The sequence below is a fragment of the Schistocerca nitens genome, chromosome 11, assembly GCF_023898315.1.
Source record: "Schistocerca nitens isolate TAMUIC-IGC-003100 chromosome 11, iqSchNite1.1, whole genome shotgun sequence".
Lineage (NCBI taxonomy): Eukaryota > Metazoa > Arthropoda > Insecta > Orthoptera > Acrididae > Schistocerca > Schistocerca nitens.
The window spans coordinates 102,781,225-102,853,313 of record NC_064624.1 but is presented as its reverse complement, the minus strand read 5'-3'; the positions used below and the strand labels follow the sequence as shown (position 1 = coordinate 102,853,313).

General features: G+C 41.5%; 2 protein-coding genes and 1 non-coding gene across 5 annotated transcripts; 1 reads left to right on the top strand and 2 right to left on the bottom strand.

The window, feature by feature from the left end:
* Positions 1 to 17,967: 17,967 nt before the first annotated feature.
* LOC126212974 (uncharacterized) lies at positions 17,968 to 19,243 on the bottom strand. 2 transcript variants are annotated; one of them, XM_049940508.1, is made up of 2 exons: positions 18,995 to 19,243; positions 17,968 to 18,913 (listed from the first exon to the last, which is right to left on the bottom strand). In XM_049940508.1, the coding sequence occupies exons 1-2, from the start codon at positions 19,043 to 19,045 to the stop codon at positions 18,059 to 18,061; spliced, it is 906 nt and encodes a 301-aa protein (XP_049796465.1). In that variant the 5' UTR covers positions 19,046 to 19,243; the 3' UTR covers positions 17,968 to 18,058. The 2 variants fall into 2 exon arrangements, with proteins under 2 accessions (XP_049796465.1, XP_049796466.1); XM_049940509.1 differs by having other exon boundaries at positions 17,976 to 18,892.
* A 71-nt stretch (positions 19,244 to 19,314) lies between these two features.
* Positions 19,315 to 46,240, top strand: LOC126212973 (uncharacterized). 2 transcript variants are annotated; one of them, XM_049940506.1, is made up of 3 exons: positions 19,315 to 20,674; positions 23,842 to 23,941; positions 45,949 to 46,240. In XM_049940506.1, the coding sequence occupies exon 1, from the start codon at positions 19,445 to 19,447 to the stop codon at positions 20,426 to 20,428; it is 984 nt and encodes a 327-aa protein (XP_049796463.1). In that variant the 5' UTR covers positions 19,315 to 19,444; the 3' UTR covers positions 20,429 to 20,674; positions 23,842 to 23,941; positions 45,949 to 46,240. The 2 variants fall into 2 exon arrangements, with proteins under 2 accessions (XP_049796463.1, XP_049796464.1); XM_049940507.1 differs by lacking the exon at positions 23,842 to 23,941.
* Positions 34,464 to 34,537, bottom strand: Trnat-cgu (transfer RNA threonine (anticodon CGU)). The gene has a single exon. It is a non-coding gene; the product is annotated as a tRNA-Thr (tRNA).
* Positions 46,241 to 72,089: the final 25,849 nt, after the last annotated feature.

The window sequence follows — 72,089 nt, the reverse complement described above, 5'->3', positions numbered from 1 at the left end:
TACACTAAACAGATTCAGAAGGATGTAGGTTGCAGTGGGTACTGGGAGATGAAGAAGCTTGCACAGGATAGAGTAGCATGGAGAGCTGTATCAAACCAGTCTCTGGAGTGAAGACCACAACAACAACTACAGGGAGCACGGGGAGGGTGATGGACAGATTGGGGGGGAGGGCAGGGGGAGGAAGGAGGATAAGATGGACAAAGAGAGGGGGGAGGAGGAGAGGAATTGAGAGAGGCGCAGGGGGGGGGGGCAAGAAGGAGATTAAAACGTATATCCAATTCCAATACATATTTAACAACTTCAAAGCAATGATGGGTTCACTAGTTTGAAATGTAAGTATTATAAGCATTAGGAGGCACTTACATGAACCATTTACAGGGTGGCGCACGAAATGTGTTACCAATTGTTTCTTTGACAGTTTACGAGACACATTAGATATCCCGCTGGGATCACTACAGCAGTATCAGCAGAGCTTGGAAAAACAAATGAGTTACGAAATGACGTGTAATTCACGATACTGCCGCTAGGAGACTAGTAAGCAGCAATGGCTGACAATGGAAGACTGACGAAACAGCAACGATCGGCAATTGTGTTACTTTTTCATGAAACGAAAAGCCTTGTTTTGACTCAGAAGCGTTTTCGACAACAGTTTAACACACGATGGGTCACTTGCAAGAAGACTATCCACAGGTTGTACGATAAATTTGTACAGGAAGGAACAGTATGAAAGCGAAGTGACCTCGGCCTAAGCCTGTTTGTTCGGTGGAGAATATTGAAGTGGTATGACTTGCTGTACAGAGAAGTCCGGGGAAATCGTGTAGAAAGGCAGGAGTGCAACTGGGAATATCCAGACGCTGCGTTCAACACATTCTTAAAAGTGACCTCCATATATACCCATACATGATGACCTGTGCACAGAAACTCACTGAAGAACACAAGCAGCAGAGGCTGCTGTTTGCTCAGTGGGCGGAGGATAGGGAAGAAACTCTCAACAATGTATGGTTTTCAGACGAGGCGCATTTTCATTTAGATGGTGTGGTTAACAAACAAAATGTACGCTTTTGGGCCACTGAAAACCCACAAGTGCTTCATGAACGATAACATTATGCTCCGAGGATTACAGTGTAGGCAGCAATTTCCAGTCACGGACTTATTGGACCCTTTTTCTTTGAAGAAACTGTGATTAGCGAGCGTTATTTGAGCATGCTTCGCAATAGCTTCATTCCACAGCTTCTTGTTACTGCCTTGCCCTTCAACACGCAGTGGTCCGTGTAAGATGGAGCAAGGCCACTACTGCATACACTGTGTTGGAGTTTTTACACGAGCATTTCGACACGTGGATCATTTCACTCAGTTTTCCAGGTCACTTCAATGAAGGACAAAATTGGCCCCCCAATAGTCCAGAACTCAATCCATGTGACTTTTTTCTTTGGGGGTACCTAAAGGAAAAAAATTTCCCGAAACGTCCACGTGATTTAATGGAGCTCAGAAGACTTATTCTTCAAGCTTGCAGTGAAATTACGGAAGACATGTGCCGTAGGGTAATCACTATCTTCAGTGTTCGTTTGAAGGAAGTTGGGAAATGAAATGGTGGACATATTGAGCATGTGCTGAGTTAGAACAAATCTCCATGGACAGCTCTTCATTGTAATATATGTTCCTTTCAGATTGTATTGACAATAAAAAAAAAACGAAATGGTAACACATTTCGTGCGCCACCCTGTAGTATTCATCTTGACAAGTATCTATAACATTGTCGAAAATATATAGTAGATTAAGAATATGGAGAGGATGAAAAAGAAGTTCAAATACATTGTTCAAAGAATAAGATAAACAAACATATTTCTATCAAAGCAGAGTAGGTGAAACAGTTATTGGCAGAAGGCATCACATGAAGTGAAGCGTTCAATAATGGTTAATAGTTCACACTTTAGGCACAATATCAGCACATAACTGTTTAGAAGTGTGACTATTAATGTAAGACCAGACCTGAAGAAGGTGGGAATGTATACAAGGAAATGATTACCAGAGTCAAACATAGAAGGAGTAACACCTTCTACTGATGAGAATACACGCAGGGTAAGATACTTCTACAGGAACTGAAGTGTACCTGAAGGCAACATGCTAGGAAGATAAAGAGTAAGTGGACCTATGGAAGAATGACTTACACCTTAGGTCATGAGGATTGATGAAAGGAAGGGTCCGTTTCACTTTCAAGAAGGGATACTTGTAAAGGGATACTGTTATCTCCGATGGAAATGTAGTTGAGAAGTATCTGCCCATAGAATGAGGTGTAAATGTGCACAGGAAGTGTGCTTTGTTAAAGAAGCATTCTCAGAAATAGAGTACTGTGGTATCGACCTGGCTGATTATACTTCATAAATTTGAGTATGTTTCTACCACAGTTTAAGGATGTGAGTATCTGAGATTGGGAATAGGTAAACAGAGTGTTGATACCAATGTCAGAAGTAATTCCTTGGGTAAATGAATTAAATTAAATAATTTAATTTGCAAATAAGCATAACATAGGTACCTGTGCCAAGACCTGAAGTAAAGAGATTATGAGAGTAAACTGGCGTTACCTTTGTGCACCAAATAAAACAAGATATTTGGTTAAACGTAATGTTTCGAGAAACCTACAAAAATGTTTGTGTATATTGGAATATCCGTAGTGAAGTGGAGACCATTGGTAATATGACCAGTAGATGAATGCTACAGTATAATTTCTGCATTAAAATGTCCAAATTACGGGGAAGAGTTGAAATTATCCCTGTGATAAACAAAGACTACAGTGAAAGAAACTATACGCAATTCCCACAAAGTCCTGAACTAAAAATAGCTTTTGTGTTTAGTAAACTTATGACATGAAGTAGTTGGTGAAATACAAATTGAACTGAACGAAACATTACACAAGTCCCAGAGGGACATGAACTGCAAAGAGTATTAGTATTTTGTAAAGTTATAACACTACATAATTGTTCAAAAAATGATTTTTATTGCAAGTGCATTATACCTTGAACAATTAAGTATGTGGGGGAATATGTGATGTAACATATTACCAGTAGAATGAGATGCTGCACATTCTCAATCTCCACTGGCCGACAAAAGATGTTCGTAGGTTAAGGTAGTTTGTAAGTAGGAAGCACCCCACTTTCTGAAGGTTTTTGATGGTCTACACAGATGACAGTTGTACCAATCCTGTGCTATCGATGATGACGACTGCAGACTAGGAGTTCTACATGCCGTGTGGAGTCGTTTGCTCCACGGGGTTGCAAGTTAACATGGAGAGCACGTGACCTATTGCCGAAAAGACAATTGATGTTCAGATTTTATTGAAAAAATTGTTCAGTCTCTTCTGTGAGACACACTCGTGCAAAAATGTAGCTGGAATTTTATGCCTACATAGTCGATCAATCAGAAGAATTTAGGATTGTATGTTACAGGAAATACATCGAGTTCAACTCCTCTGGATGTATTATTCCACTAGACAGAAGAAAAATTCTCTTTCAGCACCATCGACACTGTGAATCGAAGTCCACAGGGAAGAAGCCTGTACATGGCTGAGGGCAATGCATAGCAGGACCTTCGCAGCATCGATATTGTATGATGTAAGAGAAATGAAAACCAGTAAAATACGAGAGCTGCAGATCGACTACTGGACTTTTTTAATGCCCCATTCCTATTACCTCCAGTAGGATCATTAAGCATGAAACATTCCAAAAGCTGATCAGGAATTATGCTATTAACCATTACTACATCTGCTCAGTTGTGCAATTCCCAATGGGATCCCAGAAACAGTTAATAATTTTGAAGCCTTGAAATAAAGTTTTTAACTTGGCAATAACAATCTAATGGCTGGCACACAAGTGTACAGTTTGGCTTCTACTATGAAAGTCGGTTGACCCTTGTCATCTATAAACAGGCTATCATACACAACAAAGTTAGTTTGTCCATCCCAGGAACACAGTATCTGAAAAAACTTGTTACCAGCAACATATGGTTTTAAAATTTTCTCATGATACATTTTGTAAACTGAATTCTTCTATTTCCCAGATTTGGAGCATCTGAAATACACATTTTTTTAAAGTGTCAAAGAATGTATGGAAGGTAACAATATTATGAAAAGGAAAGTTGCTACTTACCATACAGCAAAGATGCTGAGTCCCAGATAGGGGAAAAAAGAAGAAGAAGAAGAAGAAGAAGAAGAAGAAGAAGAAGAAGACGAAGAAGACTGTTACAAATAAAGCTTTGGTGCAGTAAGGTCTTCGTCAAAATTACAAAATTAGATAACAAACACACGCATACACACTCTTGCAAGCAAAACTCACACGCACATGACTGCAGTCTCAGACAACTGAGGCCACGCTGCAAGCAGCAGCACCAGCGCATGATGGGAGTGGCGAATGGGTGGGGGTAAGGAGGAGGCTGGGGCAGGGAGGGGGAGGGATAGTGGGTAGGGGTGGTGGAATATGACATGGTGCTTGGGAGCACACAGGGATAAGGTGGAGCTATGTGCCATCGGGAGGTTAGACGGATGGCAGCAGAGAGGTGGGGGGGAGAGAATAATGGTAAAGGAGCGAAGGAAAAGGACTGGGTGCAACGGAAGTGTATTTTTGCAAATTGGGTGTATTTCTGGCAATTTTTTGGATGTAATTCTACTTTCGTGGGAAGGATCCATATGGCACAGGCTGTGAAGCAGTCTTTGAAATGAAGGGTGTCATATTTGGCAGCGTGCTCAGCAACAGGATGGTCCACTTTTTTCTTGGCCACAGTTTGTCTTTGGCCATTTGTGCAGACATCAGCTTGTTGATTGTTATGCCTACATAGAATGCAGCACAGTGGTTGCAGCTTAGCTTGTAAATCACACGACTCGTTTCGCAAGTAGCCCTGCCTTTGATGGTATGATGATGTTTGTGACAGTACTGGAGGATGTATGGGACAGGTCTTGTATCTAGGTCTATTACAGGGATATGAGCCATGAGGTAAGGGGTTGGGAGCAGGGGTTGTGAAGGGATGGGCGAGTACATTGTGTAGGTTCGGTGGACGGCAGAATACCACGGTAGGATGGGTGGGAAGGATAGTGGGCAGGACATTCCTCATTTCAGATCACGATGAGAGATAGTCAAAACCCTGGTGGAGAATGTGATTCAGTTGCTCCAGTCCTGAGAAGTACTGAATTATGAGAGGAATGCTCGTGGCCGGGTGGTGGGAGACTGGGAAGAAAAGGCACAGGAGATTTGTTTTTGTACAAGGTTGGGAGGATAATTACGGTATGTGAAGGCATCAGTTAGACCCTCGGTATATTTCAAGAGGGACTGCTCGTCACTGCAGATGTGGCCAGGTGGTATGGAAGGGCTCTAAGCACTGTGGGACTTACCATCTGAGGTCATCAGTCCCCTAAACTCAGAACTACTTAAACCTAAATAACCTAAGGACATCACATACATCCGTGCCCATGGCAGGATTCGAACCTGTGACTGTCGCAGCAGTGCAGTTCCTGACCGAAGCGCCTACAACCGCTCGACCACAGCGGCTGGCGTATGGAAGGGGCTTCTTGGTATGGAATGGGTGGCAGCTGTCAAAGTGGAGGTATTGCTGGTGGTTAGTAGGTTTGATATGGACAGAGGTACTGTTGTAGTCATCTTTGAGGTGGAGGTCAACATCTAAGAAGGTGGTTTGTTGGGTTGAGTAGGACCAGGTGAAGCAAATGGGGGAGAAGTTGTTCAGGTTCTGGAGGAATGTGGATATAGGGTGTCCTCACCCCTGATACAGACTGCAAAGATGTTATCAATGAATCTGAACCGGGTGAGGGGTTCTGATTCTGGTTGTTTAGGAAGGATTCCTCTAGATCTTTGCGATCTGGATCGAGGGTGAGGACATCCTATCCACATTCCCCCAGAACCTCAACACCTTCTCCCCCATTTGCTTCACCTGGTCCTACTCAACAAGCCACCTTCCTAGATGTTGACCTCCACCTCAGAGATGCCTACATCAGTATCTCTGTCCATATCAAACCTACCAACCACCACCAATACCTCCACTTTGACGGCTGCCACCCATTCCATACCTTCTGTACAGCCTAGCCACCCGTGGTCATCGCATCTCCAGTGATGAGTGGTCCCTCTCAAAATATACCGAGGGCCTCACTGAATCCCTCACAGACCACAATTATCCTCCCAACCTTGTACAACAACAAATCTCCCGTGCCTTATCTTTACAGTCTCCCACCACCTCCCAAAGGCCCACCATCCGGCCAAGGAGGAGCATTCCCCTCGTAACTAACTACCACCCAGGACTGGAGCAACTGAGTTACATTCTCCACCAGGGTTTCAACTACCTCCCATCATGCCCTGAAATGAGAAATGTCCTGCCCACCATCCTTCCCACCCCTCCCACAGCGGTATTCCACCGTCCACCAAACCTACACAATATACACAAGTAGCCATTAAAATTGCTACACAAAGAAGAAGAAATGTAGATGATAAACGGGTATTCACTGGACATATATATTATACTGGAACTGACATGTGATTACATTTTCACGCAATTTGGGTGCATAGATCCTGAGAAATCAGTACCCGGAACTACCACCTCTGGCCGTAATAACTGCCTTGATATGCCTGGGCATTGAGTCAAACAGAGCTCGGATGGCATGTACAGGTACAGCTGCCCATGCAGCTTCAACATGATACCACAGTTCATCAAGAGTAGTGACTGGCGTATTGTGACGAGCCAGTTGCTCGGCCACCATAGACCAGACGTTTTCAACCGGTGAGAGATCTGGAGAGTGTGCTGGCCAAGGCAGCAGTCCAACATTTTCTGTATCCAGAAAGGCCCATACAGGACCTGCAACATGTGGTCGTGCATTATCCCGTTGAAATGTAAGGTTTCGCAAGAATCGAATAAAGGGTAGAGTCACGGGTCGTAACACATCTGAAATGTAAAGCCCACTGTTCAAAATGCCATCAATGCGAACAAGAGGTGACTGAGGCATGTAACTAATGGAACCCCATACCATAACACCGGGTGACACACCAGTAAGGCGATGACAAATACACGCTTCCAATGTGCATTCACCATGATATCGCCAAACACGGATGTGGCCATCATAATGCTGTAAACAGAACCTGGATTCATCCGAAAAAATGACGTTTTGCCATTCGTGCACCCAGGTTCATCGTCGACTACACCACCGCAGGCGCTCCTGTCTGTGATGCAGCATCAAGGGTAACCGCAGTCACGGTCTCCGAGCTGATAGTCCGTGCTGCTGCAAACGTCATCGAACTGTTCGTGCAGATGGTTGTTGTCTTGTAAACGTCCCCATCTTTTGACTCAGGGATCGAGACGTGGCTGCACGATCCGTTACAGCCGTGCGGATAAGATGCCTGTCATCTCGACTGCTAGTGATACGAGGTCGTTGGGATCCAGCACGGCATTCCGTATTGCCCTCCTGAACCCACCAATTCCATATTCTGCTAAGAGTCATTGGATCTTGACCAACGCGAGCAGCAATGTCGCGATACGATAAACCGGAATCGCGATAGCCTACAATCCAACCTTTATCAAAGTCGGAAACATGATGGTACGCATTTCTCCTCCTTACACGACGCAGCACAACAATGTTTCACCAGGCAACTGCTGTTTTTGTATGAGAAATCGGTTGGAAACTTTCCTCGTGTCAGCACATTGTAGGTGCCGCCACCAGTGCCAACCTTAGTGTGAATGCTCTGAAAAGCTAATCATTTGTATATCACAGCATCTTCTTCCTGTCGGTTAAATTTTGCGTGTGTAGCACATCATCTTCATGATGTAGCAATTTTAATGGCCAGTAATGTACTTGTCCATCCCTACACAACCCCTGCTCCAAACCCCTTACCTCACGGCTCATACCCCTGTAATAGACCTGGATGCAAGACCTGTCCCATACATCCTCCCACCACCACCTACTCCACTCCGGTGACAAACATCATCTGTCCCATCAAAGGCAGGGCTACTTGTGAAACGAAGTCATGTGATCTACAACAAGCTAAGCTGCAACCACTGTACCGCACTCTATGTGGGCACGACAACCAACTGTCTGTCTGCATGAATGGCCACCGACAAACTGCGACCGAGAAACAAGTGGACCACCCTGTTGCTGAGCACGTTGCCAGACATGACATCCTTCATTTCAATGACTGCTTTACAGCCTGTGCCATATGGATTGTTCCCACCATACCAGCTTTTCTGAACTACACAGGTGGGAACTTTCCCTAGAAGACATCGTATGTTCCCATGACCCTCCTGGCCTGTTCAATTTCCAGCTGGGCAGGAGATTTTCTCTGCCCAGGGACTGATTGTCGTGTTGTCCTTATCGTCATCATTTCATCTCCATCGACACGCAAGTCACCGAAGTGGTGTCAACTCGAAAGACTTGCACCAGGCGAACTGTCTCCCCGACGGGAGGCCCTAGCCACACCACATTTACATTTACCCTCCTGGCCTGAACCTTTGTTAGTCACAGTCCTCACCCATCCAGCCCCTCCCATTCCAGCACTACATAGCCCTCATTCCAGCATAACACCCAATCTTTTTATTTATCTCCTTTTCCGCTAATCCACCCCCCTCTCCCCACCTTTCCCCTCCCCTGCCCTCTGTCTAACCTGCAGCACTTCACTGCCAACCACCCCTACCCTACTATCCCTCCCCCTCCTGCCCCAGCCTGCTCCTTACCCCCACCCAGTCGCCACCCCCATCATGCACTGGTGCTGCTGCTCGTAGTGTGGTTTCAGCTCTCTGAGACTGTAGACGTGTGTGAGAGAGTTGTGTGTGTCATCTATTTTCGACAAAGACCTTACTGGCTGAAAGCTTTATTTGTGACAGTCTTTTTGTGGTGCTTATCTGCGACTCAGCACCTCTGTTATATGGTGAGTAACATTGTTTAATGAGGTGGTTAAATGACTGATCTATTCTACATCCCAAGGATCGTATTAATTATTAGTTTCATATAAGCAGAGGAAACATTTAGGCAACCATTTTTTATACACTGTGACGGAATATCATGCTGTGTAGAAATGCATTATTGTATGTACACTACCACATGCGAGAAGGATTAGTTCTTCTCCCGTATGCGATAACGTACATCGAATTCTCACCTTGTCAATAATCTTGCTCAGAATTGTTTTCAAGTGTAAATACTGAATCACATTTATAGTATGTTTTTACTTGTCATAGAGTTTCATATCAAACATTGCTACTTGCCACGTAGCTAACAGAATTTTTCAATTCCTGAATCTAGATATTCAGACAATTTGTGGAAATTGTGACTAATGAGGTACTTATATAACATATTTTGAAGTGGCAGGGATTCCCAATTTCTTGCAGTATGTTAGATGAGAACTTGTCAAATTCTCACTACCAGAGTATATAACTCTTCTGAACTCTGGACAAGGAGGCAGAGTTTACATGAAAATTATTGTTGTGTCTTTTATTGTGTCTGTGTATATTACCGTTGATTATTTCAACATCTATAATGAGCTGCCCCCATATTAAGCTGCCCAGTATTTCCTTTATGCAGCCTGTGCCCGTTTCTTCAGACACCCACATTACATTGCACATTATCCTTAAATAATAATAATAATAATAATAATAATAATAATAATAATAATAATATTCAGCAATGATATAAATATGGCTTTTGTAACAGACAAATGTAAGAAAAATAGCATAGTCAAGGGAAAACACACTAAACAAGAAGATTACATATTGGATAACCACAGCGACTGCATAGAAGCGATGGAAAAAACAGATGCCTATAAATATCTAGGATACAGACAAAAAATAGGAATAGATAATACAAATATTAAAGAAGAACTAAAAGAAAAATATAGACAAAGACTAACAAAAATACTGAAAACAGAATTGACAGCAAGAAACAAGACAAAAGCTATAAATACTTATGCTATACCAATATTGACCTACTCATGTGGAGTAGTGAAATGGAGTAACACAGACCTAGAAGCACTCAATACACTTACACGATCACAGTGCCACAAATATAGAATACATCACATACATTCAGCAACTGAAAGATTCACATTAAGCAGAAAGGAAGGAGGAAGGGGATTTATCGACATAAAAAACCTACATTACGGACAGGTAGACAATTTAAGAAAATTCTTTATAGAACGAGCAGAAACTAGCAAAATACACAAAGCAATCACTCATATAAATACATCGGCTACACCACTGCAATTTCATAACCACTTCTACAACACTTTAGATCACATAAAATCAACAGATACGAAGAAAGTAAATTGGAAAAAGAAAACACTACATGGCAAGCACCCGTATCATCTAACACAGCCACACATCGATCACGACGCATCCAACACGTGGTTAAGAAAAGGCAATATATACAGTGAGACAGAAGGATTCATGATTGCAATACAGGACCAAACAATAAACACCAGATAATTACAGCAGGCATATTATTAAAGATCCCAATACCACAACAGATAAATGCAGACTTTGCAAACAACAAATAGAAACAGTAGATCACATCACAAGTGGATGTACAATACTAGCAAATACAGAATACCCCAGAAGACATGACAATGTAGCAAAAATAATACATCAACAGCTTGCCTTACAACATAAACTTATAAAACAACACGTTCCCACATACAAGTATGCACCACAAAATGTACTGGAGAACGATGAATACAAATTATACTGGAACCGAACCATTATAACAGATAAAACAACACCACATAACAAACCTGACATCATACTCACCAATAAAAAGAAGAAATTAACACAACTAATCGAAATATCCATACCCAATACAACAAATATACAAAAGAAAACAGCAGAAAAAATTGAAAAATACATCCAACTGGCTGAGGAAGTCAAGGACATGTGGCATCAGGATAAAGTTGACATTATACCAATTATACTATCAACTACAGGAGTCATACCACACAATATCCACCAGTACATCAATGCAATACAGCTACATCCAAACTTATATATACAACTACAGAAATCTGTAATTATTGACACTTGTTCAATTACCCGAAAGTTCCTAAATGCAATGTAACATATACCGTACAGTTAAAAGAAAGTGACGCTTGATCAAGGTCCGCTTCACCTTCCATTTTTAACCAGACATAACGTCTGAGACAAGAAAGAAATAATAATAATCTGGCTGTGTCACACAGTATACATAAATTAGTTTAGTGCACACTGCTTTGCTCGCATAGGCTATATGATCTGCACAGATTTTTTGTTTTTTTCTATACTCTAATTTTTTTGTCTTTCTATATTCAATTTTTTTTGCTCACAAATCACATCATTAATTAAATTTTTCATGCTAGTTAAGATACCATTAACATGTTATATCTGTTAAGGCAGTCCAAAACAGGTAAACAAGATGAACAACTAAGAATTTTTTTTTTCTAACAGATAAGACAAGCACAAATTTTCATAGATTTAGCTGGAAAAATGATTTCATAATGAAATATTTTTATAAACAGTTCATCTCCTATTTCACCCATTAGGGGCTGAATCTGCAAAAACACTGAAACACATATTTTTTATTTCTAACTGAGAAGACAAATACAAATTTTAATAGACATAGGTTTACAAACGTTTTAGTGGTTATTTAATAATGATTTATTAAAAAAAACTTTCACCCACTATTTCACCCACCTAGGATTAAATTAACAAAAATTCTGAAACACATATTTCTTTATTCCTGATTAAGAAGCCATACACCAATTTTTGTACTTCTAGCTTCAAAATTGCCTTAATAGTGACATTTCTTCACAAAGCCTTCCCTCCCCTTCTTAAATGATGCCTGCAATATAAGATGAACCCCCTCTGCAAATTTCAAGTCTATATCCTTATTGGTTTGGGCTGGGCTATGATGAGTCAGTGAGTGAGTCAGTCAGTTGGGATACATGTACAAATACATAAACAGGTGTCGGACAAAAATATAGAAACAACATAAGAATATAAAACCAAATTCTAGCCAAGCCTGCAAGTTGCACTGTGGTATCTGACCATGTACGTCACCTGTGCAATGTCATCATCATGTCGCAAGTGCCAGTCGTGGTCAGAAAACATTTCTCTATAGTTGTGAGCACTTATGTCAGAGCTAAGTGAATTCAAATGTGCACAAACTGTGCGTATTCGTACGGTGGATGCTCCTGTAACTGAGGGAGCCAAAGCGTTTCGTGTTTCAAGAGGCACCGTATCGAGGATTTGTTCAGCATACGAGGTCTTTCAAAAAATTCCGGAGCTTTGTCCACAAAATTTTTCTATGCTTGGTTTTTACCTATTGTGCATGACCTCCTTTGAAATACTCTCCTCCACAATTGATATACTTCTCCCAACTCTGTTTCCACTTCCGGAGGCAGTCTCGGTACACGTCTTGCTGGAGCGCACAAAGCACCGTCTGCAAATTTTCTTTCATCTCATCTATTGTTGCAAATCTTCATCATTTCAAACGAGTACTCAACTTTGGAAATAAAAAATAGTTCACAGGTGACAGGCCTTGAGAGTAAAGACAAGGCAGCACAGCGATTTCATTTTTTGTGCAATAGTCACGCACCAACAGGGGTGAATCTGTGGGTGTATTATCGTGATGCAAGAGCAGTGAATTGTCTCGCCACATTTCAGGCCATTTCCTTCTCACAATTTCTCACAGGTGTCGCAACATATCCCAATAGTACCATCGATTAACAGTTTATCCCTGTGGCACTAATTCATGATGAACTGCTGCTTCAAACTATCAGCATCGCTTTGACATTTGACCTGACCTGAAGAGCTTTCTTTGGTCTCGGAGAATCTTTCCCTACCCACTGCTAAGACTGACCCTCTGCCTCAACATCATAACTGTGGACACACATCTCATCACCAGTTGTGATTCTCTTAAGGAACATCTCATTCTCCTTTGCGTGATCCAAAAGCTCTTCACAGAATGCGAGGCAAAGGTCTTTCTGGTCTTCACTCATGAGAGCACCAAAACCAAAGATGCCAAAACAGCTTTCCAAAGAGCCCCAAAAAAGGCCTTTATCAAGACCATCACTAGTGACAACTTCCTGCAAATATCGCAGGCTTATCTGTAAATAAAGAAATTTTATTATCTGACATGTGCAAACGAAACAACTGCAATATTTTAGTGTTACAAGAAACACACAGAGCACCGACTAGCCATAGACCAAAAATACAGGGCATGAAATTAGTTCTTGGGAGACCACACGAAAGGTACGGAAGTGCTATATTTGAGAAACTGAACTTAGACGTATGCTCCTGTGCTTTGACCTGCGAAGAAAATATAGAAATTTTGACTATTGAGCTACATTTTTTGCACTGTAACATCCGTGTACAAACCACCCAGTGCGAGGTTCAAATTTACGGAGCCTGGAAATTTCCATTCAAAAAACATTAAAGGTGTACTAGGAGATTTTAACTGTCACGGTCTTGCATGGCACTATAAAGAGACAAATGAGGATGGCGAAATGCTGGAGATCTGGGCAGAAAAGGCTAAACTGAAATTGGTACATGACCAAAAGTTGCCTGCATCATTTAACAGCGGAAGATGGAAATGAGAATATAATCCAGATAACATCTTCGTCTCCGAGAAGGTATCCCTGCAAACTGTAAAGCGAATCGAGGACCCAATTCCGAGATCGCAACACAGAGCAATAACTTGCTGCATTATGGCAGTAATCAAATCAGATGTAATGTCTTTCAACAGATGCTTCAAGTTCAAAAAAGCTCATTGGGAACTCTTCACAGAGGACCTCGATAAGGAGATCTTGGAAATTAAACCAGAAGTCCAATCATATGAAACTTTTATAGACCTTGTCAAGAAAATCTCTCGACGGCGCATACCCGGAGGGTGCCACACTCAGTATATTGGTGGACTCAATGGTAGCAGCATGTAAGCTCTGAAAAAGTATGAAGAACTTTACAATAAGGACCCCTTCTCAGAGGAAACGATCCAGGAAGGTGATGTACTGATGTCTGGTATCTCCGAAGCGAGAAAGGAAAAGTGGTGCAACCTCCTACAAGAGACGGACATGAAGCACAGCAGTAGGAAGGCATGGAAACTGGTCAAAAGTCTCAACAACGACCCAACAGAACCATAACCAAATTACAGTGAAGTTGCACCTGATCAGATAGTTCACCAACTGCTCAGGAACGGAAAAACTAAAAGGAAGATCAGGAATGGCAAAATAAAAAGAAAATTGAACGAGGAGATTAGCTTCCTAGCTTGCCTGTTCTTCATTCAGGAGCTACAAGACGCCATCAATTATTTGAAAAACAATAACGCCGCTGGCCTCGACGATCTGAGATCTGAGCAAATTAAACATTTTGGACCAAGAGTACAAGTATGGATCCTAGAGCTAATGAATAACTGTATTATGACAATGCGAAGTCCTAAACTGTGGAGGAAAGCTCAGGTTGTTGCGTTACTAAAACCAGGGAAAGACCCAGCTGAAGCTAAAAATCTCCAGCCTGTCTCCTGAGGATATAGCGGAGACCACGATAAACAGTACGAACCAAAAAAATGAAATAAAATAATCTTTAAGACTGACAAATCAACGAACTATTAATACAGTTCTCGCAGAGAGAGCATTTTGTTTCTGTTACACAAGATAAAAGAAATACTTCAGAAACAACAAAATATGACATCGAATTAACGCTGTACAGAGACAGCATTCAAAATACGCAGTCAGAAGTAACGGACAGCGGCGAGCTAAAACTACACTCTGGGCTTTCGAATTTTTTTTTTTACTAACCTACGTTAATTCGCTCTCTCGGCGTTAAACCGATTTCTTAGCAGTAACCACAGTTGACTTGAGACACCGCCACTTAAGGCGACAGTCATAACTTTATGCTGTAGTCCCAAGGTAATAACACGATCCCAATTCTCGGAGACACAACCAGGAGTACATATGATGCCATATCACGGTTTCTAGCGAAAAATATCTAACATGAATTGAACTTAACTAAAGAACTTAATTAACAAATAGAAGAAAGGACCAATGCCTGGAAAAACTTCAATAGTCACAAAACATCAGAAAAATGGCAACAATTTCTAGTAATCCGAAAACAAACATCGAAAACTATTCGGAGGGAAAAAAGAAATTATGACAAACGGCGACTAGATGAGATAGAACAAAACTTTAAGAAGAACAACACCAGGAATTTTTATAAGACGTTTAAAGAACATATTGCAGGATACCAACCACCCAATCTTTGCTTCAAGAAACCGGATGGTTCACTAGAAACTAACACGAAGAATAACTGCCAAATCCTCGCAGACTATTTCAACAAACTTCTCAACTGCGAAAGACCTACAGAGGATATTCACTACGAGATGTCTACACCAAATCCTGACACAAAACCGCCAACCATCAACGAAATAGTACAAATTATCAAGACACTGAAAAACAATAGAGCCCCAGGAGAAGATGGAATTATTGCAGAACTATGGAAACTAAATGATGAAAGATTAACAGGAAAAATTCACAAAATCATATTAAACATTTGGGAAACAGAACAGATCCCTTCTGAATGGAAATGCGCACTCATCCATCCACTCCACAAAAAAGGGGACAAAACTGAACCAAATAATTACAGGGGTATCTCACTCGTACCAGTCACATATAAAATCCTATCAAAAGTTCTCATGAATAGTTTAGAAGAACAAGCTGACCCACAAATAGGAGAATACCAGGCTGGTTTTCGCAAGGGACGATCATGCATAGAGCAGATCTGGAATCTGAAAATGATTCTCCAGATGAGGAACACCCGAAACACAGTGGTCACTTTTGTAGATTTTAAAAAGGCCTACGACTAAATAGACAGAGTAGTGCTCTGCAAGACGCTGGAAGAATTCAGCATTGACAGAAAGACAAAAGCAATCATTCGGGAAACATTAACTGACACAGTCTCCAAGGTTAAATTTATGGGGGATATCTCGGAACCATTTGAAATCCAAACTGGAGTGCGACAGGGTGACGGACTTTCACCATTACTCTTTAATATCATTCTTGAAAAAATCAACAGGACATGGGAAAAAGAAGTCAAAGGAATCCAAATTGGCATTAGAAATGATAATAGATTCAATGTGAAGTGTTTAGCTTTTGCGGATGACCTTGCAATCCTCACAAATAATAGAAAAGAAGCCACTAACGCCATAGAGAAGTTACACGAAATTGCACAAAGAACTGGCTTGCAAATCTCATATGAGAAAACCCAGTACATAGAAAGAGTGCCACAAGACAAATTGCCTATTGTGACAACCCATGTGAAAATCGTACAAGTACCACATTTTAAGTACCTGGGAGAAATCATCCAGCCATCAGGGATCAACCTAAAGGCCAATGAGGAAAGAATAAAAAAACTACAGAAAGCATATAAACTCACGTGGAACTATTATAACAAAAAGTCCATATCCATTAACGCAAAATTGAGGCACTACAACACTGTCGTACTTCCGGAGGCGGGTCGACAGAAGCGTCCGATCCCACGCGACGGCTTTGACCAGTGACGTAAGGGTGTTGTCGTGTGTGCCGTCATGACGACACGGCGTTTGGGTTGTGAGTGTGGCGTGTTTGTAGATGTCATCGTGTTGTGGTTTGTTGTGCTCTCTGGTGGTATGTTCAGGGTTTTCGTTTGTGTGGTGTAAAGGGCTCAGTTTGCTTTTGCTCATTATCCAGAATTGTTCGAGTGTCGGCTGTGTTTGTAGTTGAATTCGTTTCAGTGAGTTAACGATTTTGTGTGAAGGTTAATTTAGTGTTCTTCGCTGTACATCGTGTGGTAATTCTAGTAAAATTAATTGGTGGTTGTTTTTGTTCAGGAATGGATATGACGGATAAAATTAACAGTGCGCAGGTCAAGGGAAGTGTTCGTTCCCAATGTGTGGCTGTGTATGTTGATATTGGTATCGGGAGATGTTTTTGAGCTCTATAGGCAAAGGGAAATGTTTGATCCTAATTTATGGGATCGGGAGCTGCTGTTGAGCTATATAGGTCAAGGGAAGTGTCAGATTCCAGATGATATTGTGTTTAGTGGTATTCGGGGAGTTTTGTGATGTCGGTTTTTTTCGTGTCGTTTTGTATGGGGGTGGGTGTCTAAATTTGATTATATTTAGTTTGCCCCAAACCAAAAACACCCCATTTCCCGCGCTTGTCCCGTTAGTGTCATTAGGCTTTTTGTGGAAAGTGTGTGTTTGTTTTTCGATGTATTTTCGTCCTCATAATGTGTACGTACCGACTTTATATGCGCCATATTGGAATCGTGGTTTATGGTCATTTCCGCCATATTTGTGAAGTCATGGCTCAAAGCAGACGGGCGGGATCGGGCGTTTCCGTATTTCCCCGGAGGCACTGTATGCATCTGAAACAACACAAATAGGTGGGCAAACTAAAATCAAAGAAATAGAGAAACAAGAAAGGAAAATTCTAAGGACAATTTTTGGCCCGATACAAGAGCAAGGAATCTGGAAGAAGAGACCAACATCAGAATTATATAAATACACAGACAAGATTACGGATACAATAAGGAAAAGAAGGAAGCAGTTCTACAGACATATCCACAGGATGAATGAAAACAGAATTTCAAAGCGAATTCTTAAAGTCATCAACTCAGGCAGGGGAAAAACAAAATGGATAAAAGAAGTTGAAGAGGACCTCAGATAAGCACACATAACAGTAAACGATGCAGAAAATAAAACTGAATTCAGGAACATCATCAAAAAACATAAGTTTGACACCACAACACATAAGAGACCAGGATGCAAATGGGCAGCGGAGCGAAAGAAACAACACAGTGAACACATGAAGAAAATTTGGGCTTAGAAAAGACATAAACAATCATCATAAAGGAATTCAAGTTCAAACGCTCTATTAAATGGGGATAATAGAAAATAATAATAATAATAATAATTAAAAAAGGTAACGACAGTCTTGCAAACAGCGACGAAAACATTGTACAAACAAATTAACAGGTATTGCTATAATTTAAGTAGTAATTAGAAACAACAGCATGGCACAAAACTTTATTCGGGGTTATAAACTCTACGGACTGCTTCCAAAAATTTTATAAATAAATCGTTTTCATCACTCCACCTCCTCCTCCACATGTACTCAAACATATGAGAATCAAAACCGTCCTTGCACTTATTCGTTCCACGAAAATAACGCTTGATCGAGGACCATGTCCCTTCTACATTCTGTGTGTCCTCTCTATCTTTGAAGTTCATTTTGTGTTTTACAGATAAGCTGATGAACAGTTCATCGGATAAGCAGTCATATGATCGGAAACAATCGGAAATGACAGTTGTTCCCGGCAGCACATATTTTTTAAGCACATTTAAAAACACACGTTTTGTTGTTTTCGGAACAATTTGGAAGAAACATTTGTTGCTTCCTCTTTCAATCCCGCCGTACACCCATCCGCCGGTAACAGGTTTACCCCTTCCAAACTTTCGACTCGCCAACTTTGCTTCGACAATTTCAACAACTGATCCCATTCCCCCAAGCACGTCACCATTATCTATACAATCCTTGACACAAACTTCACGGCAAAAACTGCGCCAGTCGACAACAGTGTGCTTCGACAAATGTAACTCTTCACCAATGAAAGCGCCACTACACTTCTTCACCCATAAATACGTTATTTTTAAAATGTCTCCTATCGTCAGCCTGCTTCCCGCAAACCAACTTTTCTGTCGTATGCTGTAGCGGCAAACATGGGATATTTCACTGCAACACCACTGGACACCATCACTTCGGTCACTTCTCTGTATCAGCCTCATGGGCCGAGAGCATTTTTTACAAAGCCGTTCTTTGGCAATCAACCCTCGTTGTATACACCATCTTATAACACCATCCTGCAAATTAAAACAACTGGACTCGAATACGAAAGAACATAAAACACATATTTTCCTACAAACATACTATAAAACAAATCAGTGAAAAAATGAATAACCTACCACAAAATTCATAATAATAAGATTACTAAAAGTTATTCTGGCGCCCTCCATCTCGAAAACAAACGTAAACAATTCATAACCACCCTCACGAAATTGCCAACATTAGCACGCGGACACCGTAAGTGCACTATAACGTTTTTTAGTACTTTTGTACAATTGTCACTACTTTTATGATTGTCTCCATGTGGTCGTCCTTTATTCTTAACTTCGTTTATAATATCTCATGTTCGAGTGTCAGTAGACGTCTGACTGAAAGAAATACGTGTTATTAGGGGAGTAGAGGCGGGTAGTTGTTCAGAGTGTTTAGACTACAGAGGGTAGTGGGCGAGTTTCAGTTTCAGCTGAGTTTTAACGTCTTTGGTATCCCGGTTAGCGGGGCGTGAGAACTGTTGGGTTACGAAGTTTGCGTAAACACAGCAGAATATCATATTTTTGTGGCGTTTTGTTGTGATGGATGTTTTATGTGAAAGTGTTCCTAACGAGGACGACTGTGGTACAAGATACTCTTCGTCCTCTAGTGAAGATGACGAACGTAGGGACCAAGGCGTTGCGATGACTTACATGACTCTTGATTCAATTTTAAATGATAATTCGCGAATGTTTGAATTTCTGAGAAGTTTTGGTGTGCTTGCAAACAAATACGTATGTGCTACGTGTCGGAAGCCTATGTCCTGTGTGAAGGTTGCAACGACTAGATGTGGCGATGGGCTTATGTGGCGTTGCGCGAAAGACAAAGTGTGGAGGTCAGTTCGTAAGGGTACTTGGTTCGAAAAGTCGAAGATTAAGCTTAAAAGTATAGTTCTGTTGACATACTGTTTTTGTATGCGTAAATCTGTGCAATCCACGTGTCGCATCACAGGCTTGAGTGACAAAACGGTTGTCGATTGGTTTTTGTCATGTAGAGAAATTTGTTCAGCTTTGATGAAGAAGAGGGGAAAAATCGGGGGGCCAGGTGTTGTGGTTGAGTTTGGCGAGTCATCTTTTGGAAGTAACAAGTATGATAAGGGAAGGTGGATGGCAGAAGTTTGGGTTTGGGGAGCAGTCGTTTGTGGGAAGGACCACGGTGAATTGGTTTTGAATGTGGTTGAGAAGAGGGATGCTAGGACTTTACAGTGGTTCATTGAAGAGCATGTTGAAAATGGTACTGTTATATATTCAGATAAATGCGACAGTTATGAGGATGCAGAGGAGTTTGACCTTCAGTCGTTTGCAGCAGATCACAACTACCAGTTCCGGAATAAAGTGACTGGTACAATGGAGAGATATTGGAAAGAAGTTAAGAGAGTTCTCGAGGGAGGCAAGAGACGGCGCAGTGGTTTGCAGAGTCATTTGGATGAGTACATTTGGAGGGAAAGTGTGTTTGTGCATGGGTGTGCATTTCATTCGTTCATGCAGAGTGTTGGAGCCCTATATGTTCCGCGTGTAGAGGATTAAGATGTGGATTTGCTGTTTGGGTTTGGTTGCAGGAGAGGTGTGTGGGGGGAGGGGCGGGAGAGGGATATTTGGTTTTTGTGTACGTTGTTATTTATCAACCATGTGTGTGGAGCATCTGGCTGTAGAATTGTGAGTTGGTCGACCTGAAACCTTGTCATTGTGGAGACATTTTTATGATGCCTACTTTTCTTTCACTTTATCAGTTTACCATGCGACACAAAAATGAAGCTTGCTGTTAGCTTTGTGGTGAGTAATATTCTGGTGTTTTCCCTTCAGTTTATATTAGTTTTATGTTATTATATATCCAGCATTCTTGTTGCACTGCATTATGTAACAAGTATAGACGGTTTCACTGTACACACTGCCAATAATCATGAATCAACTGGTTTCTAGAAAAGAGAGCTGCTCTTCTGTTTTAGAGTGCTGCTGTTTATAAATATAAGTATATCTAAAAACAAGGATGATGTGACTTACCAAACGAAAGCACTGGCAGGTCGATAGACACACAAACAAACACAAAAATACACACAAAATTCAAGCTTTCGCAACCGACGGTTGCTTCGTCAGGAAAGAGGGAAGGAGAGGGAAAGACTAAAGGATGTGGGTTTTAAGAGATAGGGTAAGGAGTCATTCCAATCCCCTTAGGGGGGAAAAAAGGACAAGTACACACACACACACACACACATATTAAAAGGCAAAGAGTATATATAAGTATATATATTTCTTAGATTTACACAGCCACAGTTTTTGGTTTTATGAGATGTACCTTAAAATAATCAGTACCCTAACTACTCTTTATCAGTGCCCTAGTCCTATTATGTTATTGTGTTAAGTGGAGTCAAATCTTCATGTAATATAGCGTTTTGTTAATGTTCAGTTATGCAGAGGTGCTTCTTTGTGCTCATGTCTTTTAATATCGTTCACTACCTTTTGGGCTAAAAAAATTCTGTTATTTTATAGCATGAGGTGTAATGAAGATCATGCTGCTGCTGTTTTGCTTTAGTTAGTTTGTCATGGCCAGAATTTACTCCTCCCTCCTAATTGTTCTAGTCAGAGACTGATATGTAGAATAGCCTAAGATCTAGATTACATTGCATGTGAAGTAGTGTAGTCAGTGAAAGTGTTGCAACAGTCTTCTTCCTCCCCCCCCCTCCCCCCCTCGTGAATCCTGTAGCCATATTTATAACCTCAGTTAAAACCCCATTTTTGGCATTGTGGCCTGATACTTTCAAGTTTTTAATACATTTGAAGTTTTTAATAACAATAATATCCTATATCCTGATAGTTGATAGTTAATACACAAGATTTATGATGTCATAGTCATCATACAATTTGATAGTGTCACTGGTTAAAGCTTATGTATTGCACCATATTCTTCACTATTTTCATTTGGCCTGGGCATTTTTTTTTTGTTTGTATGTAATTAGTCTAAATAAATACTATTACTGTTTTTGTGGGGGAGGGGAAATAGTATATTTTAGAAAACTGTGTTACTGTCTTGTCATTTGTTTGGGTGTCATGACTTATATTTAAAAAATCATTGTTACGAACGCTAATTGTGAATCACATAATGACACAAAATTGTAAGTGTTCCATATTTTATCCCTCTATTCCCACATTTCTCAAGAGCTTGTATTTTTTCCCCTGCTGTATTTAAGGGCATTTTAGTTAAAACTTCCATTATACAGGCCTTTTGTCTTTTTTAAAATGCAGATGGCTATGTATTTGGCTTTGAAGAAGTCTGTGTTAATTTACAGAATACATTGACTGGAGGGATAACTTGATATAATCAGTACATAGGCCTTTATGTATTTTCACCCAGCTTTTGGCAAAATTTAAAGTTGTGATTCCATCCGTCTGCTTTGATCTGTGATTTCGTCAAGATGGCAGACACATGTATTTCAAGCACATACTACATGGCAACCGTGACGCCGCTCATTATACCTACGGACAGTTGTAAATAGTATGCGAAATATTGAACATCATCAATAGAATGAAACTAATGGGACAACCACTGGAAGCAGGGGGTTTGAGTGGAGGCAAACTAAATATAGTAAGAATAATGACCCCATTCCAAAACAAATACTAACACAAAAATGAAGCATACCAAATTGTCAACATTCCACACGATGCAAAAGTGAAAATCATTGGTTTTGTAAATTTCGCTTGGCACACTCAGTTCAAATGAAGACCATTCATCAGTAACCAACAGTCCGCCCCTGGTAGCTGAGTGGTCAACGCGACGGACTGTCAGTCCTAAGGGCCCGAGTTCGATTCCCAGCTGGGTCGGAGATTTTCTCCGCTCAGGGACTGGGTGTCGTGTTGTCCTAATCATCATCATTTCATCCCCATCGACACGCAAGTCGCCGAAGTGGCGTCAAATCGAAAGACTTGCAGCCGGCGAACGGTCTACCCGACGGGAGGCCCTCGTCACATGCCATTTGATTTGAGTAACCAACATAAACCTCGAAAACCTGGTATCCCAAATTTCATTTTGATCTATATAGCTCATATAAAATGCTCGATACCATCAACCGACACACAACTCCAAAACAGATACCACAAATTTTACTTGCTAAAACAAATCCTGCTTCACTTACCCAACTAGTCTAAACCAAAGTCCACTGTAGGCCTACAGCAAACTAAAACTCACTCTCATAAGTGTTCTAGCCAGTGACGGTAAACAGATACCTGCAGTACCTGCCAACAGTAGTCCAATGCAATTACCAAACACTGAGAAGAAAAAACCAGAAATTCCTAAAAACTTGCATCATTACCAATTTAAATATACACAAACAACCATGTACAGAAACACACACAACTTACACATTACAATAAAAAAACAAATAAAATCACATTGCAACAAGCAGTCTCCTATTCACAAATTTATGTCATATCCATGATTGACAAAAAAATAAAAATATAAACACTCTGACAATAAGAAACACACTGCACTAATAATCCCAAACACAAACATGAATTCAACAGCTACAATACACAAAATCAAAGTAACTCACTAGCGAACCAGCACAAACTCTTTCGGCAACAACCTGACACACTCGGCTCAGAATGTCAGATATCGCACTAACATACCAAACAAACTTCAGAACATCAACATCCACTGCAAGAGATTGCCACCAAATAGAATAATACGTTGTCTACTAACACGACCAGACTCTAGAATGCGGCACAGTGACGCCGCGCCACACAACACAGTTACATCACTGGTGAAAGCAGACAGATGGAACTGCATCTTTCAGTTGACTGTAGCCTTTAATTCTAGGACATTAGTGCAGTTTTTAGTACATAAAATGAGTTTCTTAGACACAGTATGGATGTAATGTACAGCACTTGTATTAAAAAATCATCAGAAACTAGTGTGTTATGACCTTGAATTAATTTATATGTTGCAGATCAGTGATATTCAGTTTTAACTGAAACTATGGACAACACACAGTGCCACCTGATGAGGAATGTGTTAAGCATTCTAATAAGAGCCTAGATTTGAATAAGGTATGTTATTTTTCAGTTAGTGTGCTTGCAACAATGAAGTAAATTACATGCAGAATTTGATGAAGTTGGGTGACTGGGCCCATTGAATGATATCAGCCTAAATTCCAGGAATAGCTGTACTGTAGCTAAGAATAACACAATTCATCAGAATATTATTACGTAGATAGTGTCTGGGATGGTTGTGTTTGTATGATTCAGTTGCAGATTGCAGATATTTTGTTTATAATTGATTATTTGTCTATTGTAAGTAGTGGCTTTGTTTGTATTATTTATTAGACCTGTATAGGTCTAGTGGAGACTGAGATCCATTGAAGGAAATAATGTTTTGGATTGTGTTATATACTAGAGTTGTATATGTTTCTTTCAATTTTTTTATCAGGTGGGTTGAGGTTGTGATTAGCATGAAGAGCAAAGATGTTTACGGTCACTTTTATCGTAAACATTTGCGATTTTTGATGTGGTGGTTAGGATGATTGCTAATAGCTCAGCTTACATTGCAATGACTGAAATAAATGGCCACCAACTTCAAATACAAAGCACAGGAAATCAATAACGAGCATTGTGATTGGCTACCCTCATCCGATTCATTGTGTACACTTTCCATCATTTATCACATGAATAGTTACCAAAAGCAGCATTAAAGGGAAAGACATGGCAATGTGAGTGAATATCTACATGTATACTGTGCTGTTCACAATTAAGTCACTGGCAGAGGGTTCATCGAATCACGTGTAAGCTCTTTCTCTTCTGTTTCACTTTCGAATAGCGCACAGAAAAAAATGAATACTTAAATCTGTCATGCGAGCTTTCATTTATTTTATTTTATGATGATCATCTTTTCTCCATGTGAAGGTGGATGCCAACAAAATATGTTCTTACTGTGAGGCGAAAGTTGTTTTAATGACTCCCACCCCCAATTCGTGTATCATTTCCGTAGCACTCTCTCCAGTTTTGGGCTAATACAAAACAAGCTGCCCTTCTTTGAACTTTTCCAATATTCACCATCAATCCTATCTGTTGCAGACTGCACACTGCATAGCATTACTCCAGCAATAATAACTTTTACAAGTTAGGCGACAGACTGGTCAGTTGCATAGCTGGAGGTCTATATTAGTTTGGAAGCTTGATACTTTCAGTTTTTGTTATTTTCTGTTGTTTGCATGGAGAGTCTTGCAGTGATTGATTGAAACCTTAGATACTGCTTGGCCAGTTTGCAGTCAGACTGTTACTTATCCGCCTAGCCTAAAGTCGAGAGGATGTAACATCACTGACAGCAGTGTTGTTGCCAGCTGCAGGTGAAAACGATAGCCAGCCAAAGAGCAGTAACAAACCGAAGCATTACAATACAGTTGTACAGTAATGCTGGTTGTAAAATGAATGTGTGGACGATTTGGCCTATTTTACACCATATTTTAGTTCTACATGACGATGCTTTGCTGAGTGTATTTACATGTTTTGATGACGCCATTACGACTTTATCACATTAGGACATTGTGTAGAACAGATCTGAAGATGATCATTACTGACTGAAACCAGTCATTGTCGAAGGACTTTATATTGTGATCAAAGACTGGGGGGGGGGGGGGCAAAAAAAAAAAAAACTTGACATTACCATAGGGACATTGTCAAAAATGAGTTACACAATTAGTTGAGGTAGACATGCAAAGCCACTGTGTCCACACCATTGCAATCATCAGGGACATTCTCATGCCAGCTCGACTACAGACCTCAAACTACTCCATAGATCAATATTTGACCGCAACTAAGATTTCATACTTATGTTGTTTGTCTCCCCCCAATCGCAACTGAACTGGCACCTTTCAGTGTAACCTAGATCATGGGCAATGTTACAGATCAGTTTGTCACTATAATGTGCATTCCAAAAATAATATAGACACAGAACAACATTTTCAGTGTTCTGTTTTCCATCTGTGTGTATGTGTGATGTCCCACAGTGTAACATCATTAAATCACTGGTTAAAGCTGGAATTCGGTATCAGTAGCTTCAGCTGACTCTCCTGAAGGGTGAGGGGGAGACGGAAATGGAGGGGGGGGGAAGAAACTCAGTATTAAATTGTGTGCTTGTGTGTCTATTTGTCCCTGAAATCTAATTGTTCTTCTCAGAAGTTTCAGTTTTATTGCATTATAACACAGTATCTTGAGGTTGCTCAAAATCTTTATGTACCGTTTCAGAGTTCTTGCCACTTTAGCAAAATAAAATAAAAATAAAAAATCTGTGTTTCAGAGAGATCTATTAAATGAAACTGTGAGTTTTCAGAATATGCATGTAGAAATATGAAATTAGTCTGCTGTAGTACATTTTTCTCAGAAACATAAGTCAAGATGGCGACTGCTCGATTTGCTTCTGTCGGCCAATCACAGTACAAGGTGTGATCTAGACAGCCAATGGTAGTGAACGTCGGGTGAAGCTACAGAGCTGACTGTCATCACGACCGGGTTTTTTTGGAGGGACAAAGCTAAATATTTGTGACAAGGACGAATATATGTGTATGCTATAATTGGCTAAAAAGATCACTATTCTTGTACTGTGATAGGTTGGCAGAAGCATATCAAGCAGACACCATCTTCAATTCAGTGGCTGTGAAGCTAAAATACGGTATTTGGTGGTTTTCACATTTATAGTTGCATACGGAGTTCCAGTGAAACACTACTTTAAAGATCTCTCCAAAACGAGTTGTTTTTGGTACGGTATGTTGTGCTAAAATGGAAGGAGGTGTGGTAACGGTAGATAAAAATATTGCTTGTATTTGTTGTTATTTAAATTCTTGTTATTTCTCCCACTGTCAAAACATACCTTTGCGTCAGTAGCTATAAAAATCTGCTGTTCCACAATTGTAACTACCCACAATTACTCACAATAAAGTTGTACAGTGGTCCTGTTTGTCGTATCCTTAGTGATATGCAGTACTCTTCTTCCTACTGCTTCGTGTTGAATCGACGATTGTTCCTCAGTGGCTCGGATAGTGGTAGTTGTAATATAAAGACACTAATATTTAGTGTAGTTGTTGTTACATTGTTATCTTAACTGAATTCTCCATTAAAAAGGAATGGCAGACCACTCACACCCCATGATGACAGTTACTCACCAACGATAGGTGGGTCTGTTGATAAAACTTGAGAAGGGGCTATCCACAGTATAACTGTGAAGTTTACATTCGAATGCCTATTGTGAGTGTTTGTGGGAAGTTATGACAGCTGAACTGAGTTGGCGTAACACGTTTTCATTTTATTTGAATGAGAAACACTGGGTGGTTATAATTAAACTTTCCCTATTTAAAATGGTACTGTACAAGTACCAAACTTGGTAGCATTAATGTCAAAGACATGGGAAAGAGAAATAATGCAGAATAAATTCAATTGAAACACTTTTAATGTACTGCTACAGTACATCATACCATTACATGCCGGTACCATTACTGCCACAAAAGTGGCTCGATATGGCACCCGTCAGTGTCCAGGAGAGTCTAAAAGAGCAGGACTGCATTCTGCACAGCAGAACGAAGCATGTCTGTAGGTAGGTATGCTGGCTACCTCTTCAGATCAGCATGTGTGTGAATGCTCCCCTGGTAAAACCTGTCATTCAGGTAGCCCCACAACCAGAAATCACAGGGAGTGACATCAGGTGGTCGTGCCGGCCAAGCATTTGGAAACGATCGGCTGATAATTCGATTGTTTCCAAATGTTTTGGAGAAGCAGGTGAACTTCACTAACGATGTGGGGCGAGGCCCCATCTTGCGTGAAAACTGTTGAGTTCAATGCTTCTCTGTGCTGTAGGGTGGGTATGACATGCTGGCAAAGCAAACCCTGGCCAGTCACTTTGCACATTTTTGGTCCTTGAGCTCTAACCTGTTAAAAAAAGAACGGAACAGTGACAAACGTAACTGTAATGCCACACCATACAGTGACACATTCACCATTCAGAGGAACTTCGTGCAAAGTGACTTGAGGTGAAGATACCCACACTCGGCTTTTCTGTGTGTTCACCTCACCCTCAGAGAAAAATGAGCTTTGTCTGTCCATAGGATGGTCCAGAGTCAGCTCTTGTCAGCTTCAACTCTTGCGAGAAAGTGGAGTGCGAAGTCAACATGTCGTGGTGGGTCCTGTGACGCAAACTGCCGTATGATCTGGATCTCGTACAGATACCATTTGAGCACGGTTCTGTACAGTGGACCACAGGATGTTCAACTGCTGTGACACAGCACGTGCACTGCCTGACAATTGGGAATCGCGTGCAGCGTTGTCTGCCACAGCGGCAGCAATTTCGTCGACCACCTGCGGTGCAACCGGTCGTCGGCCTCTTCCCGGGACGACGCGAGTCGATTCGAACTTCTTCATCGTGCTCCGCGCAGCAGGTGGAGAAAGAGGACCCTTCCGTAATCCTTTCAGCCACTGATATTATTGAGGTGCAGCTGTGGCATTACTGTTGTATTGATAATAGAACTTCACCAATAATGCTCCGCTCCTTTTGTCCGAGCTCACGTCGATAAGTCAAGTGCACCACGGCTGGTCAGGTGTGGAAGACTGCGAATCACGATGACTGATCACGGCACCTAGTAGCCGTAGTTGGAACTGGACATGACGCTGTGACACGTGGAAATAGTGCACCTCATACTCTGGACATTATTGCTACCGAGTTTGGTACTGACAAGGTAGTTAGCTTCTGTGTTATAACGTGTTAAATTGGGAAGGTTTAATTATAACCATTCGGTATTTAACATAACAGTGACCTTAATGTACTAAATGCTAGTGTGTGATCAAACTGGGGAAAAAATAAAGACAGAAAGAAACAGTACTCTGGATACAAATAAGCAGAAAATAATAGAAAATGAAACTATCAGCTTCCAAGTTAACATAGAGCTGAGGTTACGATATAGATCAGGCATTCAGAAATATTTCAGGACAGATAGTGGAGAAGGCTAGGCAGGAATAGCTGCAGGACAAATGCAAGGTTATAGGACACGCATGACCAGGGGAAATGTGGATGCCATTTGTAGGAAAATGAAAGGGGCTTTAGGAGAAGAGAGAAGTAGCTGTATCATTACCAAGACCCCACATGCAAACCAGTATTAAGTAAAGAATGGAGAAATGGAAGGAATGTAGAGAGGGTCTGTATAGGATGTCACAGAAATGTTGCGACAAACTTCAAGAGAGGTGGGGGCACATCATAAATATTGAGGGTTGCGTAACATCCCGCAACCACAATTACTGTACGCTACTAAGTAGTGCTGTACATCAGAATATTTGGAGGGGGTCATGAGGATTTCCTCATTCGAACGCTAGCCGGCATTCGAGGAGCAGGGGATGGCATACGAGCAGTGAGCTTGCAGACACGCACTGCACGTACGCAGTAGCCAAGTGCAATGGACGAGCCGTCAGATGCATTTACCGAGAATGCTTCCCACACAGACGTCAGTGTTTTTGCACGTCTGCATCAAAATTTGTGCAAGTGCGGGTCATTAAGAAGTGGCAGGGCTTGTGACAGCAGCCCACGATTGACACGTTTGGTCATTAGGGAAGAAGGTGTGCCAGATGCCGTTGAGACTAATCCGAGTGCCAGCGTGTGTGCTGTCGCCTCAAACTTAAGAATGCCCCGTAGCAATGTCAAACTTGTTTTGAAAACAGACTCCTTACATGCCTTTCCTCTCCAAAGGGTGCAGTTATTGCTGCCCGGTGACCATCCTGTACGTGTGCATTCGTTTCTGCAACAGAGTGGCTGAGATGTGCACTTCCCAGCTTATATGTTGTTCACTAATGAAGTCACATTCAGTACGGTTAGTGGTGGTGTTATATTTCGGTCTTCAGTCCAGAGACTGGTTTGATGCAGCTCTCCATACTACTCAATCCTGTGCAAACTCCATCTCCCAGTACCTACTGCAACCTACATCCTTCTGAATCTGCTTAGTATATTCATCTCTACATCTACACGATTACTCTGCAATTCACATTTAAGTGCTTGGCAGAGGGTTCATCGAACCACAATCGTACTATCTCTCTACCATTCCACTCCCGAACAGCGTGCGGGAAAAACGAACACCTAAACCTTTCTGTTCGAGCTCTGATTTCTCTTATTTTATTTTGATGATCATTCCTACGTATGTAGGTTGGGCTCAACAAAATATTTTCGCATTCGGAAGAGAAAGTTGGTGACTGAAATTTCGTAAATAGATCTCACTGCGACGAAAAATGTCTTTGCTTTAATGACTTCCATCCCAACTCGTGTATCATATCTGCCACACTCTCTCCCCTATTACGTGATAATACAAAATGAGCTGCCCATTTTTGCACCCTTTCGATGTCCTCCGTCAATCCCACCTGGTAAGGATCCCACACCGCGCAGTGATATTCTAACAGAGGACGAACGAGTGTAGTGTAAGCTGTCTCTTTAGTGGACTTGTTGCATCTTCTAAGTGTCCTGCCAATGAAACGCAACCTTTGGCTCGCCTTCCCCACAATATTATCTATGTGGTCTTTCCAACTGAAGTAGTTCGTAATTTTAACACCCAGGTACTCAGTTGAATTGACAGCCTTGAGAATTGCACTATTTGTCGAGTAATCGAATTCCAACGGATTTCTTTTGGAACTCGGGTGGATCACCTCACACTTTTCATTATTTAGCGTCAACTGCCACCTGCCACACCGTACAGCAATCTTTTCTAAATCGCTTTGCAACTGATACTGGTCTTCGGATGACCGTACTAGACGGTAAATTACAGTATCATCTGCGAACAACCTAAGAGAACTGCTCAGATTGCCACCCAGGTCATTTATATAGATCAGGAACAGCAGAGGTCCCAGGACGCTTCCCTGGGGAACACCTGATATCACTTCAGTTTTACTCGATGATTTGCCGTCTATTACTACGAACTGCGACCTTCCTGACAGGAAATAACGAAACCAGTTGCACAACTGAGACGATACCCCATAGGCCCGCAGCTTGATTAGAAGTCGCTTGTGAGGAACGGTGTCAAAAGCTTTCCGGAAATCTAGAAATACAGAATTAACTTGAGATCCCCTGTCGATAGCGGCCATTACTTCGTGCGAATAAAGAGATAGCTGCATTGCACAAGATTTTTACTCTCCACGCTGCCTTCCAATACTAAATTAGTGATCCCTTGCTGCCTCAGAACATGTCCTACCAACCGATCCCTTCTTCTAGTCAAGTTGTACCACAAATTTCTCTTCTCCCCAATTCTATTCAATACCTCCTCATTAGTTATATGATCTACCCATCTAATCTTCAGCATTCTTCTGTAGCACAACATTTCGAAAGCTTCTATTCTCTTCTTGTCCAAACTGTTTATCGTCTATGTTTCACTTCCATACGTGGCTACACTCCACACAAATACTTTCAGAAACGACTTCCTGACATTTAAATCTGTACTCGATGTTAACAAATTTCTCTTCTTCAGAAATGCTTTCCTTGCCATTGCCATTCTACATTTTATGTATACGGATGGTGTATTCAGTCAAAAAATGTGAACATTTGTGGGCACCAGAAAACTCTCTCAGTGTGCGGCAACACGTGGCACGGCGTCACTTCACTGTTAGTGTGTGGGCATATTTGGTCGGTGGCTGCTTAGTCAGGGTGTTCCTTTTATCATCTTGCCTGACTACTGGGGATTTTCAGACCTTACTGGAACATGTCTTTCCCAGCATGCTTGAAGATGTTCCAGCAAATGTGTGGTGCAGTATATGGTTCTAATGCGATGGGGCACGTGGCTCATTTTGGACTGGCTGTCTGTAGGCGATTGAATTGGTCATTCCCGCGTTGACGGATTGGGGGTGATTAACCATTCACTGGATTTATCGAGTCTCGATTTGTTTGGGAGCTATGAAATCTCCCACATATCGCAATCCTGTGGTGTCCGAAATGAATCTCGTATCACGAATTGTCTGCACGGCTGTTACAATCAAAGAAACTCCCAATGTGTTCGAGCGTGTTCAACAGTCAGTGCTCCGTCTATGTCGGGCATGAGTAACATCTGATGGTGCAAACTTGGAGCAATTGTTGTACCATTAGAGCTGCATTCTTGTCGTATCTACATGTTGTCATTATGTGCAATAAATGTTTCATATGAATCTGTCTCGTTTCCTTTCCAACCATTGACCTCTGCTACCACTAACCACTGTCATTTGCGACCGTGGGTTGCAACCTTAAGCAGGACATAGACTTCCGACGTGTAGCACATACGTATCGATTCGTGTACTCTGTCAGTACTACTGACAGCCTCGGGAGAGCCAGTGATGACAAAACTCTTCCATCAGGTGTGCAAGATGTACGAGACAGGCAGAATACCCTCAGACTTAAAGAAGAGTGTAATAATTCCAATTCCAAAGAAGGCAGGTGGTGACGGGTGTGAATGTTATCGAATCGTAGCTTAATAAATCGTGGTTGCAAAATACTGACACAAATTATTGACAGAGAATGGAAAATCTACTATTGAAACAACCACGGCAGGATTTATTGCCTGTTTGTAAGGGACACGAAAATGTTGCCCGAAATCTCGCACACGAGGAGTGGAAGGTAGGTCCGAGTGGTAAAAAAGCTGGGAGAGAAGAGAGTAACCGAACTTCACTCGTTCATGCTCCTCAGCCTGCCCACAGGCCTCACGTGACCGATTCCTTTCCCGTGATTGGCTACGCCTGGCACAGTTCGTCATCTCACGCCATCAGTGAATCTCTGTCGTGGCGTTACCTTGTCAGCACGAGTTCACCCTTCTATCCCGTGAACAGAGCGTGAAGTAACATACACCTGCTGCGCTACGGGGTGATCAGTACGGTTGAAAATGAACACGCTGCGATCACAGTGTGGGCATTTTTATTGCTCTGAGATGATCGTTTTCAGCAATCTTATCCTGCTGTCATAAGATTTTATGGAACTTGCAATAAAATTGCCCTGTACCATTACACGACGTCAAAGCGTAAAAGGCACTCCCCACGTACGTGTCTGGACAAAAATCACGTTGATAAAATGCATGCAGTTGGTAAAATGAACACAGACAATAAAAAACAAACAGTTAAAATCGTAGCATCATCCCCACATGCTGGTGTAGAATATTTCTATCAAGCTTACAACAGCTGTGTGGCAGGCTTGTGAGAATCATATGCACAACTTGCATGCATGGACAATACAAGGATTTTAACTGTGTTTTTATCATCTGTGTGCATTTTGCCAACTGTGTGTATTTCATGAAATGGATTTTTGTCAAGACATATGAGGGAGTACCAGAAAAAAAGGTGGGTTTATTTTTTAAAAGCTATAATTTTTCAAATTGTTTACAAAACGACCTTATCCCCTCCAAAATACTTGCCATTATAGCTAATACATTTGCCCCAGTGGTGCATCCACTGTTTAAAACATTTTTTGCAGTCATCTTTAGAAATGGCTGACAGCTCCTCCCTCTTTTTTTTCCCGCCACGACTTCTTCAAAGTTATCAAATCTGTGTCCTTTTATGCCCCTTTTTACGCACGGAAATAAGAAAAACTCGCACGGAGCCAGATCAGCCGAGTAAGGTGCTTGGGGCAGTGGAACCGTTCCATTTTTAACCGAAAACTGTCTTAACAGATATGGCTGTGGGTGCAGATGCGTTGTCATGGTGGAAGAACCAGTCTCTGGTCTGCCACAAATCTGGTCTTTTTTGACAAATGCTGTTTCACAGTCTTCTTAAAACTTCCAAATAAAAGGTTTGATTGACGGTCTGACCTGGGTGAACAGAATGAATGACGCCCTTGGCATCAAAAAACCAAATCAGTATTGTTTTGATGTTTGACTGACTTGATGACTTTTTTTGGATGGGGTTGATGATGACTTCTTCCATTGGCTCGACTGTTGCTTTGTTTCTGGGTCGTAACCACAGCACAGTGACTCGTCACCTTTGAGCGAAAACCTGGATCAGTTTCGAGCTGCTGTTTCAAACCGTGACACATTTTAACTCGATGTTCCTTTTTATTGTCAGTGAGAACCTGAAGAACAAACTCGGCACCAGTGCTTTTCGTTCCCAAATCTTTCGTGAAAATTCGCTGCACTGCACCTGAGTTTGACTGAGGGCAGATTGTGCAGGCCCCGAGGCTCGGGACAAGCATTTCAGAAACTGCATTACTTGTCAGGTGTTCAAGTAGTGCTGTGGTGAGTGTCTTCAACACGTGGTGAAACCAAAGTGAAACCACCTCCAGACGTTGAGGGTTCGGGCAGTGCAGACTGGCAAAACAGGACAGGTGGTGGAACTGACATCGGACATTAATGCTGATCAGACTACAGATATGTCTGAACACACAGTGCACAGAACGCTCTAAATGGTGGGTCTCTGCAGACAGTGACCCATGCAAGTGTCAATGTTAACACCACAACATTGGCAAATATATGAAGACAGTAACATGTTCTCGAAAGAACAGTTACTGTTGATGACCGTGCAGCTTTTGCCTAAAATAAATGATGACTAACTGATAACCTCAGCTGCCAACAGGTGTTGTTATATCTCGATGTGGACAGCTGAAAATGTGTGCCCCGACCGGGACTCGAACCCGGGATCTCCTGCTTACGTGGCAGACGCTCTATCCGTCTGAGCCACCGAGGACACAGATGAATAGCGCGACTGCAGGGACTTATCCCTTGCACGCTTCCCACGAGACTCACATTCCCAATTGTCCACAATTCTACATATGTATTGTACCTTATAGACATTTGCCCACCAACTCATTAATCGCGCACGCTTTGGCAATTCTCGTAAGAGTTTGGGCAACCTGTGCGCGTTCGCACAGACGAAGGTCCTTGGCTGGGTAGCCTTTAACTATAGTCATCATTTATTCCAGGCAAAAGCTGCACGGTCATCAACAGTAACTGTTCTTTCGAGAACAAGTTACTGTCTTCATATATATAGTTAAAGGCTACCCAGCCAAGGACCTTTGTCTGTGCGAATGTGCACAGGTTGCCCAAACTCTTACGGGAATCACCAAAGCATGCACGAGTAATGAGTTGGTGGGCAAATGTCTATAAGGTACAATACATATGTAGAATTGTGGACAGTTGGGAATGTGAGTCTCACGGGAAGCGTGCAAGGGATAAGTCCCTGCAGTCGCACTATTCATCTGTGTCCTCGGTGGCGCAGATGGATAGAGCGTCTGCCATGTAAGCAGGAGATCCCGGGTTCGAGTCCCGGTCGGGGCACACATTTTCAGCTGTCCACATCGAGGTATAACAACAACACCTGTCGGCAGCTGAGGTTGTCAGTTAGTCATCATTGGCAGATATGATTGAAATCAGCACTGGATGTTGCAGTGGCAGAGCATTGCACGGTCTGACGAATCCCGACACCTTCTTCACTGTGGCAACGGAAGGGCACGAATCCATCTTTTTGCAGGGGAATATCTCCTCAACACATGTACTGTAGGACGGAGATACGCTGTCGGCAGCTCCATTATCCTCTGGCGAACATTCGCGTGGGCATCCGTGGATCCGGTGGAGCTCGTGCGATGAACTGTGACGGCCGAGGAGTATCGTTCACCGGTCGCTCCCCTTCGTGACAATCGTGTTTCCTGACAACGGTGGTATTTTTCAGGAAGACAATGTACTAAAAGGCGGATCACGGTGGTGAGTTCCAGTTGTCTCCCAGCTCCCCGACTCGCCAGATCTGAACGTGATCGAAAACGTCCGGGATGTGATTGAACATGGTGTCAGAGCTCGTCGCACCCCCCTCCCTGGAATTTATGGGAATTAGTCAACTCGTGTGTGCAGATGAGGTGCCAACTCCCTCCAGCGACTTACCGAGGCCTCGTCGCTTCCGTGCTACAAAACTTCACTGCTGTTATCCGTGCCAAATGTGGACGTACCGGCTGTTAGGTAGTGGTCGTAATGTTCAGGCTAATCAGTGTACAGTCAATCATCATCTCGGATAAGACATATAAACCAGAGGGTACCCTGTTAGATTACCAAGGAGAGAAGAATGAAAATGTCATTATTCTCAGCACGATACATCCGGAAGTAGCAGTGAGTGAAGAAGGAAAGAAGAATTTAGAAATGGTTATCTTCTCTAAAGGTACAAAGTATGGCATCAGTGTCATTGTTCCAAAGATTTGTAATTACTCAAGTAACATTGTTTGCAAGAGGTGGCTGAACAGTTCGTTGCAACAGGAAAAGTGTGGATCACGTATGATTGAATAATCAAAAATAGCTTGAAGAGCAAGGCATTCAGTCTTCAGCTCGTGAATAGGAGACAACATTGAGCAGGATAACACCAAGAATGCCAATCGTGAAGAAACTGATGTAGTGCTTGGTGAATGAAAAAGATGAAAGAATTGTCAGATTGGGGAGTGCACAGGAATAACACCTATGACTCCGGAAAATGTGCACAAAAAGTACCAGAAATCTCCTCAAAGGGTGAGTTCAGTGTGTAAGAACAAACAGTTGAAACACATGAAGAAATGCTAGAAACTCTGCGTATAGGTCACATTGCTGGGTAGACGAGCAACATTTTTGTATCCGGATCAATGATCTAAAAGTATTAGGCCTTCAAGGTAAAACACCAATTGAAATGTGTATATAACATACATTGAGGTGATAAAAGTCATGGGATACCTCCTAACATCTCGTCAGACCACCTTTTGTCCCACGTAGTGCAGCAACTAGACATAATGTCTTTATGTTACAAGTTGCAGTCACCGCCAGGTGGGACTACCGCTGTAATCGATCCCATCGACGCTCAGTTCGAGTCGGAGCACTCTGTGTGAAGGTGGGAGTGTGCGGCAGCTTGTCGACAGTTACCCTTTTTCACCTGCCGTCGGCACGGAGCTCTCTCCGATTGAGGAACAGCGCGTCAACATTGAGTTTCTTCCAAAGCTAGGCGAGAATGGCCGTGAGATTTTTGAGTGTTTGAAACAGGTTTACACAGACAATTCTCTGAAGGAACCGACCGTGAACAAGTGGTTAAAAAGGTTCTGGGATGGCCGAGAAGAAGTGAACGGTGACCCTCGCCCGGGATTCCGTCGACATCGAGTTCCGATGCAAATGTTGAACGAATTCTGGCTTGTGTTCATAAGACCGTAGATTGACAGTCAGAATGATTGCTGATGAGCTGTCGATCCCCAAAACAATCGTTCACGAAATCCTGACACAAGAACTTGAAATGAAGAAATTGTGTGCGAAAATGGTACCGAAGCTCTTGACGCCAGAACAGAAAACAAAGAGGGTCGAGTGCTGTGAGGATTGGTCGGAAGCAGAGGAACGAGGGGACTTTCTCAGCCGAGTCATCACCGGAGACGAGTCCCGGTTTTACGAATTCGATGTGGAGCTCAAATCTCAAAGCGAGGAATGGAAACTGGCAGGAGAACCGAGAACAAACAAGTCGCGAAAGTCGAGGTCCAATGTGAAGACGATGTTGATTGTTTTCTTTGATTCTAGGGGCATTGTTCACAAGGAATTTGTCCCTCCCGGCCAGAGAGTGAACGGAAATTTTTACGTCGAAGTTCTGACACGTCTCAGAGCTCGTGTGGCCCGAGTTCGACCGGAGTTGGCAAAAGGGGGCAGGCGGATCCTCCATCACGACAATGCGCCCGCTCAAACGTCGCTCGTCGTGCGCGAGTTTTTGGCCCGAAGCTCAATCACCGTGACAGACCACCCGCTTTATTCACCAGATTTAGCCCCGTGTGACTTCTTCACGTTCCCGAAATGCAAAATGGTGTTTCGGGGGCGGCACTTGGGAGATTTGGAAGCCGTCGAGGTGGAAACGACACGGCACCTGAACAACTTTGCAACTGAAGACTTTCAGCAATGTTATCACCAGTGGAAATAGCGTCGGCAGAAGTGTATCGCGTCTCAGGGCGAGTACTTTGAAGGAGACCATATTGTAATACCTGAATAATTGTAAAATAAAGTTATTATTCAAATTTTATACGTATTTTCTGGACAAACCTCGTAGTTGGAAGTCCCGTGCAGAAATACTGAGGCGTGCTGCCTCTATAGCAGTCCGTAATTGCAAAAGTGTTACCAGTGCAGGATGTGAACTGACCTCTCAATTATGTCCCGTAAATGTTCAGTTGTGAACAATTGTGGCCCAATGACATGAAGCATTGTCATCCACAAAAATTCTGTCATCATCTGGGAACATAAGATCCACAAATGGCTGCACATTGTCTCCCAAGTAGCCGAACACAACCATTTCCAGTTATTTCCAGTCAATGACTGGTTAAGTTGGACCAGAGAACAGTCCACACCATTATGGAGCCACCACCTGCTTGCACAGTGCCTTGTTGACGACTTGTGTCCATAGCTTTATGGCATCTGTGCCACACTCGAACACTACTATCAGCTCTTACCGACTGAAATCGGGACTCGTCTGACTGGGTCACAGATTTCCACTCGTGTAAGGTCCATCCGATATGTTTACAAGCCCGGGAGAGGCACTGCTAATGATGATGGGCTGTTAGCAAAGGCACTCACTTCGGCCTTCTGCTGCCGTAGTCTGTCAACACCAAATTTCACTGCACTGTCGTAACGGATACATTTGTCATTTCATTGATTTCTGTGGTTATTTTAAGCAGCATTGCTTTTCTGTTACCAGTGACAACACTACGTAAACGCTGGTGCTCTCAGTCATTAAGTGAAGGGCATTATTCACTGCATTGTTCATGGTGAGAGATAATGCATGAAATGTGGTTTTCTTGGTGCACACTTGATACTGTAGGTCTCAGGATATTGAATTCCTAACAGTTTCTGGGATGGACTGCCCCATATGTCATGTGGCCCTAAACGTGTTGCAAACCTTTTCACCTGACTTACCTGAGTACAAATGACAGTGGCCTTTTATATCTTGTGTACATGAAACTACTGCCATTTGTATATGTGCAAATCACTATCCCTTGATGTTTGTCACCTCAGTGTATAAATGAATGTAAAAAACACAGGTCTTACTTTAACCATTTTATTGATTGTTAATGCAGATCATGTTGGTGTCATTTAACTCGTTCCCACTGTTTTAGTGTTACAAACACTCACCGTTGGTTGCAGTTGCACCCGGTTTTTTTTTTTTTTTTTTTTTTTGAGATTAGCATCAGATTAAACGACTGGTAAGCTAATTCCTACATTGACACATTTCCACAACATTGAGATTAATTAAAACACAAAATAGTAATAGAGGACTGAAGTTTTTAATTTATTGTTTTCATTGCATTGGAACAAATCCAACAATTCCTGCTGAAGAAGATACATCAACTTCCCAAGTGTGAGGTATGTCTTGTAATGGAAGTGTTTTTTTTTTTATTGAGTCAAAGAATCAATTTCACTTTTGTAAGATGACCTGGATCACCTATGTGTGTTGTTTTTTTCCACTGGAGGCTTTACATAATTTTCTCAGCCGAGCTCCCATTCTTTTTTGTACGTGCCCGACACATTCGAGCTTTTCTATCAGTGTGTCCCCATATGGTCTGTCATTAACAACAGTAGTGTGTCCTTTACAGTCTCCATCCCCAAGGTAGCCTACATCCCTCACACCACAACTGACCTCTGATCTTCTAAACATGTTTACAACTCCTTTCGTTTCCATGTTTCCACTTGGGCTGTCAAAGTTCTTTACACAAACATGGGTGCTGATAAACTTACTTTAACAACCCTGGCAGTGCTTTGTTAGACATTCATAATGTAGTATCTTACCAGTTTCAATAAATGAGACCTGCTGGTCAACAGTAAATGAAATAACAGCCAATAAAACAAAGCTAAAAGGTAATATCAACATACAGATATCTAATAACAATATTGATGTCACCAATCCTCAAGAGATCAGTAACATTTTTAATGACTATTTCATAGATATCATAGAATCTTCAATTTCTTCGTCATCTGCAGAGCTAGTTAGCATATAAACTTGTACTACTGTCGTAGGCGTGGGCTTCGTGTCTATCTTGGCCACAATAATGCGTTCACTATGCTGTTTGTAGTAGATAAACTGACTAAACCAGAGGTTGTACAGAGTTTCAGGGAGAGCGTAAGGGAACAAATGGCAGGAATGGGGGAAAGAAATACAGTAGAAGAAGAATGGGCACCTCTGAGGGATGAAGTAGTGAAGGCAGCAGAGGATAAAGTAGGTAAAAAGATGAGGGCTAGTAGAAATCCTTGGTTAACAGAAGAAATATTGAATTTAATTGATGAAAGGAGAAAATATAAAAATGAAGTAAATGAAGCAGTCAAAAAGGAATACAAACGTCTCAAAAATGAGATGGACAGGAAGTGCAACATAGTTAAGCAGGGATGGCTAGAGGATAAATGTAAGGATGTAGAAGCTTATCTCACTAGGGGTAAGATACTGCCTACAGGAAAATTAAAGAGACCTTTGGAGAAAAGAGAACCATTTGTGTGAATATCAAGAGCTCAGATGGAAACCCAGTTCTAAGCAAAGAAGGGAAAGCAGAAAGATGGAAGGAGTATATAGAGGGTCTATACAAGGGTGGTGTACTTGAGGACATTATTATGGAAATGGAAGAGAATGTAGATGAAGATGAAATGGGAGATATGACACTGTGTGAGGAGTTTGACAGAGCACTGAAAGACCTGAGTCGAAACAAGGCCCCGGGAGTAGACAACATTCCATTAGAACTACTGACGGCGTTGGGAGAGCCAGTCCTGACAAAACTCTACCATCTGGTGAGCAAGATGTATGAGACAGGCGAAATACCCTCAGACTTCAAGAAGAACATAATAATTCCAATCCCAAAGAAAGCAGGTGTTGACAGATGTGAAAATTACCGAACTATCGGTTTAATAACTCACGGCTGCAAAATACTAACACGAATTCTTTACAGACGAATGGAAAAACTAGTAGAAGCCGACCTTGGGGAAGATCAGTTTGGATTCCGTAGAAATACTGGAACACGTGAGGCAATACTGACCCTACGACTTATCTTAGAAGAAAGATTAAGGAAAGGCAAATCTACATTTCTAGCATTTGTAGACTTAGAGAAAGCTTTTGACAATGTTGACTGGAATACTCTCTTTCAAATTCTGAAGGTGGTAGTTATAAGAGTTGAGGGGCATGAAAGGGAAGCAGTGGTTGGGAAGGGAGTGAGACAGGGTTGTAGCCTCTCCCCGATGTTATTCAATCTGTATATTGAGCAAGCAGTGAAGGAAACAAAAGAAAAATTTGGAGTAGGTATTAAAATCCATGGAGAAGAAATAAAAACTTTGAGGTTCGCCGATGACATTGTAATTCTGTCAGAGACAGCAAAGGACTTGGAAGAGCAGTTGAATGGAATGGATAGTGTCTTGAAAGGAGGATATAAGATGAACGTCAACAAAAGCAAAACGAGGATAATGGAATGTAGTCAAATTAAGTCCGGTGATGCTGAGTGTATTAGATTAGGAAATGAGACACTTAAAGTAGTAAAGGAGTTTTGCTATTTGACGAACAAAATAACTGATGATGGTCGAAGTAGAGAGGATATAAAATGTAGACTGGCAATGGCAAGGAAAGCATTTCTGAAGAAGAGAAATTTGTTAACATCGAATATAGATTTAAGTGTCAGGAAGTCGTTTCTGAAAGTATTTGTATAGAGTGTAGCCATGTATGGAAGTGAAACATGGATGATAAATAGTTTAGACAAGAAGAGAATAGAAGCTTTCGAAATGTGGTGCTACAGAAGAATGCTGAAGATTAGATGGGTAGATCACATAACTAATGAGGAGGTGTTGAATAGGATTTGGGAGAAGAGAAGTTTGTGGCACAACTTGACTAGGAGAAGGGACTGGTTGGTAGGACATGTTCTGAGGCATCAAGGGATCACCAATTTAGTATTGGAGGGCAGCTTGGAGGGTAAAAATCGTAGAGGGAGACCAAGAGATGAATACAGTAAGCAGATTCAGAAGGATGTAGGTTGCAGTAGGTACTGGGAGATGAAGAAGCTTGCACAGGATAGAGTAGCATTGAGAGCTGCATCAAACCAGTCTCTGGACTGAAGACCACAACAACAACAACAACATAGAATCTGACTTTTGTACCACAGATAACGTACCTGTTGGAAGTCCTGCTGAGGACAGTTCTGAAGCTAATGAACTCCATGAGCTTGAAATCAAGGATATTTTGCAGCTCATAAGGGAATGTAAAAACAAAAAATCCGCTGGCTGGGATGAAATTTCTCCATTTTTACTTAAACAGTGCGAAAACAATCTAGTATATCCTTTGGTGCATCTAATAAATAGTGTATTAAAAGGAGGAGCGTTCCCAGACATACTAAATTGTTAAATCTCTCTACAAAAAAGGTAATAAACAACTAGTAGAAAATTACATACCACTCGCTTTAACTTCCGTATTCAGCAAGTTTATTGAAAAAATAATTCTGAAATATATGTTAGAGCATTATAATAAGCACAACATCCTGGGAGACTTTCAGCACGGTTTCAGAAGCAGTTGTAGCACCACGACTGCAACACTTCAAATTAGGCTGAAAGCTCTTGACAAAATTGATGAAGGCATGCAAGTAGCTGGAATTTTTCTAGACCTATCAAAGGCTTTTGATAGGGTTGATCATAAGATACTTCTGTCAAAACTGGCCAGAGATGACATAAGTGGTAAACTATTGCACCTCATCACATCATATTTAAAAAACAGAAGACAGTGTACCTCAATCTCGCACAATAATGGAGAAACATTAAAAAGTTATACATCAAGGGTTAGGAATATTAAATTTGGTGTGCCTCAGGAATCGATAATTGGTCCCTTCCTTTTTATATGTTACGTTAATGACTTCCCAGAGATTGTAAAAAATGATACCTTCATTACAATGTATGCAGATGACACTTCAGGCTTTTGTTGGGGAAATGATATTCTTAAGCTCGGCATAGAGGTGAAAAAATTTATAGATATTGCAAAGGAAAATTTGAAAATGACAATCTAAAAGTCAACTTACAAAAAGCAAATATAATACCCTTCAATGTTGGTTATTTGCAAACTTGTATTGATTCTCAAAATAGTAATATTTTAGGGGAAATCTGCAGTGAGTGTAAATTTCTAGGTATACGCATAGATAGTGAACTACTATGGACACAACAAATTGACAATGTATGTGCAAGGCTGTCGTCTAGCCTATGTGTTTAAAGAAAAATAGCTCCATACATCAATACCCAAAGACTGAGTATTTAAACTCCAGAAAAGAGCCTTCAGAATATTAGTCCAAAAAATGCTAGAACATCATGTAATTGATTGTTTATAGAATTTAAAATTCTGATTATCTATTCCATGTATATGTTTGAAACGATAGTATTGACTGTAGAAGATAAGAAATATACATGTCATAATGCAGAAATTCGTGATCACAATACTAGACAAGTACAAAATTACCATGTGATACACAGAAGACTGGAAAAACAGCAAAGAGCCCATATATTAATGGAGCAAAATACTTCAATGCACTGCCAAATGAACTGAAGGCAATAACTGGAGAGACATTCAAAAAACATCTAAAACTGTGTCTCATTGAGCAGTGATTCTATAGCCTACTGTAGAAACTAAAATCTAAAGTATTATCATGTCAAATAATTTGGACTACATTCTTAAGTAACTATTATAAAGTAAAATTAGATTGTATACTGTTGTATTGTACTACCAGTTGCTATGCATGTAATTACATGTTTCATGCAAATAAATTACAAATTACAAGTAGTTACTACCCCATTCAGAGAAGTATGACCTCTCTTCTGCCAAGCTCCATCAAATGCTGCTACAATATCTGTATTCTCAGACAAGGCTACTGCTTCTTCTGCTGTTCTTTTCATTGAATGTTCACTTACACCACATAAAGCATTATTTATTAATTTATTGTATCTGTCAAACCTCAGTGGAAGTGGAGGCAAATCCATCACTGCGCAAAACGTCTGGACAGCTCTCCTTCCCCTTTCGATACATTGCATTGCATAAGCAAGCTGAATATTTACACTGCAATGTCGACTATCAGTTACTGGCAATGTCGTAGTGTCACTGTGCATCTTACACGAGCTACAGGCAATCACTAACCGACTTGAAAGACCCTTCCTTGCTGAAATGTCCTCAGGAAAGTCAATACTATTCACAATTGCAGTACTTAGATTTCACAGCACTCTTCAAAAGTCTTGACAGCATTTTTAGGTTCACAATAACATTTCCGTCATTATTGCTGCTCACAATACTACTAGGCTCGTTCTTATTACATCCAGAAAGCGAAAGTTTACGTCTAGAAGTAGACACAGTTTATGCGGGTGGCTTCTGAAGCAACTGATGTGTATTACTCGGTTGTTTTTGGAACTGGTTGTCGCAAAACTTTCGTCTGGGGCTAAATTTCTTTACTATCAGCATTTGTAGCACAGGAAACACACACACAGAAACAAAACAACACACAGTAACTACAAAACCACACGCGTATGAATTTCTGAAATTATATATTCTCAGATCTTTGTTTATGTTCAAACCATACCCTTCTAGACATGACTGTATTTTGGTTCCGCGAGTCAGCGCCTTCTAGAATACACCCGTGTTGACGATCCGTAACTAACGACGGGAGAACAAAATAATGCAGCACGTATTCTGACGCACTTCAAACTGACAGATTGGCGTGGTCCCTGTGCAACATTACGTTCGACCTCAATTTTAGAACGAACGGAAAATGATAATGGCCATAAACTATACATTTTTGAAATCGGCATGAAATGCTCTTTTCTATAGAACAAGGAAATTTTTTTCAAAATTTTGGTCGTTTTCACAAGCATTTTCCCTTAAGTATGTACTACAGTCATATGAAAGATGAGCAAAATGCTTTCCTCATTAGTAATGTGTTTCCATCAAAAGCAACATTAATTTGAGAAAACTGGGAAATTTGGATTACAGAAGTGCATTTAGTTTAAATAATGGATGTCACAGAAGGAATGATCAGTATTCAGGAAACATTATTCAAAGCAAAAAAAGTCTAGTAAACTTGGGCTCTAGGATGCATACCATAAGGGCTATGAGCCACTTGTTCATCTTCTATATAGGGTGTTACAAAAAGATACAGCCAAACTTTCAGGAAACATTCCTCACACACAAAGAAAGAAAAGATGTTATGTGGACAAGTGTCCGGAAACGCTTAATTTCCATGTTAGAGCTCATTTCTATTTTAGAGCTCATTTTATTACTTCTCTTCAAATCACATTAATCATGGAATGGAAACACACAGCAACAGAACGTACCAGCGTGACTTCAAACACTTTCTTACAGGAAATGTTCAAAATGTCCTCCATTAGTGATGATACATGCATCCACCCTCCGTCGCATGGAATCCCTGATGCGCTGATGCAGCCCTGGAGAACGGTTGATGCTACTTACTGATGTGCTTGATGCTAGTACTGTAGAGCAATGAGTCGCATGTCAACACAAGCACCGAAGTCAACATTACCTTCCTTCAATTGGGCCAACTGGCGGTGAATCGAGTACATACTGACGAAACTAAAATGAGCTCTAACATGGAAATTAAGCGTTTCCGGACACATGTCCACATAACATCTTTTCTTTATTTGTGTGTGAGGAATGTTTTCTGAAAGTTTGGCCGTACCTTTTTGTAACACCCTGTAGAGTGGAGCAAACCTCTTCTACTAAACAAGTACTCATAGCTCTTAAGCTATGCAGCCTAGAGACCAGACTTTTTTGCTTTGAATGATCTCCCTGCCACATTGTGTACTTCCACATGGGACACCCTGTATTTATATTGGCAGTAATCATTAATAATTTTGGCGTGCTAGGAAAAAGTTGCACTTTTACAAGTTTGTGGAATTCTTAACACACGTATGAGGAGTATTGTGTGTGTCACTGAGGCACGAATCTGCACGGTAGCGTAATATCATTGTTTTCATTAGAATAGCTGTGTCCCTTTCAAAAGAGAGATTGTTTTATGCTTGCAAACCGCAAAATCAAATCCTACAATTTTTCCTTACTTTATATTTCAACTGTACTGACCACAGAATTGCTTGCAATAACAGCCTGCTCATTTATGTTCATTTCAGAAACTCAGCAGGGTCCAGTCAGGTGTAATCTTGATTATATTCTGGAGGATTCCTTTTCCTGCAACTACCAAACACTTGGGTCCAGGAGCCAGTGCAAAATTAAAAGACTGAGGAGGGGCATGCGGTGCCTTTTCAAATCAGTTGTGATGAGGCAGAGAAGAACCTTTTCTTCTGAAGAAAAGGAGCCTGGTGCTAGATAACAATTAAGGAAGATATTTTGAATAAATGTAGTATTGATAAAAGATACTAACCCATTTACCTTCCATTTTACTGTAATAAAGAACTGAAATAAAAAAAAGCCATCCTGTGTGATGTTTTGCCCACTTTTTCTTAAATTGGGAGAAGAGATAAATCTTTACCACTGTTACTTTTTAATTTTATGTGTACCTTTTTTTGTTATCAGAAACAGTTGTGTCAATGTTATTTTGACCATTGGAAATCATTAGTGAAGCCATCTTATTATTAGAGGCTAGCTTAGCACCCAAAGCTTTTCTCACCTAAACTGTGTGATCTGCACAATCTTTCTTTTTTTAATGTTGTTCCCAAATTGCAACAAACTTTAAACTTTTCAAGCTAATTAAGGGCATAGAAGTATGGTCTTTCCCCAACGTACTTTGGACCAAAAGTCCAAGGTTTTTGTCAATCGTGCCTTTTGCTTTCTTGTTATGATATTCGCTTAGAAACATTCCTCCACTACCAATATTTCTTTATATCCATCTGAGAAGTGAAATATGAATATTCGTAGAATTAGCTTTAAATTTTTTTAATATAATGAAATATTTTCTTAAAAATTCCATCCGCTCCTGTTTTTTGAATTTCCACTATTTCACACCTTAGGAATGGAATTTTGAACAGTCCCTTTTTAAATGATGCTTATAATATAAGATCCATACCCTCTCCAAATTTTTAATTTCTGTCCTTGGTGGTGTGGGCTGAATCATTATGTTCGTATTTCACCACTTTAGGGGCTGAATTTCCAAAAACATAGAGACATATTGTGACCTCCCCTTCTCTCTTTGCTCCATTTCTTTCACTGATCTTTCCTTTTCTTTCTTCCTTCTTCGTATCGCGGCTATATCTCAGGGTTTCCAATGCGAAAATGTAGTGAAAAGGGGGCACGTGTGGGTGGTGGTTCACAATATCGTAGTGCTGTGAGGGAGCATCACTTGTGCCTCTAGTTTGAGAAGACTGATGACTGAAGTATGAACATTTCTCAAAACAAAAACAGGTATGCGCTCTCTTTTCTTTTAAAACTATAAATAGTACCATGGCTAGTACTATCTATCGTTCCACTAAACTGAATGAGTGCGACACCATTGATGAAGTTTCAACCTTGAAATAAGTTTATTAATACCAATTAGCTGAAATAAAAAAAAAAAAACTCGTCCAATCCAGAAGTCACTCACAGTTAGAGTAATTAGTTTCTGATGTGTGTGTAGTGGTCATCAGTACTTAAAAGATCATTTCAATAATTCTATCACTTTCCGTTTATGAGTTGCTAAGTGACGTATCAACAAGCTGAGTATTCAATGTTTAATAGTTGTCGTATCCTGACAGTAAATCACTTCTCGCTTGCTTTAAGCATCAAGACGATTACTATGCCGCTCATATAAGTCTTTGATAGTTATTATCAAGCTAGTGTCCGTAAATTGCGGTTAATGTTACTGAATCACACATGTGACGATAATGCCCGATATCCAGCTGCGTATCTTGAACTCCTCGCCGATATTTGAGAATTCGCGCGCGATTTGTTTGCACCAAAGTCGAGTCGTGGTTCCCTAGAATAATTTTTAAATCAACTGCGGGTTGTAAATGAACAAATCTATGCCCATTCATGAAAGTTACAGCAGATCCACACTCGACGACTGCTTGATTGCGCACACGAGCAACACGGAACGTTTTTTTTTTTTCTTACAAAGAGAAAACATATCGTGCGTAATGCAACAAGGTGATTTGCTATGTCAAAACATATTTATATCTATCTCATTAAAACTCATTACCTATTAAATGTTGTACATAATTATTTTCTTTCCTCTGTAAATAATCAATAAAATTTAGAAATGAATGACATGTATAAAAAAAATCTCAAGTTGATATGACGTCGTAGGTCACTACTGGTTTCGACTCCCCTACACTCACTTGATGCAAAGTAGATCCGACTATATACGACATACTCATGTAGTGTTACAACATTTTTTCATTTCAAATCGAGAAGCCAAATATCAATTTTCACTGATTTAGGTTTAAAAATTCTTACACAATGAAATATTTTCATAAAACATTTCCTTTTCTATTTAACCTCCTTAGGATGTTGAGTTTCCAAAAACACTGAAATATATTTTTTATATGTAGCTGAGAAGTCAAAAACCAGTTCTCATAGATCTAGCTTTAAAAATACTTTAGTAGATCTTTGATAATGATTTATTTTCAAAAAAGCTCTCACCCTCATAGGGGTAAAAATGGTGTAACACACATTTCTTTATTTCTGACCGAGAAACGAAATACCAATTTTTTTTTTATGTCTAGCTTGAAAATTGCCTTAATAACGACATGTTTTTAAAAACCTTCTCTTCCCTCTTTCACCTTGTTAGTGGTCACATTTTGAAAAATCACTTCTTAAATCATTCCTACAGTATAACACCAACACCCTCTGCAAAATTCCAAGTTACTATCCATAACACTTTGGATTGGTCGATGATGAGTCACTCAGTCAGTACATTGCCCTTTATATACAGAGATGGAAAGTAAATCTGTAATATCAATGGAAGTACCCCAAGGGGACTGCAAGTACTGCACACTGTCATTTTGGAGACAACTTGGAGAGTTGTGTCAACAACCCAAATTCCATGCAACTATCTCCACATCATCAATTTGTGCTTCTATGTGTCCATTATGAGCAACAGAACAAACCCTCCAGCACTGTGGTGCACTGGCAAGTAGACCACTGGGGCACTTGAAATCGTACTTGGGTCATTGGCTTTGGGTTCACATCATCAGGCAAACTACGGTGCTGCAGTCGGAAATTCCTTTACAGGGTGTAAGTTTTAAGTTGACAAACCGGAATAACTCAAACAATAAGATTCACATTCAAAGTTGATTATTTTCAAGGGGGGCATCTGCTGGTGCTAAAATTAGCCTCCGACCCCAGCCCCTTTGGTGTGGGGTGGGAGGCAACTTTAAAATTTCAAATGGGAACCCCCATTTTTTATTGCAGTATCAGATTCTACATAAACTATGTACATTTTGTATTAAACATTGTTTTCATTCTTGGTAGTTGGTGCTGTAATTCAAGAATACCCGTATTCTCATTTTTGTGTAGAAAATCGTTACGGATAAAGAAAATAAAGGTGTGAACAATGTGATTCAAGTCAGTAAATTTATGAATGTCATTTTCTACGTTTTTCCGCCTGAAACTAAAAGACTCAAATTAAGCAAGCACCCCAGTTGTGAGACTTCTTGACAAACAAGAGTGATTAGTCGGAATCTAATAAAAATTAGCTTTGTGAGTCAGTCAGTTTTGTAGTTAATGAGTTCACTTGTTAGTAAGTAGGATGTTTGGTTAGTTAGCTAGCTAGTCAGATGATTTGTTTGATAATTAAAAGTTGTGTGGCCTCATGACCCCGAAACAAACAAAACTTATCCGAATCTGCAGAAAAAATTAATATGTGGATCAATATTTGTAAAACTCTAATTTCTCTGTCTCAAACCCCACCCTATGGGGAGAGAGGGAGAGTTTTGGTTTTAGCGAATCAAAATTTAAAAGTAAATAAGTATTTTTTATTTATCCGTAACAGTTTTCCACACAAAAATGAGAACATGGATTTTCTTCAATTTACATCACCAACTACCAAGAATCAAAACAAATGTTTAAGACAAAATGAACGCAGTTTTTTATGTAGAATCTGATTCTTCAATAAAAAATGGGGGTTCCCATTTGAAATTTTAAAGTTTCCTCCCGCCCCACACCGAAGGGGCTTGGGGTCACAGGCTAATTTTAGCACCAGCAGATGCCCCCCTCGAAAATAATCAACTTTAGATTCTATACATTTTTTCATGTGAAGCTTATTTTTCGAGTTATTCTGGTTTGTCTACTTAAATTTTCACCCTGTATAAGACAGCATATGTCTGGTGCAATTGTTAGATCTGTTACTGATGCTATAGTGTCGGGTTATCAAGATTTAAGTGAGCTTGAAAGGGGCGTTATAGTCAGCGCACAACATCTCCGTGGTAGCGAAGAAATGGGGATTTTCCCATACAACCGTTTCACGAGTTTGCCGTGAATATCAGGAATCCGGTAAAACATCAAATCTCCTACATCGCTGCAGCCAGAAAAATATCCTACAAGAATGAGACCGATGATGACTGAAGAGAATCGTTCAGTGTGACAGAAGTGCAACCGTTCCGCAAATTGCTGCAAATTTCAGTGCTTGGCCAGTGCAATGTCGGTGTATAAGCCATTAAATGAATTGTCATTGATACGGACTTTCAGAGCCGAAGACACATTTGTGTACCATTGATGGCTACAAGACACCAAGGTTTACATCATGCCCGAGCACATCAACACCGACATTGGACTGTCGATTAGAGATGGGCAAAACTGTTCTTTTCAGAGATTGGATCAGAACTGTTCACTCCCTGAAATGAATTAGCTCTTTTTCATGACTCACCACTCATTTACAAAAGAAAATAAATGAAAGGCATATTGCCCTTTAAACTTGGTTTATTCCAGTACTATACCTGTATTTTGATCTTATTTGATCCTATTTTGAAGTAACACAGATAATGAGTAAGAATTTTGTATTGTTTGTTGAAATTTCCACGATATGACAAAGTTGTTGATTATTGATTTATTTTGCACTAGCGTGGTTTTTTGGGTGATCGGAAAATGTTGTAACTTGAGATTTACATTAACAATATATTTGGCTATAATGTATTAAAATTTCATTAACCTCATACAAATACATCGCAAGCCATATATTTTTCCTTTCGAAGACGCCTAAAATCGCAAAATCCGTACCAGAATAAGAAAAAAAAAAATATAAATTTGACTGTAAAACGAAAGTGATGCATATAGCCTTACGCAGAATAAAACAAGGAAAATATTGGTGTATCACATTTTGCGATACGTTTATCGGTTCGCTCGTAATTAAAGCGTAAATTCGAGTGTCCATAATAAAAATCCTATAGTAAGAGGAGTCATCAGGAACCTAATCTAATCAGTTTAAACAAATAAAAATAAAATAAAAACAATTGATGTATACATAACATAATAATGTAATATACATAGCGGTATTACTACGAAGAACAATATCCAGTGGGGACAAACTCCGATGCAGAGGCGCTGAGTCGAGCAGGTCGAGCCGCGAGCTTTATTACTGCGCGAGCTGAGACCGCAGAGACCAGAGTGACACCAGAGTCGCTTTGCTCGACGCTCTGGCTAGAGTCGAGACGGTGGGGTGAGCGTTGAGCGGGCGAGTTCCGAGGGTGGGGGAAGCGGTGAACTCACCCGCTCGGAGCCAAATCGTCCGTTCCCTTGCGAGCCGGTTTTTGCAAGTAGTTCCAATGTTATCCGCTAGGTGGCTCTCTGTCCTGTTGCTCGCATCAACTGCCCAGAGGGCAGGACGTGCGACTGAAACGATCGCCGACAGAGTGCGATGCGAAGTTAAGCTGCGCCAGACACTGCACACGGCAGACGACGCACAGAGACGGCACGGCATATGTGAAACACAAAATCCAATGGGGCACTGCACAATGCAGGCAGCCAAGGTAGAAGCAGGGCAGAGGCCGGCGCTGGCTGTGTTGTGTGGCGTGCACTGTGCTCTGACCAGCAGAGGCGCTGCTGATATGCTCCGTCTCTCTCTCTCTCTCTCTCTCTCTCTCTCTCTCTCTGCCTGGGAAACGTTTGGAGCTACCGTTCTTTTTTTCTGAATCACTGATTGTTCACTCCTTTGAAAGATTGAACTCTATGAATTAGTTCAAGAGCGGATCCCCCATCTCTACTGTCGATGACTGGAAACGTGTTGCCTGGTCGGACGAGTCTCGTTTCAAATTGTATCTAGCGAAAGGACACGTACGGGTATGATGAACCCGTGGACCCTGCGTGTCAGCAGGGGACTTTTAAAGCTTGTGGAGGCTCTGAAATGGTGTGGGGCGTGTGCAGTTGGAGTGGTACGGGACTCCTAATATGTCGAGATACGACTCTGACAGGTGACACGTACGTAAGCATCCTGCCTGATGACTTGCGTCCCTTCGTGTCCATTGTACATTCTGACTGACTTGGACAGTTCCAGTGGGACAATGCGACACCCCACACATCCAGAATTGTTACAGAGTGGCTCCGGGAACACTCTTGTGAGTTGAAACACTTCCGCTGGCCACCAAACTCCCCAGACGTGAACATTATTGAGCATATTTGGGATTCCCTGCAACATGCTGTTCAGAAGAGACCTCCATCCCCTTGTACTCTTATGGATTTATGGACACCCCCACAGGATTCACGGTGCCAATTCCCTCCAGCACTACTTCGGACATTAGTCGAGTCAATGCCGCGTCGTGTTGCGTCACTTCTTCGTGCTCGTGGGCATCCTACACGACATTAAGTAGGTGTACCAGTTTCTTTGGCTCTTCAGTGTATAATCGTACATAGTTTGTCTGAGTGTGACATAGCTTAAAACACTTAACCGCATCCAGGCAGATCTTGTAATCTTCGCACTCAAAGCGTGATTCTCCAAGCTGTTCTCTGTCGTAACAGATCTTGAATTTTATAGATGGTGTTGCTGTTTTGTCACTCTGGGTTATTTTTGTGGCAAAATGTCCCCAGTACCTTCCTTATAATCTTAATGGATTTGTTCCTCGGTGTGGCTGTCTACGAATGTTGTAATCGGGAACTCTAATGCTATTCAGAATTTGTTCTGCCAGGTTAAGGCGAAAATCTGTGACCCTCCTTCTTCTTTACTGGAGGTCATTAAGACTTGCCGTGCCTAGCATATAAAAATAAATTTTTATATATCCCTTCGCATATCTCCTCATAAGACGATACGATGCTAAGCGTTGGTCACACGCATCAACTCAACCCATTCCTTTGTTATAATCACGGGTGCCATTAGGTTTTTTTCACAGCGAGAACTTCATTTGCTGATGCAAAAGTCAGTTTGCATTTTTCAGCACCAAGCTCTTGAACTATGGTGACATGTTCTTTTCTGTTTAATCTTATAGTTCCAACTGTGTTGGTCTTCCTCTCCATTAGCTTTAGAAACAAGATGGGAGAGCTATACTAATTATTCGTGTATATCCTTCTCCGTTCATCAAGTGAAGTCTCAAACGAATTGTAAACAACTATCTCACTTTCTGGGATGCCGAATGGTTTTTCTGTCTCGAGACCGATTTCAAAATTGTAACAGTGTCCATTTTCAGATGAGCATACTTCATATATTTTCAAACCAAATCGTGCCCTCTTTGAAGGGTTGTATTGTTCGTATGACTATCTGCCCCCGAACTTCATCAGACTCTCGTTGATACATACATTTTTCCCAGGCTTGTACACCCTCTGAAATCTGTCAAGAATAAGAGTAATAACTGGTGTAACCTTCCTCAGTTTGTCATGCTGCATATCTGCAGAATCAGTAGCAAAATGAAGATATGTCGAGATGGCTCCGAATCTCCTAAAAGGCACAGTTTTACCGATAATTGGAGTTTGTATTTCTCTTCGGCCAGATATCTTGTACATAAGGTTTCTTTGGGCCTTCATTTCATCTACTGTCTCGGGACCCCTGTGTGCTCTATCAGCCGTTGTTCTCTGTTCCGCATGTGCAGTTGTTTCTGTACACGTTTTAGCTGCAAATAAACATTCTTCCTCCACCACCGACTCCCAGAACTGTTGTGTCAGAAACTGATCAGTTACACGCAGTTCTGACGGGTTTTGGCCTAGGGATCTGTGAATAATAATGTATATCTCACCTTCAGTGCTGCTCTAAATAATGTAAGGATTATTGCAAACATTATCCCATTTCCACTCATCAGTAATTGTCAACATACCTGTGGCCATCTCTGTTACGGCATCTCGTTTGTCTTCTTTATTGACACGACTACTGTCGTTACTCACTTCCGATTCTGTGATTTCACTATTTTCAGAATCTGTTTCACTGTCAGTATTACTCAAATCACTTTCTTGAAGAAATCGAAGTATTCTTATGGCTCGGATTTCTTGTGGATCAGCCGTGTTGCGCTGGTGAATGTATGAAAACGTGTCAACTTTGCATTGTAATATTTAGCTGCAGTTGAGCATTTTTTGTCTGTTTAATGGTAAACACAGCTGCCGCCATCTGTTTACGTACTGTTTGAACTAAAAACAGAACCATCAGTAATGCAGTACATGCCTAAGTGCCACTGAAGAAGGCGACTCCACAGTCATGGCTCTCTGTAAATGCACACAACTGCAATGTTGTGTATACCCATTATTGTATGCCAATGGGTTAATGAGAAAAGTCCACTTAGATTGAGCATTAATAAACAAGTTTTAATCATTGTTATAGTTTTCATTATCTTCATATAAGTTATAATGTGGTATGTTTTACATCCATATTCACACAATTTTCATTCCATTCTTGGAATTTGTTGCTGGTACATATTTTATGATAAAGTGGTTTGTTGCAAGTTTTGTTGCTATGCAGCTCTGGTTCCTGCATTCTCCAGTCCCACTGTCATCTAGCATGGCAGGTGTGTTATACTAGGTGTGATTGGAAAGTTTTAAGAATGGGCTTGTAATTGAACAATGGTGGTACTTACATGCTACTGTGATGTATCTCCTTCAAAATAGTCCCCTTCTGACTGAACACACCGACTGCAATGGTGTTTCCACTTTTGGTAATAGTCCCGGAAATTTTTTTCCTAAAGTGTGTTAAGGATGCTCTCCGTATTTCTACATCTACATCTACATTTATACTCCGCAAGCCACCCAACGGTGTGTGGCGGAGGGCACTTTACGTGCCACTGTCATTACCTCCCTTTCCTGTTCCAGTCGCGTATGGTTCGTGGGAAGAACGACTGTCTGAAAGCCTCCGTGCGCGCTCTAATCTCTCTAATTTTACATTCGTGATCTCCTCGGGAGGTATAAGTAGGGGGAAGCAATATATTCGATACCTCATCCAGAAACGCACCCTCTCGAAACCTGGCGAGCAAGCTACACCGCGATGCAGAGCGCCTCTCTTGCAGACTCTGCCACTTGAGTTTATTAAACATCTCCGTAACGCTATCACGGTTACCAAATAACCCTGTGACGAAACGCGCCGCTCTTCTTTGGATCTTCTCTATCTCCTCCGTCAACCCAATCTGGTACTGATCCCACACTGATGAGCAATACTCAAGTATAGGTCGAACGAGTGTTTAGTAAGCCACCTCCTTTGTTGATGGACAACATTTTCTAAGAACTCTCCCAATGAATCTCAACCTGGCAACCACCTTACCAACAATTAATTTTATATGATCATTCCACTTCAAATCATTCTGCACGCATACTCTTAGATATTTTACAGAAGTAACTGCTACCAGTGTTTGTTCCGCTATCATATAATCATACAATAAAGGATCCTTCTTTCTATGTATTCGCAATACATTACATTTGTCTATGTTAAGGGACAGTTGCCACTCCCTGCACCAAGTGCCTATCCGCTGCAGATCTTTCTGCATTTCGCTACAATTTTCTAATGCTGCAACTTCTCTGTATACTACAGCATCATCCGCGAAAAGCCGCATGGAACTTCTGACACTATCTACTAGGTCATTTATATATATTGTGAAAAGCAATGGTCCCATAACACTCCCCTGTGGCACGCCAGAGGTTACTTTAACGTCTGCAGACGTCTCTCCATTGATAACAACATGCTGTGTTCTGTTTGGTAAAAACTCTTCAATCCAGCCACACAGCTGGTCTGATATTCCGTAGGCTCTTACTTTGTTTATCAGGCGACAGTGCGGAACTGTATCGAACGCTTTCCGGAAGTCGAGAAAAATAGCATCTACCTGGGAGCCTGTATCTAATATTTTCTGGGTCTCATGAACAAATAACGCGAGTTGGGTCTCACACGATTGCTGTTTCCGGAATCCATGTTGATTCCTACATAGTAGATTCTGGGTTTCCAAAAACGACATGATACTCGAGCAAAAAACATGTTCTAAAATTCTACAACAGATCGACGTCAGAGATATAGGTCTATAGTTTTGCGCATCTGCTCGACGACCCTTCTTGAAGACTGGGACTACCTGTGCTCTTTTCCAATCATTTGGAACCCTCCGTTCCTCTAGAGACTTGCGGTACACGGCTGTCTTCAATTGAGTCAAATCGGTTCCCTTTCAGTGAAAGTTTCAGTTTAGGAAACAGGTAGAAGTCCACAAGGGCCAAATCAGGGGAATATGGCAGTTGTGGAAGCACTGGAATTTTGAATTTGGTCAAAAATTCAATGATGGAGAAGGCACAATGAGCCCGAGCGCTGTCGCGGTGTAGCACCCAACTCCTGTCTTTCCACAGTGCAGACATTTTCTTCCGTACCTTTTCGCACAAACACTCGGGGACACTTTTCTAGTATTTCTGGTTAATTGTCTGTCCTCCAGCGGTAAATTCGTGATGCACAATACCGGTAGAATCGAAAAAAATCACCGACACTGTCTTCACCTTCGACCGACTTTGCCGTGCTTTTTTCGGTCGTGGTGAACCTGGAGTCTTCCGCTGCGAAGACTGGGCTTTGGTTGGTAGATCTTATCCGTATACCCACGATTTGTCACCTGTAATTACCCTATTTAACAAATGTGGGTCATTTTTAGTCCGATTAATCAGTTCTTAGCACACAAGTCGGTATTGTCTCTGATCCCTCGACAACACTTTTGGAATGAATTTTGCGGACACTCGACGCGTGTTCAGGTCTTCAGTTAAAACTGACTGAACTGCATAGAAACTTAAATTAAGTTCATCAGCACACTCCCTAATCGTAAGTCTACGATCAGAGTGAACTAATTCGTGAACTTTCACAACATTTTCATTTGTTTTTGAGGTGGAAGGACGGCTGGACCGTGGTTCATCTTCAAATGATTTGCAGCCATTTTTAAAAGTGTTGAACCAGACAAAAACATTTGATTGGCTCATACAGTTATCTCCAAAAGCTGTTTTAATAGTTTGTAAGTCTCAGAAGGTGATTTGCCAGTTTTAAAACAAAATTTCACACAAACTTGTTACTCAGTTTTTACGTCCATTTTCACATAGACAGAATCTGGCAACAAACCCTAACAGACACATGCTCAACCAGCTGTCACAATGAACTGAATAAAGGAAATGCAGTTTCCTGTCAGGGCGCATACAAGGACAAGGCAATGACTCACTCCCCACCCTCCGTGTGGCTGCCCACCAAACCAGTAAGCAGTAGCGAATCCATTCTTAAAACTTCCCAATCACACCTCTTCGAATTCTACGTCTGTCTCCTCTTTCTTACAGTCTGCAGTGTTAATCAGCTCAAGATGTGGCCCTGTCAAAGATAACCAGCATTGTGATCTGATGAACTCTATGAAATATGTCTCTTTCACGAGTTCACATGTGTAAATCTAGATGGCACTGGTTTCCCCACTCCTAGTATCCATTTCGCATAAGTTGTCTCGAATTTTTTGTTTTCTGTGCTTTTCATATTGCCAATCTGAAGTTTTTCCCTTGTGATCTCTGTTCCTTACATTATGACTGGGCCCGTGTTACTGCTGTTCTTGTCGACAGATAGGTTAAGTTTGGGATACTGTATGAAACTTCGATGGCTTCTGTTGCTCTTTTCTGAATATGCATACCAAATGATGTTCGCATTGTCTGTGATGTGTCTCCGAGAGTTTATATTTCACTACTGCACGGGTGTCCAAAATTAAAGCAACAAACTGGTATTTTCTCATCCTGTGTCTGATTCACAATATAATCGTACAAACTGTCAACAAATGTCTGTACGAACATGTTCTGCAGAGACGATGGCATTCTGGTAACGGATGTCAGGGCACCTATCACACAGGATAGTGTTTGCCGGTCCCACATTCACTATGCAAACAGGCACAGATGGTGCAGTGTGGCACAGAGAAGACTGAGAAATGAAATACCAATTTTTGTGGGTCTAGCTTGAAAATTGGCTTAATAAAACATGTTTTCAAAAACCTTCCCTTCCCTCTTTCACCTTCTTAGAGGTCGCATTTTGAAAAATCACTTATTAAATGATGCCTACAGTATAAGATCAACACCCTCTACAAAATTCAAGTTTCCATCCTTAGCAGTTTGGATTGGGCGATGATGAGTCACTGAGTCAGTACATTGCCTTTTGTATATAGAGATGAAAGTAAATTGTGATATCAATGGAAGTACCCCAAGGAGACTGCAAGTACCGCTCACTATCATTTTGGAGACAACTTGGAGAGTTTTGTCAGCCCAAATTCCATGCAACTGTCTCCACACAATCAATGTATGCTTCTATGAGTCCATTGTGAGCCACAGAACAAACCCTATTTATCAGCAATTTTTTGTGTTTTTCTAGCAACATGCTATAAGCTGTATTAGAGCATTCTGTTTATTGTATTTGTCTATTACTCTGTGAAATACACTGAAGCGCCAAAGAAACTGGTATAGGCATGTGCATCCAAATACAGAGATATTTAAACAGGCAGAATATGGCGCTGCAGTCAGCAATTCCTATACAGGGTGTTACAAAAAGGTACGGCCAAACTTTCAGGAAACATTCCTCACACACAAAGAAAGAAAATATGTTATGTGGACACGTGTCCGGAAACGCTTACTTTCCATGTTAGAGCTCATTTTATTACTTCTCTTCAAATCACATTAATCGTGGAATGGAAACACACAGCAACAGAACGTACCAGCGTGACTTCAAGCACTTTGTTACAGGAAATGTTCAAAATGTCCTCCGTTAGCGAGGATACGTGCATCCACCCTCCGTCGCACGGAAACCCTGATGCGCTGATGCAGCTCTGGAGAATGCCGTATTGTATCACAGCTGTCCACAATAAGAGCGCGAAGAGTCTCTACATTTGGTACCGGGGTTGCGTAGACGAGAGCTTTCAAATGCCCCCATAAATGAAAGTCGAGAGGGTTGAGGTCAGGAGAGCGTGGAGGCCACAGAATTCGTCCGCCTCTACCAATCCGTCGGTCACCGAATCTGTTGTTGAGAAGCGTACGAACACTTCGACTGAAATGTGCAGGAGCTCCATCGTGCACGAACCACATGTTGTGTCGTACTTGTAAAGGCACATGTTCTAGCAGCACAGGTAGAGTATCCCGTATGAAATCGTGATAACGTGCTCCATTGAGTGTAGGTGGAAGAACGTGGGGCCCAATCGAGACATCACCGACAATGCCTGCCCAAACGTTCACAGAAAATCTGTGTCGATGACGTGATTGCAAAATTGCGTGCGGATTCTCGTCAGCCCACACATGTCGATTGTGAAAATTTACAATTTGATCACGTTGGAATGAAGCCTCATCCGTAAAGAGAACATTTGCACTGAAATGAGGATTGACACATTGTCGGATGAACCATTCGCAGAAGTGTACCCGTGGAGGCCAATCAGCTAATGATAGTGCCTGCAGACGCTGTACACGGTACGGAAACAACTGGTTCTCCTGTAGCACTCTCCATACAGTGATGTGGTCAACGTTACCTCGTACAGCAGCAACTTCTCTGATGCTGACATTAGGGTTATCGTCAACTGCACGAAGAATTGCCTCATCCATTGCAGGTGTCCTCGTCGTTCTAGGTCTTCCCCAGTCGCGAGTCAGAGGCTGGAATGTTCCGTGCTCCCTAAGACGCCGATCAATTGCTTTGAACGTCTTCCTGTCGGGACACCTTCGTTCTGGAAATCTGTCTCGATACAAACGTACGGCTATTGCCCCGTGCTAATCCATACATCAAATGGGCATATGCCAACTCCGCATTTGTAAACATTGCACTGACTGCAAAACCACGTTCGTGATGAACAATAACCTGTTGGTGCTACGTACTGATGTGCTTGATGCTAGTACTGTAGAGCAATCAGTCGCATGTCAACACAAAGACTGAAGTCAACATTACCTTCCTTCAATTGGGCCAACTGGTGGTGAATCGAGGACGTACAGTACATACTGACGAAACTAAAATGAGCTCTAACATGGAAATTAAGCGTTTCCAGACACATGTCCACATAACATTTTTTTTTATTTGTGTGTGAGGAATGTTTCCTGAAAGTTTGGTCGTACCTTTTTGTAACACCCTGTATAAGACAGCTTATGTCTGGTGTAGATGTTAGATCGATTACTGCTGCTACAATGTCAAGTTATCAAGATTTAAGTGAGCTTGAAGGTGGTGGTATATTCAGCGCACAAGCGATGGGACACAGCATTTCCGAGGTAGCGATGAAGTGGGGATTTTCCCGTACGACCATTTCACGAGTTTGCTGTGAATATCAGGAATCCAGTAAAACATAAAATCTCTGACGTCGCTGCAGCCAGAAAAATATCCTACAAGAACAAGACCAATCACGACTGAAAAGAATCGTTCAATGTGACATAAGTACAACCCTTTCGCAAATTGCTGCAAATTTCAGTGCTAGCCCATCATCAAGTGTCAGTGTGTAAGCAATTCAATGAAACCTTCCAGCTATCTAAGAATACTGTTCATTGCAGCTACCTTACGCTTTTTTTTTTTTTTTTTTTTTTTTTTTTTTTGCAGTGATGTTTGTATGTGAGGGACCTGTCAAGTGTCACTCAGAGGTATGTTTCCTGTGTGCTCAAGGGTAGACCCATTCTACATCTGCATCTACATCCATACTCCGCAAGCCACTTCCTTTTCCTCTCCCTCTCTGTATCTCCTCCATGTCCGAACAACATTGCTTCGATTCACTCCGAGACGCCTGGACACTTCCCTTGTTGAGAGCCCTTCCTGGCACAAAGTAACAATGCAGACATGATCAAACCGTGGTATTGACCATCTAGGCACGGTTGAACTACAGACAACACGAGCTGTGTACCATCTTTATGGTGGAATGAGTGGTACTGATCGGCTGTCGGACCCCCTCCATCTAATAAGCACTGCTCATGCACGGTTGTTTAGATCTTTGTGTGGGTTTAGTGACACCTCTGAACAGTCAAAGGGACTGTGTCTGTGATACAATATCCACAGTTAACGTCTATCTTCAGGAGTTCTGGGAACTGGGGTGAAGCAAAACTTTTTTTGATGTGTGTATTTGCGTGCCTGAAAAATGAATAAATATCCTATTCCCTCGGAAAATTTCAAGGAACACAGGGGTAGAGAACGTACCCTTAGAATTATTGAGATACTTGGGAAAGCCAGACACGACAAAATTATTCCACGCCATATGGAGGATAAATGAGAACCATCAGTTTGTTAACTTATGGTTGCAAAATTCTAAAACATATTATGTACAGATGAATGGAGAGATTGGTAGAAGTTGATCTCAGGGGAGATCAGTTTGGGTTCTGAAGAAATATAGGAATATGCAATGCTGTACTGACCCTAGGATGTTGAAGATTGATTGAAGAAAGGAAAATGTACTCGTATATTTATAGCATTTCTAAATTGAGAGAATGGTTTGAGAGTGTTGACGAGCATACATTCTTTGGAATTCTAAATATAGCAGGCATAAAATACAGGGAGCAAAAGGCTATCTACAACTTGTGTAGAAATCAGACAGCAGTTGTAAGTGTAGCTGGACAGCAATGCTGAACGTTATTCAGTCTGTACAGTGAGCAAGATGTGAAGGAAACAAAGGAAAAACTTGCAGAGAGAATTACATTTCAGGGAGAGAAGGCAAAAGACTTGGAAGAGTTGGTGAATGGAATGGATAGTGCCTTGAAAAAAGATTATAAATTGAACATCAACGACCGCATAAAAAGGTTAATGGAGAATAGTTACATTAAATCAAGTGATGCTGAAAGAGTTACTTTAGGAACTGAGACACTAAAAGTATTGCATGGAGTGACTAGAGTCAAGGGACAGCAATATGCACATATACAGATGGTGGTAGTATCGCATACACAACTTATAAAAGGGCAGTGCATTGTCAGAGTTGTCATTTGAACTCAGGAGATTCGTGTGAAAAGGTTTCAGATGTGATTACGGCCACACAATGGGAATTAACAAACTTGGGACGCAGAACGGTTGTTGGAATTAAATGCGTGGCACATTCCATTTTAGAAATCGTTAGGAAACACAATATCCCAAGATTTACAGTGTACAGAGTGTGCTGAGAATAGTAAATATCTTGCATTACTTCTAACCACAGACTACACAGTGGCCGACAGCCTTCACGTAATGAGTGAGACTAGTGGCTTTTGCAGAGATTTGTCAGAGCTAACACACAAGCAACACGGCATGAAATAACCGCAGAAATCAATGTGAGTGCAATGAACATATCCGTTAGGCCAGCGCAGGAAATTTGACAGCAGTGAGCTACGGCAGCAGACGATCGATGAAAGTGCCTTTGCTAATGGCAAGAAATCGCCGACAGCACCTCTCGTGTCCGTATCAGTTGGACCCGAACGACTCAAAACAGTGGTCTGGACAGATGAGTTTCGATTTCAGTTGGTTATTATTATCGTATGCATCAATGACAGTAACATACATTTAGCAAAACAAAGAAATATATATAAAAATGAACATGTGAAATTATACAGGGTGGTCCATTGATAGTGACCGGGCCAAATATCTCACAAAATAAGCATCAAATGAAAAAACTACAAAGAACGAAACTTGTCCAGCTTGAAGGGGGAAACCAGATGGTGCTATGGCTGGCCCGCTAGATGGCGCTGCCATAGGTCAAACGGATATCAACTGCATTTTTTAAAAATAGGGACCCCCATTTTTCATTACATATTCGTGTAGTACGTAAAGAAATATGAATGTTTTAGTTGGACCATTTTATTTGCTTTGTGATAGATGGCGCTGTAATAGTCACAAACGTGTAAGTACGTGGTATCATGTAACATTCCGCCAGTGCGGACGGTATTTGCTTCGTGATACATTACCTGTGTTAAAATGGACCGTTTACCAGTTGCAGAAAAGGTCGATATCGTGTTGATGTATGGCTATTGTGATCAAAATGCCCAACGGGCATCTGCTATGTGTGCTGCTCGGTATCCTGGATGACATCGTCCAAGTGTCCGGGCTGTTCACTGGATAGTTACGCTATTTAAGGAAACAGAAAGTGTTCAGCCACACGTGAAACATCAACCACGACCTGCAACAAATGTTGATGCCCAAGTAGGTGTTTTAGCTGCTGTCGCGGCTAATCCACACATCAGTAGCAGACAAATTGCGTGAGAATCGGGAATCTCAAAAACATCGGTGTTGAGAATGCTACATCAACATCGATTGCTCCCGTACCATATTTCTATGCACCAGGAATTGCATGGCGACGACTTTGAACATTGTGTACAGTTCTGTCACTGGGCACAAGAGAAATTACGGGACGATGACAGATTTTTTGCACGTGTTCTATTTAGCGGCGAAGCGTAATTCACCATCAGCAGTAATGTAAACTGGCATAATATGCACTATTGGGTAACGGAAAATCCACGATGGCTGGAACATCGGCGACCTTGGCGGGTTAATGTATGGTGCGGCATTATGGTAGGAAGGATAATTGGCCCCCATTTTATTGGTGGCAAACTAAATGGTACAATGTATGCTGATTTCCTACGTAATGTGCTACCAATGTTACTACAAGATGTTTCACTGCATGACAAAATGGTGATGTAATTCCAACATGATGGACGTCCAGCACATAGCTCACGTGCGGTTGAAGCGGTATTGAATAGCATATTTCATGACAGGTGGATTGGTCGTTGAAGCAGCATATCGTGGCCCGCACGTTCACTGGATCTGAGGTCCCCGGATTTCTTTCTGTGCGGAAAATTGAAGAATATTTGCTATTGTGATCCACCGACAACGCCTGACAACATGCGTCAGCGCATTGTCATTGCATGTGCGAACATTATGGAAGGCAAACTACTCGCTGTTAAGAGGAATGTCGTTACACGTATTGCCAAATGCATTGAGGTTGACGTACATCACTTTGAGCATTTATTGCATTAATGTGGTATTTACAGGTAATCACGCTGTAACAGCATGTGTTCTCAGAAATGATAAGTTCACAAAGGTACATGTATCACATTGGAACAACCGAAATAAAACGTTCAAACGTACCTACGTTCTGTATTTTAATTTAAAAAAACTACCTGTTACCAACTGTTCGTCTAAAATTGTGAGCCATATGTTTGTGACTATTACAGCGCCATCTATCACAAAGCGAAAAAAGTGGTCCAACTAAAACATTCATATTTCTTTGTGTACTACACGAATATGGAATAAAAAAAGGGGGTTCCTATTTTAAAAAACGCAGTTGATATCCGTTTGACCTATGGCAGCACCATCTAGCGGGCCAACCATAGCGCCATCTGGTTTCCCCCTTCAAGCTAGACGAGTTTCGTCTTTGTAGTTTTTTCGTTTGACACTTTTTCTGTGAGATATTTGGCCCGGTCACGATCAGTGGACCACCCTGTATACAGTACCCAAGTTTTAAAACGGCTCAGACTACATTCGGATGTTGATGGACTCGATCCAGCAGAGTGGCTCGTGGGATGCTTGATGGAGCTTCTCAATGCCACCAGGGAAGCATCTGATTGGACATTCATTCACAATGTGGCTCCTTGTTTGGGTGTCACCACGGTGACACACACTGTCACTTGAAAAGCCCCACTTGTGCATGTTGTATTTGCAACCTACCCTCTTCAGTCTGATATCTGTTTAATTGTACCCACACCTCCCTCGGTTGATGTAAGCCTGGAATTGGAACTGTTGGATTGTCTACATGTTCGTGGTTTCGGGTTCACGTAGCTTGCCACTCACATTTCCACTCTGCATCCTGGTCGAATCCTGTGGACAGCAGTTGTTGGACTCCCATTTCGTATGCTGATCTTTTAGATCTGAGGCGCTTCCTGGGCAGTGATAGCAAATTGTCATGAAGAGGGATTCTAGTTGTTTTCAGAAACTCGCTGACAGAGGTCGTAAAGAGCAGCCTTTTGACGGAGGTCTGGTGGACAGCAAGTAGGTGTAGACCGGACTGTACCACTAATTACTCTCACAACTGTGTTCAGTTGGACGTCTACTTTCACTACGTGGGCGCCGCAGAGCCAGACTGGTGCACAGTATTCTGCTGCAGAGTATACCTGTGCAAGGGATGCTCCTCGGAGGACTGATGTGGTTGCTGCCCGTGTACTGCCTGCCAGCTTTCTCACGAGGTTCACTCGTGTTTATATCTTCTCGGCCAAGTTGGAAAGGTGTTTTTTGTACGTCGAAGCTCTGTCCAGAGTGACTTCCAGGTATTTTGTGCTTTCGTTGTATCTGACTGTGCCGAGAGGGCCGAACTGTGGACCGATCTTTGCTGACGAAAGGTGATTAGAGAGGTGGAACAGGCTTACCTCGGTTTTAGAAACATCTGGTCTCAGTCACCACGTCACCATTTCAGTCGGTAATGGCTGTCGGTAGGGTTCGAGTGTGGCGTAAACCGCACTGAACTGTGGACCCGAGTTATCGAGAAGGCACTGTGCGAGCTGGCGGTGGCTCCGTAATGGTGTGTGCTGTGTTTACACGGAATAGACTGGATCATCTGGTCCAACTGAATCGATCACTGACTAAAAATGTTCATGTCGAGCTATTTGGAGACCGTCTGCTGGCGGTCGTGTACTCCACGTTCCCAAACGACGATGGAATTTTTACGGATGACAATGCACCGTGTCACCAGACCGCAATTGTTCGCAACTAGTTTGAAGAACATTCTGGACAATTCGAGTGACTGGTTTGGCCACCCAGATCAGCCAACATGAATCCCATTGAACATTTACGAGTAATAATCGAGAGGACAGTTCGTGCACAAAATCCTGCACTGGAAACAGTTTGGCAGTTATGGGCAGCTACCGTATTTACTCGAATCTAAGCCGCACTCGAATCTAAGCCGCACCTGAAAAATGAGACTCGAAATCAAGGAAAAAAAAATTTCCCGATTCTAAGCCGCACCTGAAATTTGAGACTCGAAATTCAAGGGGAGAGAAAAGTTTTAGGTCCCACCTCCAAATCGAAACAAAGTTCGTCTAATTTTAATATGAGACACAATTTAGGTCGAATGAATGACGATACAGCTGCAGTAGTTTGGTTCGAGTCGTAGGCTTAGCAGTTAAGTAAGGTTTACCAGGTAGCCATTGCTATGCGTCAGGCGCTCCGTCCGTATTTATACGGGTACCCTTCCTTTTCACGTGCTTCGTCTGGTTTGAATTGATTGCTTATTTTTCTTTGATCTGATAAGCGCCGTTTTCTTTGTTATAGGTGTTTACGTCACTCTAAGCTGAAAATGCATTACTGTACTGTGTCATGCATTGTTTGCCGCATTCTGATTGTGCGTGTTTACGGCCTGTCGCCGCTCGCGGGATGGCCTGCTTTTGTGCGCGCTACCGCCGCTTACAAATAAAAAATAGAGAGGAATCTTCTCATTAGCGAAACATTTGTTGTTACTTACACTATTGCTTTCTTTGATAATGATCAACAAGAATCAAATAATAGACTGCGTATGATAGATGATGTTCTGAACGAAATTTTAACGAAAATTTTTCTCCGTTTGAAAATCTTTGCAGGCGGCTTTTTAGTTCATTACATTCTGCACAGAAATTAGAGTCATCTTAGATTTAAAAATCTAGTCAATTTCCGTGCTTCATTTCTGACTGTATCACTATTAGGCATAAGAATAATACGAATATAAACATTACATGATATGTATATTCTTCAGCGTTTGCTGTTGTCTCACTCTAGTTTCGTAGTTTATTAGGCAGACAGGATTTAAATGAGATAGTAGCAAACACGAAACAATACATGGCAAAATGTTTATATTCGTATTATTCTTATGGTGAAGAGAATACTGAATGTGATTCACAATTCATAAAAGTTCCTATTAGCAACCATCTCTTCTCACATGTAGGAAAAAATTCAGAACGCAGAGTAGGCCATATTGACAAACATCCCAAACTGTCTTACCAGTCGCATTTTTGTATTACATTGAAATGCAGCTACATTCGAAGATGAACAATACGGAATTTGTATTTACTTCGTTGGATAATGTACCAAAATGCAGTGGTCGAAACTCGGGGCGGAGGAAAAAGGCTCGTCTTCAACTTTTTTTTTTTAATTTATTTACTGACGCAGAGGTTTTGGTGTCAGTATTTATCTTTGTGTCTACAAATCATGCCTTTGTAGCGCTACATACATTCGACGGCAGAAGTTAGTTGTGGCTCCTCCTTACCCTCTCCCAAGGTGGCTTCCGCCAGCTCCCCCTCCCTGATGATGTCCTCCTCCCCTCCATCTACCCCTCCTATCAACTTTGACCCTGCCCCGCCCCCCACTTCCCGTGTCCTTTCCTTTCGGCACCCTCCCTCCCTTCTCTTCTCTTCCCTTCTTTTTCCATCTCCCCGTCCCCTCCCTTCCCCCTCTTCCCCCGGGCTTCCTCTCCCCCTTCCTCCCTCCCCCCTATCTCCCCTGCCCGTGGCATCTCTGCTCTCCCCTCTCGCTCTCCCACTCCCCTTCCTCCTCCTCCTCTCTTGGCAGGTCCCCGGACTCGCACATGCATAGTGAACATTCGCGCACCGGAGATCGTCGCCTTCTGTGTCTTGTGTGTGTGTCGTCGTTTAGTGTTTTTGGTGTCCGCCGTCCCACTACTACCACTACTATGTTCACTTGTGCCGTCGGATTCGTCAGTGTTCTGTGCGCCGTGCCAACGTGTTTTCAGTGTTGTTATCGTCACGTGTGAACGACTCCGTGTTTTTTGTGTCTCTGTGACCTCTCTCTTTTGCCCGTCACTTTGTTCATTATCATTCTCCGTTTTTATACTCTTGTAAAACGCTATGGCTGAAGAGCGGCGTAGTGTGCCGCTGCCAGCCTACCTGATTTGTACAGGTTTTAAAATAACAATAAAGTAAAAAAAAAAAAAAAAAATTAGTTGTGGCGGCACCCACCAACATTTTTCAGAACTCCCGCTTGCTTTGCACTCGATTCTAAGCCGCAGGCGGTATTTTGGATTACAAAAACCGGAAAAAAAGTGCGGCTTAGATTCGAGTAAATATGGTATAGAGGCAGCACGGCTCAGTATTTGTGCAGTGGACTTCCAATAACTTCTTGTCAAGTCAAATTGCTGCAGAAGAAGGTCTGACATCATATTAGGAGGTGGTCATCTGAGTGTAAGTGACAGTGTTTGAAGCAGAGAATATACGAGGGTTGGAACTTTGATAGTGACAACTGTTTATTTACAGCTCGTACAAAATAGATACGTGTTTCGGAGTTTTACTGACCTTCAAAGTAGTCGCCAGCATTGTGTATAAACCATTGCCAGCGATGTGGAAGTCGCAGGATACTCTTAGCAGTGCCAGTTGTGTTGACAGTTCGAGTGGCGCGCACTATTGCCCGACAGTTTTGTAGCAGTTCTGAAGCGAATGCCGTGAAGTGTTTCCTTCAGTTTAGAAACTGAGTTGAACTCAGAAGGGCTTAAGTCAGGGGAGTGCAGTAGGTGGTATAGCACTTACAAGGGAACCTCCCCATCACACACGCCTCAGATTTAGTTATAAGTTGGCACTGTGGATAGTCCTTGATAAACTGAACACAGATCAATTGAGAAAACAGGGAGAAGTTGCGTGGAACTGTGAAAAAATAAGCAAAATATACAAACTGAGTAGTCCATGGGCCACATAGGCAACATCATGGACAATGTGAGCTTAGGAGCGCCGTGGTCTCGTGGTAGCGTGAGCAGCTGCAGAACGAGAGGTCCTTGGTTCACGTCTTCCCTCCAGTGAGAATTTTACTTTCTTTATTTTTACATCGTTACTATCTGTCCGTTCGTTCATTGACGTCTCTGTTCACTGTAATAAGTTTAGTGTCTGTGTCTTGCGACCACATCGCAAAACCGTGCGATTAGTAGACGAAAGGACGTGCCTCTCCAATGGGAACCGAAAACATTTGATCGCAAGGTCATAGGTCAACCGATTCCTCCACAGGAAAACACGTCTGATATATTCTACACGACACTGGTGACGGCATGTGCGTTACATGACAGGAATATGTTGTCGACCCACCTAACTGGTACACTTGGTGAATGGGTAAAAAGATTCTTCTACCTTGCCCGATTTAGGTTTTCTTGTGGATGTGATAATCACTCCCAAAAAAGTGATGAAAACACAATAGTTTGTCACACAAACTGAAAATAAAAAAATTAAACTTTTCACTCGATGGAGGATTTGAACCAAGGACCTCTCGTTCCGCAGCTGCTCATGTTACTACGAGACCACAGCGCTCCTGGGTTCTTAGGGTCCTTGATGTCGCCTATCTTCCCATGAACTACTCAGTTTGTATATTTTGCTTATTTTTTCACAGTTCCACACAACTTCTTCCTGTTTTCTCAATTGATCTGTGTTCAGTTTTTCAAGGCATATCCACTGTGCCAACTTATAACTAAATCTGAGGGGGCTGCGATGGGGAGGTTCCCTTGTTAGCAGCCCCATCAGTCAAACATATCAGTAACAGTCTGCACTGTACGTGCTCGAGCATTGTCCCGCAAAATGATGGTCAGGTCCTGCAGAAAGTGTCATCACTTTTGTCTCTATGCTGTTCATTTTTGGAACACAACTTACAACCTCCTTAGAGACAGAAGTGATGACACTTTCTGCAGGACCTGACCATCATTTTGTGGGACAATGCTCGAGCACGTACAGTGCAAGCTGTTACTGATTTTTTTGACTGATGGGGCTGCTAAGTGCTATTCCACGTACTGCACTCCCCTGACTTAAGCCCTCGTGAGTTCAACTCGATTTCTAAACTGAAGGAAACACTTCACAGAACTGCTACAAATTCGTCGGGTATAGACCGCACCACTCAAACTGTCAACACAACTGGCACAGCTAAGAGTATCCTACGACTTCCACATCACTGGCAATGGGTTATACACAATGCTGGTGACTACTCTGAAGGTCAGTAAAACTTTGAAACACGTATCTATTTTGTACGAGCTGTAAATAAATAGCTGCCTCGTATATAATGCAGACTGGCAATATCGAGAATTATTTCTGGAAAAAAAACTGATACCTCTAACAAATTTAAGTGCTAGGAAGTATTTTCTGAAGGATTTGTCTGGGATGCAGCCTTGTGCAGAAGTGAAACCATGGATGATAAGCAGTTCAGACAAGAACTTAATGGAAGCCTGTGAAATGTTGCATTACAGAAGAATGCTGGTGCTTAGGAGGTAACTAATGATGAGGTATTGCATAGAATTGGGGAAAAAGAAATTTATGGTATAATTTGATTAAAAGATGGGATCTGTTAATAGGACATATCCTGAGGTGTGATGGAATAGTCAGTTTGATAATTTATGTGTGTGTGTGGGGGGGGGGGGGGGAGAGGTTATAAATTGTAGTCGGAGCCCGAGGCAGGTTCGAATGGATGCAGGTGACAGTAAATAAGCAGAGATGATGAAGCTTGAACAAGTTAGATTAGCATGATGAGCTGCAAGAAACAGTTTTTGCACTGAAGACACCAAAAACAACAAAATCATCATATGAAGTATCTTGAATACGTTATTCATTCATAAAGTTTTGAAACAAAAGTAAATATTATTATTACCCACATAGTAATGGTTGATTTTCTCACAAAAAAAAATACATATGACACAGTTTAGAAACAAAATATTTTTCAATACTCTTCTTTTTTTCACAGGGCGTCTAGTCTGCAAACTAAACATTTGCATACACAAATCATTATCGTTTTGTTCAAGAATGTAGTCACACACTTACCTCTTTTACAATGAGTTTCCATCTGAAATACTGGGTAAACTATAGTCTACATTAACATAGGTGGACTGGTCACACAGACAGCTTGTGGAACCTGAGATTGATCTTCCTGAAATCCAATGACCACAACCAGGTTCGTTCATTCACAAGTTCCCTTACCACATTTTGGATCTCTCTGTCACTCTGCAGAAAAACACATCATATCTGAATGCAGTTGTTAGACGAGAGAGAGAGAGAATTTGTCTCCTAACCTGTACATGTTATACGTACTTTTCCCAATTCTTTATTTTCACTTCTGACGTAAGATTTCTTCGTTCTGAAAGCTGGGGAAGCAATACACACATTTTGAGGTGGTGTTGATGACTGCTTATCTTCTGCCAGGAACTATCTTATGCACCTCACCTGTGGGCCTCATACTTTCCACAGATGCTGACGGGCTCTACTTAGTGCTGAGTGGAGGCTTTTCTATGTGGTGTCGTCTCATCTCTTCAGCTGCCATCATGGCAATGTGGCTTTTGTTTATTTATCCAGGGATCTTATCACAATGATATAGGATTTGTCATCAAAATACAATAAATGTATGTTGTTGTTGTTGTGGTCTTCAGTCCTGAGACTGGTTTGATGCAGCTCTCCATGCTACTCTATCCTGTGCAAGCTTCTTCATCTCCCAGTACCTACTGCAACCTACATCCTTCTGAATCTGCTTAGTGTATTCATCTCTTGGTCTCCCTCTACGATTTTTACCCTCCACGCTGCCCTCCAATGCTAAATTTGTGATCCCTTGATGCCTCAAAACATGTCCTACCAACCGATCCCTTCTTCTAGTCAAGTTGTGCCACAAACTTCTCTTCTCCCCAATCCTATTCAATACCTCCTCATTAGTTACGTGATCTACCCACCTTATCTTCAGCATTCTTCTGTAGCACCACATTTCGAAAGCTTCTATTCTCTTCTTGTCCATACTAGTTATTGTCCACGTTTCACTTCCATACATGGCTACACTCCATACAAATACTTTCAGAAACGACTTCCTGACACTTAAATCTATACTCGATGTTAACAAATTTCTCTTCTTCAGAAACGATTTCCTTGCCATTGCCAGTCTACATTTTATATCCTCTCTACTTCGACCATCATCAGTTATTTTACTCCCTAAACAGCAAAACTCCTTTACTACTTTAAGTGTCTCATTTCGTAATCTAATTCCCTCAGCATCACCCGATTTAATTTGTCTACATTCCATTATCCT

Bases quoted from the DNA above. Each gene is read 5' to 3' on its own strand.
- LOC126212974 (XM_049940508.1), bottom strand. From the start codon at position 19,045: ATGGAGGGCGCCAGAATAACTTTTAGTAATCTTATTATTATGAATTTT. The intron at 18,914-18,994 runs GTAGGTTATTCA...TTCGTATTCGAG, and splicing joins TTATTATTATGAATTTTGTG to TCCAGTTGTTTTAATTTGCA.
- LOC126212973 (XM_049940507.1), top strand. From the start codon at position 19,445: ATGGATGTTTTATGTGAAAGTGTTCCTAACGAGGACGACTGTGGTACA.